The sequence below is a fragment of the Salvia splendens genome, chromosome 8, assembly GCF_004379255.2.
Source record: "Salvia splendens isolate huo1 chromosome 8, SspV2, whole genome shotgun sequence".
In the NCBI taxonomy this organism is placed as follows: Eukaryota; Viridiplantae; Streptophyta; class Magnoliopsida; order Lamiales; family Lamiaceae; genus Salvia; species Salvia splendens.
Genome location: NC_056039.1, coordinates 12014282 through 12086370, shown reverse-complemented (window position 1 = coordinate 12086370; position 72089 = coordinate 12014282). Strand labels below are relative to the sequence as shown.

At 35.2% G+C, this 72089-nt stretch overlaps 4 protein-coding genes and 1 pseudogene across 5 annotated transcripts; 1 reads left to right on the top strand and 4 right to left on the bottom strand.

The window, feature by feature from the left end:
* The first annotated feature begins 28820 nt into the window (after positions 1 to 28820).
* LOC121743873 (probable N-acetyltransferase HLS1) lies at positions 28821 to 31402 on the top strand. The gene is made up of 3 exons (XM_042137261.1): positions 28821 to 29048; positions 29255 to 29400; positions 30471 to 31402. Exons 1-3 carry the CDS (start codon positions 28845 to 28847, stop codon positions 31303 to 31305), a joined length of 1185 nt encoding a protein of 394 aa, XP_041993195.1. The 5' UTR covers positions 28821 to 28844; the 3' UTR covers positions 31306 to 31402.
* Positions 31403 to 35400: 3998 nt separating this feature from the next.
* On the bottom strand, positions 35401 to 38566 carry LOC121743171 (pentatricopeptide repeat-containing protein At1g80880, mitochondrial-like). Its single transcript, XM_042136399.1, has 2 exons — positions 37890 to 38566; positions 35401 to 36596 (listed from the first exon to the last, which is right to left on the bottom strand). Exons 1-2 carry the CDS (start codon positions 38468 to 38470, stop codon positions 35567 to 35569), a joined length of 1611 nt encoding a protein of 536 aa, XP_041992333.1. The 5' UTR covers positions 38471 to 38566; the 3' UTR covers positions 35401 to 35566.
* Positions 38567 to 46621: 8055 nt separating this feature from the next.
* On the bottom strand, positions 46622 to 46756 carry LOC121746244 (annotated as a pseudogene).
* A 4470-nt stretch (positions 46757 to 51226) lies between these two features.
* LOC121745760 (cell division control protein 48 homolog C-like) lies at positions 51227 to 58734 on the bottom strand. Its single transcript, XM_042139715.1, has 4 exons — positions 58458 to 58734; positions 51909 to 52519; positions 51534 to 51686; positions 51227 to 51331 (listed from the first exon to the last, which is right to left on the bottom strand). Exons 1-4 carry the CDS (start codon positions 58732 to 58734, stop codon positions 51227 to 51229), a joined length of 1146 nt encoding a protein of 381 aa, XP_041995649.1.
* Positions 58735 to 61280: 2546 nt separating this feature from the next.
* LOC121743375 (magnesium transporter MRS2-1-like) lies at positions 61281 to 65544 on the bottom strand. 2 transcript variants are annotated; one of them, XM_042136667.1, is made up of 6 exons: positions 65444 to 65544; positions 63766 to 64378; positions 62696 to 62824; positions 62263 to 62601; positions 62137 to 62184; positions 61281 to 61757 (listed from the first exon to the last, which is right to left on the bottom strand). In XM_042136667.1, exons 2-6 carry the CDS (start codon positions 64357 to 64359, stop codon positions 61527 to 61529), a joined length of 1341 nt encoding a protein of 446 aa, XP_041992601.1. In that variant the 5' UTR covers positions 64360 to 64378; positions 65444 to 65544; the 3' UTR covers positions 61281 to 61526. The 2 variants fall into 2 exon arrangements, with proteins under 2 accessions (XP_041992601.1, XP_041992600.1); XM_042136666.1 differs by lacking the exon at positions 65444 to 65544 and adding an exon at positions 65238 to 65431.
* Between the last annotated feature and the right edge of the window lie 6545 nt (positions 65545 to 72089).

Below are 72089 nucleotides of genomic sequence, written 5' to 3'. Positions count from 1 at the left end.
ATGAAAAGATTTAATTCTATTTTAGCGATCAGCCGATCACCATTTTTTATATATATATAAATATATATTGTGTGTTGTTTAAATTGGTAGAAAACTTGTGAAAATAAGTGAAATGTAGGGTTTTAATCTATGCAAAACTAGATTTAAATACAGAAACGCAGAATATCATGCGTAGTACATTTTAGTTCGTTGTTAGTTTATTTTTAGGTCATTATAACAAAGTATGACCTAAAATGATCTTAACATGACATTAAATCCAAATCTTATAGTATGACTTAAAACTGCTTAATTATGACCTTCCGTATTTTTGGTTAATTATTGACCATTAGATCATCTAATCCTAGGGCTAAGATTTAAGCTGCATTTCTGGATTTAGATACATTCTTGTTTTGATCATCTCCCGTGAAATGCACGTATATATTCCACAATTTTCCACCAAAGAAAACACATTCTAAGCAAAAACAATATTAATTTCATTTTTTTTTATCTTAGTGTATACACTTTTTAATTAACTTGGTAAAATTAATTTTTACGCAAAAGATTTGCAAGATTAGGAGTAGTTTTATTCTGGCCATCTGCTTTAAATCTTAGGCAATTTCATTGTCAATTCACACCAAAAGTTTAGGGAAATAAAATTCTAAGTAAAAATTATATTCTTAAACATAGCAATCTCCAGGCATCCGTGATAACTTTGGAAGAAATCTGCAATTGATACTTTAGAATTGGATTTTTAATTAAATCGCGATCATATCTTATATTGAATGTCTTAATCTGCTTTATTAGTTGCATTAAATAAATATGAGTGGTCACTTTCATTTAAAAAGAGCCAATAGCGGCGCGGAAAAAGTATTTAATCTTTCTATTAAGGTGTGGCTGGACCACATTAGGAAAACCGCAAATATTATTGTGCACTTGATCACCATCTCTGTTATTTTGAGTAAATGTAATTTTATATTGTAAAAGTTTATCTTTTTGTAAATGTACCCCAAAACATGTAAAATTTCAAATAAATAACTACACTATATTTTCCCCCCATTTTTACAGTTCTACCCCACAACATACTCCACATATATATGTATTTTGACCGTCTTCGTTAATCAAATCTAAGGTATTTGAATTTTGATGTCATTCGACATGATAAATAAGGCGGTTATTTACGTCTCAAAAAATCTAGTCCAACACGATCAAACCAAATGTGTAGGTAGATCATCACTTTAAAAAGAGAAGATCGAAACATAGGTGATAGAACTTCCTATTGTCAAATCTGAAATAAGTTGGCAGACATTCTGACAAAGACAGTAAACTTGAAGAGCTTTCATAAAGTATTAGTCAAATTAATTTTTAGAAATCTTGTCTCTTAAAACTTAAGGGGAGTGTTGAAAAGAAATAACACTCAAAATATAAGAATAAAAATTGGGAGAATGATTAATTCCAAAGAATAGGAGCATACCATGTATATGCACTTCTACTCTATAATTGAATCAAATACACAATATAGAGATTAAACCTATTCTTTTGTTTATCACGCCCAAAACTAATTGAATTGCCCAAAACTAATTGAATTTGTAACTGCAAACTCCAAGAAATGTAGTAGTACTAAAATCAACAATTAATTCTTTTTTAATAATCAATTTATATATATATATATATATATATATATATATATATATATATATATATATATATATATATAGGGATGTATTCATTTCCTTTTCCTATATTTCCTCCTTTTTCCTTCTTAATATCAGCCATTAGATTAGAGAAATGGACGGTCAAGATCAACATTGGGTAATTAATCTCGTGTTGCATTATTTGTCCTATTTTATGCATTATGAGGGTACAATAGTAATCTAATAATGGCTGGAAACCGCTACGAATAATGCACCACATGGTCACGAGTAATGCATATAATTGCCTATATAATGCACAATATGTGAACTGCAATGCATACGAACAAGATGTGCTGTGTTATGATGTTTGACACACGTTTCTTGTTTCCCCTAAGGGTTTAATAAGCTTAGGGGCTAGGGTATAGTACGTAGACACGTATGTAATCTTCACATGGTAACGAGTAATGGATATAATTGACTATATAATGCACAATTTGTGAACTGCAATGCATACGAACAAGATGTGTTGTGTTATGATGTTTGACACACGTTTCTTGTTTCCCCTAAGGGTTTAATAAGCTTAGGGGTTAGGGTATAGTACGTACGCATTAATAACAAATTATAAAACGATACGAATAATTCACCAAATTGTCACGAGTAATGGATGTTATTAACTATATAATGCACAATATGTGAACTGCAATGCATACGAATAAGATGTACCATGTTATGATGTTTGACACACGTTTCTTGTTTCCCCTAAGGGTTTAATAAGCTTAGGGGCTAGGGTATAGTACGTATGTAATCTTCAATCCGTTGATTAACCCATATACACAATACCTCTAATAATGCATAATATACTGAGATAATGACAATTAACAGCTACATAATGCACTACCTAAACCAAATAATGTACATACGTATATTCCAATAACAACAATTTGTTAGTAATGTCTACGTACTATACCCTAGCCCCTAAGCTTATTAAACCCTTAGGGGAAACAAGAAAACGTGTGTCAAACATCATAACATGGTACATCTTATTCGTATGCATTGCAGTTCACATATTGTGCATTATATAGTTAATAACATCCATTACTCGTGACAATTTGGTGAATTATTCGTATCGTTTTATAATTTGTTATTAATGCGTACGTACTATACCCTAGCCCCTAAGCTTATTAAACCCTTAGGGGAAACAAGAAACGTGTGTCAAACATCATAACACAGCACATCTTGTTCGTATGCATTGCAGTTCACAAATTGTGCATTATATAGTCAATTATATCCATTACTCGTTACCATGTGAAGATTACATACGTGTCTACGTACTATACCCTAGCCCCTAAGCTTATTAAACCCTTAGGGGAAATAAGAAACGTGTGTCCAAACATCATAACATGGTACATCTTATTCGTATGCATTGCAGTTCACATATTGTGCATTATATAGTCAATTATATGCATTACTCGTGACCATGTGGTGCATTATTCGCAGATACCAAAATGTGGCAGTTACTTTTCCGTCAAATGTCAATAATAACCCTGTAATGCATACAACCACCTTCTATAATGCAACACGGAACCAGTTTTATAGAATCAATCTGATCCGTTGATGCCTTAGATCTAACGCGTAATATTAAGAAGGAAAAAGGATCTAAGATGTGAAAAGGAGAATAACGCTCCCCTATATATATATATATATATATATATATAGGGTTTTGATCCATAACGCTCCCCTATATATATATATATATATATATATATTATATATATATATATATAGGAGTGATTAATGTTTAACTAATTTTAAGTTCACAACTAGAGAATAAATCTCAGCCACACATTTTAATACTTCAAATTAATCCTATATCTTAAGTAATCCTATTACTTAAATATAGCCCAAGGGAACTTTTGGAATTCAATATTACTAATTCAAACTTACGATTTCTTCACCATCACCATATTTCCGTGATTTTCTTAGCTCATTCACGATTCACGATTTCTTCCAAAATTCACGATTCTTAAGCGTTAATCCTCTGGATTTGTTCATCATGATTCGATTCCAGATTTCAGATTCATCACGATTCCAGATTTGTTCATCTCGTTCGTGATTTCCAGATTTCTAATCATTCGTCAAGTTCCAGATTCGATTCCTGATCGATAGTTCTTTGTCGTGAATTCACATTATTCGATTCCAGATTCCAGATTCATCACGATTCCAGATTTTTTCATCTCATTCGTGATTTCCAGATTTCTAATCGTTCGTCAAGCATGATTTCCAGATTCGATTCCTGATCGATCGTCATTCGTCGTGAATTCAAATCGTTTGAATTGCTATATGAATTCAATTCCGACGATGATATCGGAAGATGAAAATATGGAAACTATCACGAGATTGGACACCATGATTCTAGGTACTGCAAAAAGATGAAAGAGAAGACAAAACAGAGGCAGTGAGAATCTGGCAAAAATAGTTCACTTTGTAGAATGTCTAGTTCACTTTTGAATGATTTTTAATATTTGAGTGAAGAATATTGGTTATAGTGTACTGTTTTCTCATATAGTGAAGTATATTGCCCATAAAGTGAAGTATATTGAGCATATTGTGAACTATAAAATGCTTACAGTGAAATATATTGAGCATGCCTTATGGTGTAATGTTTTTCATCCCAGTGAAGTAAATATGATTTTTAATATTGCATAAAGTGAAGTATATTGAGCATAAAGTGAAGTGTATTATGCATAAAATGTAATGTTCTAATGATGTACTTTTTTTTTCATATAGTGAAGTATATTGAGCATAAAGTGAAGTATATTGTGCATGTCTTATAGTCTACTATTTTTTTCATTTTCAGTGAAGTATATTGTGCATATAGTGATGTAAATTGAACATGCCTTATAGTTTACTATTTTTTCACTACAATGAAGTATATTGTGCATATAGTGAAGTATAATAACTTTACAATGAATTACACTGAAGCAAATATGCTCTATAGTGAAGCATAGCAAATATGCTCTATAGTGAAGCAAATATGCTCTACAGTGAAGTAAATAGTCAGAATAATACTTAATTTAATTGAAACGGATGAGCTTTATATTGAACTTAATGACAAATATTATGAACTATATCATTTTCATACAAATGGGTATGAACGCTTGAGGTTTACAATAATTTTTCCACATCTATCTCCATCTTGTTGCTACATTCTTGATAATACTTTGATGTTGTCGCAAAGTTATTCAAGGACTCATGGTTTGTTTCCGACAACATTAAAGTGTTGCAATACTTTACTCTTAGCATTTGGAGTATTCCTTTACTGCTTCTTTTAGGCAATACATTTTCAATCTTGTTCGTGCTCACCCTAGTAACAGTCATTATATACTTCACTCTAAGGTCTATACACTTCACTGAAATCAGAAAACACAAAACATTATAAGACATACATCATATACTTCACTCAAAGCATAAACTTATTCACTACAAAGGTAAAACACTTCACTCTTAGCATTTATTAGTACACTTTAAGCTCTATAAGCTTCATAGAAATTAAAAAAAAAAACCAAAACACTATAAGGCATACATCATATACTTCACTCTAAGCATAATCTATTCACTCTAAACATACTATTGAATTTAAATGAACCGAATAGGGTTTACAGGGAACTAAATGAAACATGTTATGAATATATCAAATTGGTACATCTTCGCCTTCATACACGCCAAGCTTCCAATCATCATCTTAGCCTCTACTTTCGTTGCTCTAGATCTTTCTCTTCGTCTTTCTTTAAGTATATCAACAACTTTCAAAAGATTAATAGTTGTCCTATCAATTATAGAAACTATAAGCATGGATCAAAAATACTTCACTCTAACCATGTAATACTTTACTTTAGCACATTTCACTTCACTGGCATGAAAAAACAGTGCGCTAATAACATGCATCACAAACACTTCACTCTAACTATGAAATATTCACTCTAAGCACATTTTACTTCACTGAGTAGAAAAACAGATCACTAATAACATGCATCACAAAAACTTCACTCTAACCGTTGAATACTTCACTTTAAGCATGTTTTACTTCACTGATATGAAAAAATAGATCACTAACATGTTTTATTGTAAAACTAATATATATAAGTGGGACACATAGTCCACATTCCACCAACCAACATATTTGTGAAAAAAATAGCTATGAACTAAACAGATAAAATTTTTATATAAAAATAAATGTTAGTTACAGACATACTATTGAATTTAAATGAAACGAATAGGGTTTATAGTGAACTAAATGAAAATGTTAAAAATATCAAATTGGTATCATCTTCGCCTTCATAGACGCCAAGCTTCCATTCATCATCTTAGCCTCTGTTTTCGCTTCTCTAGATCTTTCTCTTCGCATTTCTTTAAGTATATGAATCACAAACACTTCACTCTAACCATGGAATACATCACTCTAAGCATGTTTTTACTTCACTGTGATGAAAAAATAGATCACTATAAGCAAGGATCACAGACACTTCACTCTAACCATGAAATACTTCACTGTAAGCATGTTTTTACTTCACTGAGAAGAAAAAACAAATCACTATAAGCAAGGATCACAGACACTACCATGGAATACATCACTCTAAGCATGCTTTTACTTCAATGTGATGAAAAAAATAGATCACTATAAGCAAGGATCACAGACACTTCACTCTAACAATGGAATACTTCACTCTAACCATGTTTTTACTTCACTGAGATGAAAAAACAGATCACTATAAGCAATGATCACAGACACTTCACTCTAACCATGAAATACTTCATTGTAAGCATGTTTTTATTTCATAGAAATGAAAAAAACAAATCACTATAAGCATGCATCACAGACACTTCACTCTAACCATGGAATACATCACTCTAAGAATGTTTTTACTTCACTGATATGAAAAAATAGATCACTATAAGCAAGGATCACAAAAACTTCACTATAACCATGGAATACATCACTCTAACCATGTTTTTACTTCACTGATATGAAAAAATAGATCACTATAAGCAAGGATCACAGACACATCACTCAAACCATGGAATACATCACTCTAAGCATGTTTTTACTTCACTGTGATAAACAAAATATATCACTATAAGCAAGGATCCCAGACACATCACTCTAACAATGAAATATATCACTCTAAGAAAGTTATTACTTCACTGATATGAAAAAAATAGATCACTATAAGCAAGGATCACAGACGCTTCACTCTAACCATGCAATACATCATTATAAGCATGTTTTTACTTCACTATGATGAAAAAAATAGATCACTATAAGCAAGGATCACAGACACTTCACTATAACCACGAAATACATCACTCTAAGCATGTTTTTACTTCAGTGATATGAAAAAAACTATAAGCAAGGATCACAGATACATCACTCTAACCATGAAATATATCACTCTAAGCATGTTTTTATTTCACTGATATGTAAAAAAATAGATCACTATAAGCAAGGATCACAGACACTTCACTCTAACCATAGAATACATAACTCTAACCATGTTTTTACTTCACTGATATGAAAAAAAAATCACTATAAGCAAGGATCATCACTCTAACCATGGAATATATCACTCTAAGCATGTTTTTACTTCACTGATATGAAAAAAAATAGATCACTATAAGCAAGGATCACAGACACATCACTCTAACCATGGAATACATCACTCTAAGCATGTTTTTACTTCACTGATATGAATAAAATAGATCACTATTAGCAAGGATCACAGAAACTTCACTATAACCACAGAATACATCACTCTAAGCATGTTTTTACTTCACTGATATGAAAAAAATAGATCACTATAAGCATATCACAGACACATCACTCTAAGCATGTTTTTACTTCACTGATATGAAAAAATAGTTCACTATAAGCAAGGATGGTGAGTGCAGTGGCAGAACGGTACCGACTCCGAAAGCTGGAGCGAAAACAAGTGGTACAGTCGCGGTGAGGAGCTGGGCGACGGAACTGTGACAGAAACACGAAAGAGACGGAAGAGAAGAGCGAGAGTGAACACACAACTAAACACAGTAGAAGGAGGCGACGATGATCGATGACGACGAACGATTGAGCCCTAGATTTTCGATTGGAGGATTGGCGAAATGATGAGAAGAGAAGGAGAAGAGTCGCACGAGGATGAATTTTGAAAAATGATATGTTTTTCTAATTTAACCCAATTTTCATTTGTTAAATGACAATTTTACCCCATCATCTTTTAGTGAAGTAATTCGTTCATATAGTGATGTAAAATATGGATGAATTTCAAATATTACATGGATGAATATCAGGCCTTGATTTTCTTAATCATGTGGCTGATATTTGTTCTCTAGTTATGTACTTAATGGGCACTTGCCCCATATCACTACTATATATATATATATATATATATATATATGGATATATTCATTTCCTTTTTGTATCTTTTGTTTTATTGTTCTTTTTAATCTCAGCCCCACGATTTTGTCATCCGACGGTTAGATTGATGCCATGTGTCATTTAATAATGCATATTTTCAGTTGAATAATGCACACCGACTAATAATGTACCATTAAAGTGTAATAATGCAGATTTTTAGTTGAATAATGTACATCGACTAATAATGCACCATTATAGTGTAATAATGCAGATCATCACAACCATCCAATTCAAGGATCCAAGGGCTGTGATCTGATTGAAGCTTGGACTGAAAAGCTGAGAAGGACCTTAACACACCCCTATATATATATATATATATATATATATATATATAGGGGTGTGTTATAATGATAACTCATATTTATGTGATAACCCTATAACTAAATCTCAACCACACATTTTTAAAACTCCCGCTCCCGCTCCCCTGATGTATGATGCAAATCATGCAACTTGACAAATAGGAAGTAAATCAAAACTAATTGCTGTTCGAGGTTAGAACAATATCGCAACGGCCATTTTGGTAATTTTACTTAATGTGATAGCTTCCCTCTTTTTATAGCATCGCAAATCTTGCATGAGATTAGTATTTATTTTTTTTTGTATTTACTTTATGTGTTAACAATAAAACTAAATTTAGGTTGGATTATACAGTATAATTAATTAGTAGGAGGGTCCACTAGATATATAGGTGACTTGAGCGAGTGTAAAACATTGACCATATTTTATGTTTTGTGTTGTAAATGTTTAATTACATGTGCGTGTGTAGAGTGAATGAAACAGTTGCTATCATTTTATCAACTCAGAGTATCATTCTATCCGTCAAAACTATCATTCTATCCGCCAAAACTATCATTTTATGTACATACCTACAAATAGTATCATTGTATCAACTCAGAGTATCATTCTATCCTCCAAAACTATCATTCTATCTGCCAAAACTATCATTTTATGTACATACCTACAAATAAGTAAAAGTATCATTCTATCAACTCAGAGTATCATTCTATCCGCCAAATCTATCATTTTATGCAGTGGGAGTGAAAGAATGGAGCGAAATTCAGAAATTGAATGAGGGAAATGACATATTTTGGCACCTTAAAACATGTGTTTTGTGGATATGGTTCCAATCAAATTTGAAGTTCTTAACTGACTAAATTTGATTTCAGCCGGCAATCTTGGATCTTATAATTGTGCAACTTGCTCCACGTGCAGCAGACGAACTCTGGTACGGGAAAGATCAGCTAACACGATCCTAATTTTCAATATTCATGGAGTATTTCATTTCGGAAATTATTTTTGCATTCTTGGAAATGGCTCCCTACAAAACAGAGAAATCCGTATTGGTTGAAGTTTACACAAGGGCTTTTTTCAAGCTATCCATTGATAATTTCATAACATTGTCAACTATTTTTCTTCGGATTGATAATCAAAGTGAACTTCATATAAACAATTTTATTCTTAATAAACCAGTACAAGTGATCCGATTATTTCCCAATATCTGGAATTTTGTTTTTGACAGTCCTACTGTTGAATTGATTTACACAGTTGAGTACCATCTGGGCAGAGACAGCCGATAATGCTCGATCTGCTGCACGAACCTTAGTTCTTGGCTTGTAGTTGCGGCCAGGATTTGAAAATTGGGGGGGATTAGGGGAGACGAATTTCAGTCGTGGATTGAGGGGTGAGACGGTTGGACTGAGAGAGAGAGTGAGTAGATGGAAGGTCTATGCAAAATCCCCCTTAATTCGCGCTCCTTCCATTTTGAAACATCTATGATTCAATGTTGTTTTACAATTATACCCATATAATGTACAGAATATGCCTAATAATGCAACACAAATTCATTTATCAAAGTTTCATCTAGTCCGTCCATCCACCTAATCTAATGGTTGATATTAAGTAGGAACTGGAACTTATCACTAAGAGGCAATAAGACCTTAATGCTCCGCTATACATATATATATATAGGGAGATGATCAAAATAAAAATACATTTAAATCCAGAAATGCAGCCCAAATCTTGGCCTTATGATTAGATGATCTAATGGTCAATAATTAACCAAAAACACTGAAGGTCATAATTAAACAATTTTAGGTCATATTATAATATTTGGGTTTAATGTCATGCTAAGATCATTTTAGGTCATGCTTTGTTAGCATGACCTAAAAATTAACTAACTATGACCTAAAAGTGCCATAACGTATGATATTGTTCTGCGTTTCTGTATTTAAATCTAGTTTTGCATAGATCAAAACCCTATAAAGTGATCTAGGGCAAGAGCCGCTTAAACCTATAACTAGAGAAAAAATCACAGCCACAAGATCAAGAAAATCAATGGCTATTATTAATACATGTAATTTTCGAATTTAAGTAGAAATTAGTTCCCTCAATCACAAATTTACTCCATAATAACAAGGCGGGGTATAATGGTCATTGCATAGCCAAAAATAGGTTACATCGGCAAATTGAATTCATCTCCTCTTCTCCATCTTCATTGCCGTCTTGTACCCGCCGTCGTCACAGCGGCTACAGGAGATTCAACCTCATCGCGCGATTCAACCTTCTCTTCTGTCTTCTGCAAAATTCGCGCGATTCAACCTTCTCGTTGCCGTTGGCGTCGCCGTCGCCGTCACGTTCTGCAGGAATCGGACGCTGAATTAGAGGAAAAAGGCGTCTCTGATGGTGGAATTGGATGCTAGAGATGAGCGAATCCAGGTTTTGGAAAGGATTGTGGAGAAATTAGAATCGTAAGATTTGGCGGAGGAGGAAATGCAGAGGTGCTTTGATGAGAAGGAGATGGTGATTAGGGAGGTCGGCGGTGGAAGGAGGTGGATGGTCACAGCCATTGCCACTGCTGCTGCTGTCATATTCTACTTCCATGCTCACAGAAATCATTGATTTTTGTTGATTAGAGTTTCAGTTTTGGATAATTGTTGCTAAATAATGCACTTAATTTGCTTCAATTTTGTGTATACTGCACTGGGATTTATTTTTTATCACTACTATTATGAGAATTTGATTTCTTGAATCTTGATGGTGCTTGAGTTTGGAATTAGATCACTTCATATTTATGTGTTGTTCTTTGTGTTTTGTAAACAAGAGTGAAGTAAAATTAGAATAAGAGTGATGCGTTTTGTAAACAAGAGTGAAGTAAAATCAGAATAAGAGTGATGTGTTTTGTAAACAAGAGTGAAGTAAAATCAGAATACGAGTGATGTGTTTTGTAAACAAGAGTGAAGTAAAATCAGAATAAGAGTGATGCGTTTTGTAAATAAGAGTAAAGTAAAATCAGAATAAGAGTGATGTGTTCTGTAAACAAGAGTGAAGTAAAATCAGAATAAGAGTGATGTTTTTGTAAACAAAAGTGAAGTAAAATCAGAATAAGAGTGATGTGTTTTGTAAACAAGAGTGAAGTAAAATCAGAATAAGAGTGATGTATTTTGTAAACAAGAGTGAAGTAAAATCAGAATACGAGTGATGTGTTTTGTAAACAAGAGTGAAGTAAAATCAGAATAAGAGTGATGTGTTTTGTAAACAAGATTAATGTGTTTTGTAAATAAGAGTGAAGTAAAATCAGAATAAGAGTGATGTGTTTTGTAAACAAGAGTGAAGTAAAATCAGAATAAGAGTGATGTGTTTTGTAAACAAGAGTGAAGTAAAAGAGTGATGTGTTTTGTAAACAAGAGTGAAGTAAAATCACAATAAGAGTGATGTGTTTTGTAAACAAGAGTGAATTAAAATCAGAATAAGAGTGATGTGTTTTGTAAACAAGAGTGAAGTAAAATCAGAATAAGAGTGATGTGTTTTGTAAACAAGAATGCAGTAAAATCAGAATAAGAGTGATGTGTTTTGTAAACAAGAGTGATGTAAAATCAGAATAAGAGTGATGCGTTTTGTAAACAAGAGTGAAGTAAAATCAGAATAAGAGTGATGCGTTTTGTAAACAAGAGTGAAGTAAAATCAGAATAAGAGTGATGTGTTTTGTAAACAAGAGTACAGTAAAATCAGAATAAGAGTGATGTGTTTTGTAAACAAGAGTGAAGTAAAATCATAATAAGAGTGATGTGTTTTGTAAACAAGAGTAAATGAAAATCAGAATAAGAGTGATTTGTTTTGTAAACAAGAGTGAAGTAAAATCAGAATAAGAGTGATGTGTTTTGTAAACAAGAGTGAAGTAAAATCAGAATAAGAGTGATGTGTTTTGTAAACAAGAGTGAAGTAAAAGAGTGATGTGTTTTGTAAACAAGAGTGAAGTAAAATAACAATAAGAGTGATGTGTTTTGTAAACAAGAGTGAAGTAAAATCAAAATAAGAGTGATGTGTTTTGTAAACAAGAGTACAGTAAAATCAGAATAAGAGTGATGTGTTTTGTAAACAAGAGTGAAGTAAAATCAGAATAAGAGTGATTTGTTTTGTAAACAAGAGTGCAGTAAAATCAGAATAAGAGTGATGTGTTTTGTAAACAAGAGTGAAGTAAAATCAGAATAAGAGTGATGCGTTTTGTAAACAAGAGTGAAGTAAAATCAGAATAAGAGTGATGCGTTTTGTAAACAAGAGTGAAGTAAAATCAGAATATGAGTGATGTGTTTTGTAAACAAGAGTACAGTAAAATCAGAATAAGATTGATGTGTTTTGTAAACAAGAGTGAAGTAAAATCAGAATAAGAGTGATGCGTTTTGTAAACAAGAGTGAAGTAAAATCAGAATAAGAGTGATGTGTTTTGTAAACAAGAGTGAAGTAAAATCAGAATAAGTGTGATGTGTTTTGTAAATAAGAGTGAAGTAAAATCAGAATAAGAGTGATGTGTTTTGTAAACAAGAGTGAAGTAAAATCAGAATAAGAGTGATGTATTTTGTAAACAAGAGTGATGTGTTTTGTAAACAAGAGTGAAGTAAAATCAGAATAAGAGTGATGTGTTTTGTAAACAAGAGTGAAGTAAAATCAAAATAAGAGTGATGTGTTTTGTAAACAAGAGTGAAGTAAAATCAGAATAAGAGTGATGTATTTTGTAAACAAGAGTGAAGTAAAAGAGTGATGTGTTTTGTAAACAAGAGTGAAGTAAAATCACAATAAGAGTGATGTGTTTGTAAACAAGAGTGAAGTAAAAGAGTGATGTGTTTTGTAAACAAGAGTGAAGTAAAATCAGAATAAGAGTGATGCGTTTTGTAAACAAGAGTGAAGTAAAATCAGAATAAGAGTGATGTGCTTTGTAAACAATAGTGAAGTAAAATCAGAATAAGAGTGATGTGTTTTGTAAACAAGAGTGAAGTAAAATCAGAATAAGAGTGATGTGTTTTGTAAACAAGAGTGAAGTAAAATTAGAATAAGAGTGATGCGTTTTGTAAACAAGAGTGAAGTAAAATCAGAATAAGAGTGATGCGTTTTGTAAACAAGAGTGAAGTAAAATCAGAATATGAGTGATGTGTTTTGTAAACAAGAGTACAGTAAAATCAGAATAAGATTGATGTGTTTTGTAAACAAGAGTGAAGTAAAATCAGAATAAGAGTGATGCGTTTTGTAAACAAGAGTGAAGTAAAATCAGAATAAGAGTGATGTGTTTTGTAAACAAGAGTGAAGTAAAATCAGAATAAGAGTGATGTGTTTTGTAAATAAGAGTGAAGTAAAATCAGAATAAGAGTGATGTGTTTTGTAAACAAGAGTGAAGTAAAATCAGAATAAGAGTGATGTATTTTGTAAACAAGAGTGATGTGTTTTGTAAACAAGAGTGAAGTAAAATCAGAATAAGAGTGATGTGTTTTGTAAACAAGAGTGAAGTAAAATCAAAATAAGAGTGATGTGTTTTGTAAACAAGAGTGAAGTAAAATCAGAATAAGAGTGATGTATTTTGTAAACAAGAGTGAAGTAAAAGAGTGACGTGTTTTGTAAACAAGAGTGAAGTAAAATCACAATAAGAGTGATGTGTTTTGTAAACAAGAGTGAAGTAAAAGAGTGATGTGTTTTGTAAACAAGAGTGAAGTAAAATAACAATAAGAGTGATGTGCTTTGTAAACAAGAGTGATGTAAAATCAGAATAAGAGTGATGTGTTTTGTAAACAAGAGTGAAGTAAAATCAGAATAAGAGTGATGTGTTTTGTAAACAAAAGTGAAGTAAAATCAGAATACGAGTGATGTGTTTTGTAAACAAGAGTGAAGTAAAATCAGAATAAGAGTGATGCGTTTTGTAAATAAGAGTAAAGTAAAATCAGAATAAGAGTGATGTGTTCTGTAAACAAGAGTGAAGTAAAATCAGAATAAGAGTGATGTTTTTGTAAACAAAAGTGAAGTAAAATCAGAATAAGAGTGATGTGTTTTGTAAACAAGAGTGAAGTAAAATCAGAATAAGAGTGATGTATTTTGTAAACAAGAGTGGAGTAAAATCAGAATAAGAGTGATGCGTTTTGTAAATAAGAGTAAAGTAAAATCAGAATAAGAGTGATGTGTTCTGTAAACAAGAGTGAAGTAAAATCAGAATAAGAGTGATGTTTTTGTAAACAAAAGTGAAGTAAAATCAGAATAAGAGTGATGTGTTTTGTAAACAAGAGTGAAGTAAATGCAGAATAAGAGTGATGTATTTTGTAAACAAGAGTGAAGTAAAATCAGAATACGAGTGATGTGTTTTGTAAACAAGAGTGAAGTAAAATCAGAATAAGAGTGATGTGTTTTGTAAACAAGATTAATGTGTTTTGTAAATAAGAGTGAAGTAAAATCAGAATAAGAGTGATGTGTTTTGTAAACAAGAGTGAAGTAAAATCAGAATAAGAGTGATGTGTTTTGTAAACAAGAGTGAAGTAATAGAGTGATGTGTTTTGTAAACAAGAGTGAAGTAAAATCACAATAAGAGTGATGTGTTTTGTAAACAAGAGTGAATTAAAATCAGAATAAGAGTGATGTGTTTTGTAAACAAGAGTGAAGTAAAATCAGAATAAGAGTGATGTGTTTTGTAAACAAGAGTGCAGTAAAATCAGAATAAGAGTGATGTGTTTTGTAAACAAGAGTGATGTAAAATCAGAATAAGAGTGATGCGTTTTGTAAACAAGAGTGAAGTAAAATCAGAATAAGAGTGATGCGTTTTGTAAACAAGAGTGAAGTAAAATCAGAATGAGAGTGATGTGTTTTGTAAACAAGAGTACAGTAAAATCAGAATAAGAGTGATGTGTTTTGTAAACAAGAGTGAAGTAAAATCATAATAAGAGTGATGTGTTTTGTAAATAAGAGTAAATGAAAATCAGAATAAGAGTGATGTGTTTTGTAAATAAGAGTAAAGTAAAATCAGAATAAGAGTGATGTGTTCTGTAAACAAGAGTGAAGTAAAATCAGAATAAGAGTGATGTTTTTGTAAACAAAAGTGAAGTAAAATCAGAATAAGAGTGATGTGTTTTGTAAACAAGAGTGAAGTAAAATCAGAATACGAGTGATGTGTTTTGTAAACAAGAGTGAAGTAAAATCAGAATAAGAGTGATGCGTTTTGTAAATAAGAGTAAAGTAAAATCAGAATAAGAGTGATGTGTTCTGTAAACAAGAGTGAAGTAAAATCAGAATAAGAGTGATGTTTTTGTAAACAAAAGTGAAGTAAAATCAGAATAAGAGTGATGTGTTTTGTAAACAAGAGTGAAGTAAAATCAGAATAAGAGTGATGTATTTTGTAAACAAGAGTGAAGTAAAATCAGAATACGAGTGATGTGTTTTGTAAACAAGAGTGAAGTAAAATCAGAATAAGAGTGATGTGTTTTGTAAACAAGATTAATGTGTTATGTAAATAAGAGTGAAGTAAAATCAGAATAAGAGTGATGTGTTTTGTAAACAAGAGTGAAGTAAAATCAAAATAAGAGTGATGTGTTTTGTAAACAAGAGTGAAGTAAAAGAGTGATGTGTTTTGTAAACAAGAGTGAAGTAAAATCACAATAAGAGTGATGTGTTTTGTAAACAAGAGTGAATTAAAATCAGAATAAGAGTGATGTGTTTTGTAAACAAGAGTGAAGTAAAATCAGAATAAGAGTGATGTGTTTTGTAAACAAGAGTGCAGTAAAATCAGAATAAGAGTGATGTGTTTTGTAAACAAGAGTGATGTAAAATCAGAATAAGAGTGATGCGTTTTGTAAACAAGAGTGAAGTAAAATCAGAATAAGAGTGATGCGTTTTGTAAACAAGAGTGAAGTAAAATCAGAATAAGAGTGATGTGTTTTGTAAACAAGAGTACAGTAAAATCAGAATAAGAGTGATGTGTTTTGTAAACAAGAGTGAAGTAAAATCATAATAAGAGTGATGTGTTTTGTAAACAAGAGTAAATGAAAATCAGAATAAGAGTGATGTGTTTTGTAAACAAGAGTGAAGTAAAATCAGAATAAGAGTGATGTGTTTTGTAAACAAGAGTGAAGTAAAATCAGAATAAGAGTGATGTGTTTTGTAAACAAGAGTGAAGTAAAAGAGTGATGTGTTTTGTAAACAAGAGTGAAGTAAAATAACAATAAGAGTGATGTGTTTTGTAAACAAGAGTGAAGTAAAATCAAAATAAGAGTGATGTGTTTTGTAAACAAGAGTACAGTAAAATCAGAATAAGAGTGATGTGTTTTGTAAACAAGAGTGAAGTAAAATCAGAATAAGAGTGATTTGTTTTGTAAACAAGAGTGCAGTAAAATCAGAATAAGAGTGATGTGTTTTGTAAACAAGAGTGAAGTAAAATCAGAATAAGAGTGATGCGTTTTGTAAACAAGAGTGAAGTAAAATCAGAATAAGAGTGATGCGTTTTGTAAACAAGAGTGAAGTAAAATCAGAATATGAGTGATGTGTTTTGTAAACAAGAGTACAGTAAAATCAGAATAAGATTGATGTGTTTTGTAAACAAGAGTGAAGTAAAATCAGAATAAGAGTGATGCGTTTTGTAAACAAGAGTGAAGTAAAATCAGAATAAGAGTGATGTGTTTTGTAAACAAGAGTGAAGTAAAATCAGAATAAGAGTGATGTGTTTTGTAAATAAGAGTGAAGTAAAATCAGAATAAGAGTGATGTGTTTTGTAAACAAGAGTGAAGTAAAATCAGAATAAGAGTGATGTATTTTGTAAACAAGAGTGATGTGTTTTGTAAACAAGAGTGAAGTAAAATCAGAATAAGAGTGATGTGTTTTGTAAACAAGAGTGAAGTAAAATCAAAATAAGAGTGATGTGTTTTGTAAACAAGAGTGAAGTAAAATCAGAATAAGAGTGATGTATTTTGTAAACAAGAGTGAAGTAAAAGAGTGATGTGTTTTGTAAACAAGAGTGAAGTAAAATCACAATAAGAGTGATGTGTTTTGTAAACAAGAGTGAAGTAAAAGAGTGATGTGTTTTGTAAACAAGAGTGAAGTAAAATCAGAATAAGAGTGATGCGTTTTGTAAACAAGAGTGAAGTAAAATCAGAATAAGAGTGATGTGCTTTGTAAACAAGAGTGAAGTAAAATCAGAATAAGAGTGATGTGTTTTGTAAACAAGAGTGAAGTAAAATCAGAATAAGAGTGATGTGTTTTGTAAACAAGAGTGAAGTAAAATTAGAATAAGAGTGATGCGTTTTGTAAACAAGAGTGAAGTAAAATCAGAATAAGAGTGATGCGTTTTGTAAACAAGAGTGAAGTAAAATCAGAATATGAGTGATGTGTTTTGTAAACAAGAGTACAGTAAAATCAGAATAAGATTGATGTGTTTTGTAAACAAGAGTGAAGTAAAATCAGAATAAGAGTGATGCGTTTTGTAAACAAGAGTGAAGTAAAATCAGAATAAGAGTGATGTGTTTTGTAAACAAGAGTGAAGTAAAATCAGAATAAGAGTGATGTGTTTTGTAAATAAGAGTGAAGTAAAATCAGAATAAGAGTGATGTGTTTTGTAAACAAGAGTGAAGTAAAATCAGAATAAGAGTGATGTATTTTGTAAACAAGAGTGATGTGTTTTGTAAACAAGAGTGAAGTAAAATCAGAATAAGAGTGATGTGTTTTGTAAACAAGAGTGAAGTAAAATCAAAATAAGAGTGATGTGTTTTGTAAACAAGAGTGAAGTAAAATCAGAATAAGAGTGATGTATTTTGTAAACAAGAGTGAAGTAAAAGAGTGATGTGTTTTGTAAACAAGAGTGAAGTAAAATCACAATAAGAGTGATGTGTTTTGTAAACAAGAGTGAAATAAAAGAGTGATGTGTTTTGTAAACAAGAGTGAAGTAAAATAACAATAAGAGTGATGTGCTTTGTAAACAAGAGTGAAGTAAAATCAGAATAAGAGTGATGTGTTTTGTAAACAAGAGTGAAGTAAAATCAGAATACGAGTGATGTGTTTTGTAAACAAGAGTGAAGTAAAATCAGAATAAGAGTGATGCGTTTTGTAAATAAGAGTAAAGTAAAATCAGAATAAGAGTGATGTGTTCTGTAAACAAGAGTGAAGTAAAATCAGAATAAAAGTGATGTTTTTGTAAACAAAAGTGAAGTAAAATCAGAATAAGAGTGATGTGTTTTGTAAACAAGAGTGAAGTAAAATCAGAATACGAGTGATGTATTTTGTAAACAAGAGTGGAGTAAAATCAGAATACGAGTGATGTGTTTTGTAAACAAGAGTGAAGTAAAATCAGAATAAGAGTGATGTGTTTTGTAAACAAGATTAATGTGTTTTGTAAATAAGAGTGAAGTAAAATCAGAATAAGAGTGATGTGTTTTGTAAACAAGAGTGAAGTAAAATCAGAATAAGAGTGATGTGTTTTGTAAACAAGAGTGAAGTAAAAGAGTGATGTGTTTTGTAAACAAGAGTGAAGTAAAATCACAATAAGAGTGATGTGTTTTGTAAACAAGAGTGAATTAAAATCAGAATAAGAGTGATGTGTTTTGTAAACAAGAGTGAAGTAAAATCAGAATAAGAGTGATGTGTTTTGTAAATAAGAGTGAAGTAAAATCAGAATAAGAGTGATGTGTTTTGTAAACAAGAGTGAAGTAAAATCAGAATAAGAGTGATGTATTTTGTAAACAAGAGTGATGTGTTTTGTAAACAAGAGTGAAGTAAAATCAGAATAAGAGTGATGTGTTTTGTAAACAAGAGTGAAGTAAAATCAAAATAAGAGTGATGTGTTTTGTAAACAAGAGTGAAGTAAAATCAGAATAAGAGTGATGTATTTTGTAAACAAGAGTGAAGTAAAAGAGTGATGTGTTTTGTAAACAAGAGTGAAGTAAAATCACAATAAGAGTGATGTGTTTGTAAACAAGAGTGAAGTAAAAGAGTGATGTGTTTTGTAAACAAGAGTGAAGTAAAATCAGAATAAGAGTGATGCGTTTTGTAAACAAGAGTGAAGTAAAATCAGAATAAGAGTGATGTGCTTTGTAAACAATAGTGAAGTAAAATCAGAATAAGAGTGATGTGTTTTGTAAACAAGAGTGAAGTAAAATCAGAATAAGAGTGATGTGTTTTGTAAACAAGAGTGAAGTAAAATTAGAATAAGAGTGATGCGTTTTGTAAACAAGAGTGAAGTAAAATCAGAATAAGAGTGATGCGTTTTGTAAACAAGAGTGAAGTAAAATCAGAATATGAGTGATGTGTTTTGTAAACAAGAGTACAGTAAAATCAGAATAAGATTGATGTGTTTTGTAAACAAGAGTGAAGTAAAATCAGAATAAGAGTGATGCGTTTTGTAAACAAGAGTGAAGTAAAATCAGAATAAGAGTGATGTGTTTTGTAAACAAGAGTGAAGTAAAATCAGAATAAGAGTGATGTGTTTTGTAAATAAGAGTGAAGTAAAATCAGAATAAGAGTGATGTGTTTTGTAAACAAGAGTGAAGTAAAATCAGAATAAGAGTGATGTATTTTGTAAACAAGAGTGATGTGTTTTGTAAACAAGAGTGAAGTAAAATCAGAATAAGAGTGATGTGTTTTGTAAACAAGAGTGAAGTAAAATCAAAATAAGAGTGATGTGTTTTGTAAACAAGAGTGAAGTAAAATCAGAATAAGAGTGATGTATTTTGTAAACAAGAGTGAAGTAAAAGAGTGATGTGTTTTGTAAACAAGAGTGAAGTAAAATCACAATAAGAGTGATGTGTTTTGTAAACAAGAGTGAAGTAAAAGAGTGATGTGTTTTGTAAACAAGAGTGAAGTAAAATAACAATAAGAGTGATGTGCTTTGTAAACAAGAGTGAAGTAAAATCAGAATAAGAGTGATGTGTTTTGTAAACAAGAGTGAAGTAAAATCAGAATAAGAGTGATGTGTTTTGTAAACAAAAGTGAAGTAAAATCAGAATACGAGTGATGTGTTTTGTAAACAAGAGTGAAGTAAAATCAGAATAAGAGTGATGCGTTTTGTAAATAAGAGTAAAGTAAAATCAGAATAAGAGTGATGTGTTCTGTAAACAAGAGTGAAGTAAAATCAGAATAAGAGTGATGTTTTTGTAAACAAAAGTGAAGTAAAATCAGAATAAGAGTGATGTGTTTTGTAAACAAGAGTGAAGTAAAATCAGAATAAGAGTGATGTATTTTGTAAACAAGAGTGGAGTAAAATCAGAATAAGAGTGATGCGTTTTGTAAATAAGAGTAAAGTAAAATCAGAATAAGAGTGATGTGTTCTGTAAACAAGAGTGAAGTAAAATCAGAATAAGAGTGATGTTTTTGTAAACAAAAGTGAAGTAAAATCAGAATAAGAGTGATGTGTTTTGTAAACAAGAGTGAAGTAAAATCAGAATAAGAGTGATGTATTTTGTAAACAAGAGTGAAGTAAAATCAGAATACGAGTGATGTGTTTTGTAAACAAGAGTGAAGTAAAATCAGAATAAGAGTGATGTGTTTTGTAAACAAGATTAATGTGTTTTGTAAATAAGAGTGAAGTAAAATCAGAATAAGAGTGATGTGTTTTGTAAACAAGAGTGAAGTAAAATCAGAATAAGAGTGATGTGTTTTGTAAACAAGAGTGAAGTAATAGAGTGATGTGTTTTGTAAACAAGAGTGAAGTAAAATCACAATAAGAGTGATGTGTTTTGTAAACAAGAGTGAATTAAAATCAGAATAAGAGTGATGTGTTTTGTAAACAAGAGTGAAGTAAAATCAGAATAAGAGTGATGTGTTTTGTAAACAAGAGTGCAGTAAAATCAGAATAAGAGTGATGTGTTTTGTAAACAAGAGTGATGTAAAATCAGAATAAGAGTGATGCGTTTTGTAAACAAGAGTGAAGTAAAATCAGAATAAGAGTGATGCGTTTTGTAAACAAGAGTGAAGTAAAATCAGAATAAGAGTGATGTGTTTTGTAAACAAGAGTACAGTAAAATCAGAATAAGAGTGATGTGTTTTGTAAACAAGAGTGAAGTAAAATCATAATAAGAGTGATGTGTTTTGTAAATAAGAGTAAATGAAAATCAGAATAAGAGTGATGTGTTTTGTAAATAAGAGTAAAGTAAAATCAGAATAAGAGTGATGTGTTCTGTAAACAAGAGTGAAGTAAAATCAGAATAAGAGTGATGTTTTTGTAAACAAAAGTGAAGTAAAATCAGAATAAGAGTGATGTGTTTTGTAAACAAGAGTGAAGTAAAATCAGAATACGAGTGATGTGTTTTGTAAACAAGAGTGAAGTAAAATCAGAATAAGAGTGATGCGTTTTGTAAATAAGAGTAAAGTAAAATCAGAATAAGAGTGATGTGTTCTGTAAACAAGAGTGAAGTAAAATCAGAATAAGAGTGATGTTTTTGTAAACAAAAGTGAAGTAAAATCAGAATAAGAGTGATGTGTTTTGTAAACAAGAGTGAAGTAAAATCAGAATAAGAGTGATGTATTTTGTAAACAAGAGTGAAGTAAAATCAGAATACGAGTGATGTGTTTTGTAAACAAGAGTGAAGTAAAATCAGAATAAGAGTGATGTGTTTTGTAAACAAGATTAATGTGTTATGTAAATAAGAGTGAAGTAAAATCAGAATAAGAGTGATGTGTTTTGTAAACAAGAGTGAAGTAAAATCAAAATAAGAGTGATGTGTTTTGTAAACAAGAGTGAAGTAAAAGAGTGATGTGTTTTGTAAACAAGAGTGAAGTAAAATCACAATAAGAGTGATGTGTTTTGTAAACAAGAGTGAATTAAAATCAGAATAAGAGTGATGTGTTTTGTAAACAAGAGTGAAGTAAAATCAGAATAAGAGTGATGTGTTTTGTAAACAAGAGTGCAGTAAAATCAGAATAAGAGTGATGTGTTTTGTAAACAAGAGTGATGTAAAATCAGAATAAGAGTGATGCGTTTTGTAAACAAGAGTGAAGTAAAATCAGAATAAGAGTGATGCGTTTTGTAAACAAGAGTGAAGTAAAATCAGAATAAGAGTGATGTGTTTTGTAAACAAGAGTACAGTAAAATCAGAATAAGAGTGATGTGTTTTGTAAACAAGAGTGAAGTAAAATCATAATAAGAGTGATGTGTTTTGTAAACAAGAGTAAATGAAAATCAGAATAAGAGTGATGTGTTTTGTAAACAAGAGTGAAGTAAAATCAGAATAAGAGTGATGTGTTTTGTAAACAAGAGTGAAGTAAAATCAGAATAAGAGTGATGTGTTTTGTAAACAAGAGTGAAGTAAAAGAGTGATGTGTTTTGTAAACAAGCGTGAAGTAAAATAACAATAAGAGTGATGTGTTTTGTAAACAAGAGTGAAGTAAAATCAAAATAAGAGTGATGTGTTTTGTAAGTAAGAGTACAGTAAAATCAGAATAAGAGTGATGTGTTTTGTAAACAAGAGTGAAGTAAAATCAGAATAAGAGTGATTTGTTTTGTAAACAAGAGTGCAGTAAAATCAGAATAAGAGTGATGTGTTTTGTAAACAAGAGTGAAGTAAAATCAGAATAAGAGTGATGCGTTTTGTAAACAAGAGTGAAGTAAAATCAGAATAAGAGTGATGCGTTTTGTAAACAAGAGTGAAGTAAAATCAGAATATGAGTGATGTGTTTTGTAAACAAGAGTACAGTAAAATCAGAATAAGATTGATGTGTTTTGTAAACAAGAGTGAAGTAAAATCAGAATAAGAGTGATGCGTTTTGTAAACAAGAGTGAAGTAAAATCAGAATAAGAGTGATGTGTTTTGTAAACAAGAGTGAAGTAAAATCAGAATAAGAGTGATGTGTTTTGTAAATAAGAGTGAAGTAAAATCAGAATAAGAGTGATGTGTTTTGTAAACAAGAGTGAAGTAAAATCAGAATAAGAGTGATGTATTTTGTAAACAAGAGTGATGTGTTTTGTAAACAAGAGTGAAGTAAAATCAGAATAAGAGTGATGTGTTTTGTAAACAAGAGTGAAGTAAAATCAAAATAAGAGTGATGTGTTTTGTAAACAAGAGTGAAGTAAAATCAGAATAAGAGTGATGTATTTTGTAAACAAGAGTGAAGTAAAAGAGTGATGTGTTTTGTAAACAAGAGTGAAGTAAAATCACAATAAGAGTGATGTGTTTTGTAAACAAGAGTGAAGTAAAAGAGTGATGTGTTTTGTAAACAAGAGTGAAGTAAAATCAGAATAAGAGTGATGCGTTTTGTAAACAAGAGTGAAGTAAAATCAGAATAAGAGTGATGTGCTTTGTAAACAAGAGTGAAGTAAAATCAGAATAAGAGTGATGTGTTTTGTAAACAAGAGTGAAGTAAAATCAGAATAAGAGTGATGTGTTTTGTAAACAAGAGTGAAGTAAAATTAGAATAAGAGTGATGCGTTTTGTAAACAAGAGTGAAGTAAAATCAGAATAAGAGTGATGCGTTTTGTAAACAAGAGTGAAGTAAAATCAGAATATGAGTGATGTGTTTTGTAAACAAGAGTACAGTAAAATCAGAATAAGATTGATGTGTTTTGTAAACAAGAGTGAAGTAAAATCAGAATAAGAGTGATGCGTTTTGTAAACAAGAGTGAAGTAAAATCAGAATAAGAGTGATGTGTTTTGTAAACAAGAGTGAAGTAAAATCAGAATAAGAGTGATGTGTTTTGTAAATAAGAGTGAAGTAAAATCAGAATAAGAGTGATGTGTTTTGTAAACAAGAGTGAAGTAAAATCAGAATAAGAGTGATGTATTTTGTAAACAAGAGTGATGTGTTTTGTAAACAAGAGTGAAGTAAAATCAGAATAAGAGTGATGTGTTTTGTAAACAAGAGTGAAGTAAAATCAAAATAAGAGTGATGTGTTTTGTAAACAAGAGTGAAGTAAAATCAGAATAAGAGTGATGTATTTTGTAAACAAGAGTGAAGTAAAAGAGTGATGTGTTTTGTAAACAAGAGTGAAGTAAAATCACAATAAGAGTGATGTGTTTTGTAAACAAGAGTGAAGTAAAAGAGTGATGTGTTTTGTAAACAAGAGTGAAGTAAAATAACAATAAGAGTGATGTGCTTTGTAAACAAGAGTGAAGTAAAATCAGAATAAGAGTGATGTGTTTTGTAAACAAGAGTGAAGTAAAATCAGAATAAGAGTGATGTGTTTTGTAAACAAGAGTGAAGTAAAATCAGAATACGAGTGATGTGTTTTGTAAACAAGAGTGAAGTAAAATCAGAATAAGAGTGATGCGTTTTGTAAATAAGAGTAAAGTAAAATCAGAATAAGAGTGATGTGTTCTGTAAACAAGAGTGAAGTAAAATCAGAATAAAAGTGATGTTTTTGTAAACAAAAGTGAAGTAAAATCAGAATAAGAGTGATGTGTTTTGTAAACAAGAGTGAAGTAAAATCAGAATACGAGTGATGTATTTTGTAAACAAGAGTGGAGTAAAATCAGAATACGAGTGATGTGTTTTGTAAACAAGAGTGAAGTAAAATCAGAATAAGAGTGATGTGTTTTGTAAACAAGATTAATGTGTTTTGTAAATAAGAGTGAAGTAAAATCAGAATAAGAGTGATGTGTTTTGTAAACAAGAGTGAAGTAAAATCAGAATAAGAGTGATGTGTTTTGTAAACAAGAGTGAAGTAAAAGAGTGATGTGTTTTGTAAACAAGAGTGAAGTAAAATCACAATAAGAGTGATGTGTTTTGTAAACAAGAGTGAATTAAAATCAGAATAAGAGTGATGTGTTTTGTAAACAAGAGTGAAGTAAAATCAGAATAAGAGTGATGTGTTTTGTAAACAAGAGTGCAGTAAAATCAGAATAAGAGTGATGTGTTTTGTAAACAAGAGTGATGTAAAATCAGAATAAGAGTGATGCGTTTTATAAACAAGAGTGAAGTAAAATCAGAATAAGAGTGATGCGTTTTGTAAACAAGAGTGAAGTAAAATCAGAATAAGAGTGATGTGTTTTGTAAACAAGAGTACAGTAAAATCAGAATAAGAGTGATGTGTTTTGTAAACAAGAGTGAAGTAAAATCAGAATAAGAGTGATGTGTTTTGTAAACAAGAGTAAATGAAAATCAGAATAAGAGTGATGTGTTTTGTAAACAAGAGTGAAGTAAAATCAGAATAAGAGTGATGTGTTTTGTAAACAAGAGTGAAGTAAAATCAGAATAAGAGTGATGTGTTTTGTAAACAAGAGTGAAGTAAAAGAGTGATGTGTTTTGTAAACAAGGGTGAAGTAAAATAACAATAAGAGTGATGTGTTTTGTAAACAAGAGTGAAGTAAAATCAAAATAAGAGTGATGTGTTTTGTAAACAAGAGTACAGTAAAATCAGAATAAGAGTGATGTGTTTTGTAAACAAGAGTGAAGTAAAATCAGAATAAGAGTGATTTGTTTTGTAAACAAGAGTGAAGTAAAATCAAAATAAGAGTGATTTGTTTTGTAAACAAGAGTGAAGTAAAATCAGAATAAGAGTGATGTGTTTTGTAAACAAGAGTGAAGTAAAATCAGAATAAGAGTGATGTATTTTGTAAACAAGAGTGATGTGTTTTGTAAACAAGAGTGAAGTAAAATCAGAATAAGAGTGATGTGTTTTGTAAACAAGAGTGAAGTAAAATCAGAATAAGAGTGATGTGTTTTGTAAATAAGAGTGAAGTAAAATCAGAATAAGAGTGATGTGTTTTGTAAACAAGAGTGAAGTAAAATCAGAATAAGAGTGATGTATTTTGTATACAAGAGTGATGTGTTTTGTAAACAAGAGTGAAGTAAAATCAGAATAAGAGTGATGTGTTTTGTAAACAAGAGTGAAGTAAAATCAAAATAAGAGTGATGTGTTTTGTAAACAAGAGTGAAGTAAAATCAGAATAAGAGTGATGTATTTTGTAAACAAGAGTGAAGTAAAAGAGTGATGTGTTTTGTAAACAAGAGTGAAGTAAAATCACAATAAGAGTGATGTGTTTTGTAAACAAGAGTGAAGTAAAAGAGTGATGTGTTTTGTAAACAAGAGTGAAGTAAAATCAGAATAAGAGTGATGCGCTTTGTAAACAAGAGTGAAGTAAAATCAGAATAAGAGTGATGTGCTTTGTAAACAAGAGTGAAGTAAAATCAAAATAAGAGTGATGTGTTTTGTAAACAAGAGTGAAGTAAAATCAGAATAAGAGAGATGTGTTTTGTAAAAAAGAGTGAAGTAAAATCAGAATAAGAGTGATGTGTTTTGTAAACAAGAGTGAAGTAAAATCAGAATAAGAATGATTGTTAATTTTTAGCTATTTGTATATTGAAAGCATCACATGTTTAATGAATCTCAAGTCTCCACTGACCAAAACCTACAGTCTTTCCCTTTCTCACTCTCTCTTCTTCACTCACCTATCCTCTCTCTCACTCACGTTTTCCGGCAGATAAACCGTCCAATCCGGCGATACAAAGCTCAATTTCTACAAAATATGATTAGAAGAGAATGACGAGTCGTCTTCGGCGCTCGATTTCTCCATGTCAATGTCGTCGTGCTCAGACTGCTTCTCCGACCTCCTCTACGGCGAGGCCTCCAGTAGTATTATCTCCTCCAGTGGAGGATATTTCTCGCTTGAATACTCATCGAACTTCGATTCTCAGGCATCGGACGCCGCGGAGTACATCTCCGTGCTGTTGGAAAACGAGAGAGATCTAGCCGGAATCAGTATATGCCGCGCCGTCGATCAGCCGATCGATGCATCGGTTAGAGCTCTTTCCTCCTAAAAAATTATCAATCAATCGGATCCACGATCACCACAGAAAAGAGCTGGGTGGAGTCGAGCTTGCCGTACTCGGAGGCAGCGCCGAGGAGGTCGGCGAAGGAGCTGGCGGCCTTGGCCTTGTCGCACTTGGCTGCATAATTTATTTGAATTTGATAATGTAATTTCCAAAAATACCCTTGGCCTATTTGGTATTATTAAAATAAATAATATTTGTTCTATTAAGATGTGTGGCTGAGATTTGTTCTCTAATTATACACTTAAGATTAGTTATATCTTGATCACTACTCTCTCTCTCTCTCTCTATATATATATATAGGGATGTGATCATATGATAACCCATATTTATGTTGATAACCTAATAACCTATTATTCTATGGACGAAATATATCATTTTATAAAATAGAATATCATTTTATGGATTAAAAGTATCATTCTATGCATGCTGAAAAAATATCATTTTATAGTGTATAAATATCATTTTTAGTAAAAATGATATTTTTGATCCATAAAATGATAGGTTATTAGATTATCACCATAAATATGATTATCATTTTAATGCACCATATATATATTGAAAACATAATTTTAGTTAGATTTGGTGGCTGTGGAGAACGAGAATCGGCAGGGAGTGGAACAGAACCGTTGCATAAATTAACTCTATATTCACATATAAAGCTAATTAAATAGATGTAAGTTTAATAATAATTAAAAGATTCGATATTCGCCGCCACAACCATAAACGAGCTAAATGACAATCTATTACAAGATAAAGACTCCCTTACTTTAGCTTCCCAGCAATAATTGGAACACTCTTTGGTCAATATTTACTTTATAAATATTTGTTTAATAATAAAAGATTACATGCATATTATTCTGGCTTACATATTCACAATAGTATATGGCGTTAGGATCAATAATTTTATGGATTGAATTATTCTTTTTAAAATTTATAGGGATCATTATTATTCTAATCAACCCAAGTGCATGGAGTGAGTGACGGAAAGTAGTGAGTATTAACACTTCATATCATTGTAAAGTAATCCAATTCATATCATTGTAAAGTAATCCAATTGAGCATAGTCCAGAGCTTTTGTCCTAGCGACAAAGAGCTTAGACATTATTGCATGAGGTGTCCTTTTGTCTAACAAAGCAAAATAGTAAAAAGATTATTTTATGCGTATAAAAAGCATAGTCATAGAGTAAACATCTTATGTGTAATAAAAGTGCATCTTATTTAAAAAATCAACCTTGGCCATAATAGAATGTTTATCTTGCATAAGAAATGTATAGATATACTATCTCTGTCACATTAAAAATGAAACGTTTTTCTTTTTGAATTGTCTCATTAAAAATGAAATGTTTCCTAAAATGAAAATAATCATATCTCCACTTTTTCATTTATCTGACTTTACTCTCTTTTTATTAACTCACGTAACAATACTTACTATATAAAATTTCGTGTGGATTTTCAAATATTTCATATTAAATTAGACGGGAGAGTATAAAATAATAGAGAACATGAGGAATGAAATTATTAGAGAAGTAAGATTAAAATATGAGGTGTGATATCATTACATACAATGCATGTATACATCATATAATATCATAAAAATACAATTTAATTAGAGATAATATTTTGGTGAGTGAGTAGGCGAATGGACCACGCATGCCTCATGACATGGCTTAGTAGCAAAGGAAAGCCACCTCAACACTCACTATATATATAAATAATCCTCTCTCTTTAACAACACACAATCAAATTAATATCACTCTCTCTCAAAATTAACCATGCCCTTGTCCAAAATAGCTGCGGAGAACTATGTACCTAGCTCGGTGGTGGTGAGGGCATACGAGCAAGATAGAGACAAGGCGGCCGTGGAGGAACTCGAGCGCCGGTGTGAGGTCGGGCAGCCCGGGAAGCCGTCGCTGGTGACCGACCTCATGGGAGACCCTATTGCCAGGGTCCGCAACTTCGTCTCCCACATTACGCTGGTATATATATAGTCTTAAATGGATTGTATTTAATGTCTAACTAATTTTAAATACTGAACTGAAATGATCTTAAAATGAACCGTATCATCTAATAATGAACTACTATATTTTAGTTTGACTGTTCGACAGAATTAGTTCTGCTTATAGCACATAAATACATATATGCATGTAAATATTTTACTAAATAAACTTTATTTATTTTTGAGGTGGCTGAATACGATGATGGGAAAGAAATAGTTGGGGTGATAAGAGGGTGCATCAAAACGGTGACAAGTGGAAAGAGAAGGTCAAGCTCTCCAATTTATGTGAAGTTGGCTTATATTCTTGGATTAAGGGTTTCATCCTCACACAGGTTTGTCATTTGTCAAGCCATTCCCCTCCATGCAATACTTTTTTCTTATCTTATTTTCTTTTGATGAATTCAACATGCACGTTCCCTAATACCGCTATCAAAATGAGAACTGAGAACTAAATTAGTTTGCTGATTCATTAATATTAATTGACATAACAAAACATATCAGTTATGACTCAATACCAATGTGCTGATTCATGAATATCAGTAGGATTTTGTGATATTGAAAGTTAAGAATATACCGAAATCTATATTTATATGTGTACATATATGATGTGACCGAAATCTAAATTAGGATGTGATTCGGTTTATTTTACATTAGACACAAACTGATAAGTAGATGCAACCTGTCTGGTCCTGTGTTTGGTTCGTTGTGTTGGCAATTGAAACATAAAAATGAATATAATCATATCCCTCATCGGTGTACACAAAGAGCTTAATCCACTATATAAGTCCCATGGGCCTCTCCTCTTATCACCAATTGGTTTTAAGATGGAACCCATGGATTTCTATCATGGTATTAGAGAGGGTCGCCGACTGTGGGTCATATTTAACTGACCCAGCAGTATATCTGGGCTGAAACCGAAAAAAATGACTGGCCCAGCAGTATAACTGGGCTGAAAATTTGGGTCAGTGGTCCAACCGATCGAAAAAAATTGAGCCGATTGTCCAATCGATCATAAAAAAGTCCAACCCCTCCAAGATTCACCTTGAAGGGTTTGAGGGAGGGTGTTGGCAATTGAAACATAAAAATGAATATAATTATATCACACATCTTTTGTACACAAAGAGCTTAATCCACTATATAAGTCTCATTGGCCTCTCCTCTTATCACCAATTGGTTTTAAGATGGAACCCATGGATTTCTATCACGTCGTATATATAATCTATATAAAATGAACATATTCGTGCACTATTTTAGACATAGCAGATAAGACTTAGATATATACTTCCATGCTAGCTCATAAAGTTTCATTGTTGCATTAATTAATACTCTCTAATTTTTTTTTTCTTTAACACAAGTACCTCTAGAATTGATGGATTATGCTTAATACTTTTGTATGGCTCAGGAGGCTTGGCATTGCAACCAAACTTGTCCAAGAATTGGAGGAGTGGTGCAAGAAAAATGGAGCAGAATATGCCTATATGGCTACAGAATGCAGCAATCAAGCATCCTTGAACTTGTTCATTAAAAAATGCAACTATGTCAAATTCCGAAATCCAACGGTCCTCGTGCAGCCTGTTCATTTTCACCACAAGCCGTTGCCGTCAGATATCACAATCATCCGAGTTCCTCACACTCTAGCTGAGTCGTTGTATCGGAACATATTTTCAGGCTCGGAATTCTTCCCTAAAGACATCGACCGTTTACTAAGTAACAAACTCAATATAGGATCTTTCATGGCATTACCAAACAAATTAATCCAAAATTGGGATCCCAACACCAGCGAATTACCCGCGGCTTTAGCCATACTTAGTGTTTGGGACACAAAGGAAGTGTTTAGGTTAAGAGTGAAGGGAGTGTCGAGCCTAACGCATGCTGCCTGCCTCGGATCTAGGGTTGTTGATGTTATGGCACCGTGGCTCAAAATCCCATTAATCCCTAACATTTTCAAGAATTTTGGATTTTACTTCATGTATGGACTTCACATGGAAGGTAATGATGGTCCGAGACTAATGAAATCGCTATGTAAATTGGTGCATAATATGGCTCGGAATGACTCTGATTGTAGGGTCGTGGTGGCCGAGGTTGGCCAGAACGACCCTGTTCGAGAAGTTATTCCGCATTGGAAGAAATTCTCGTGCGATGAAGACATTTGGTGTATAAAGAGATTTGGAAAAGTCAATCAAGATTGGTGCAAGTCTCCTACTTCGACTATATTTGTTGACCCACGTGATCTTTGATTATAATTAATAAATTGTGATGTTTTTATTTAATATACGATAATGTTGTAGCTTGTTTCTTATTGTGCCAAGTAATGGATAACTTAGTAGTTTAGGATATTGTACACGGCCATTTCTACTTCTAGTAATGCAAAACAAAACAAATTGCCATCTGGACAATTCCCTGGTTTAATTTTGACGTAGGTTTACTATCTGTTGACAATTTATTATCCTTATCCACTAGATTTGGGTTGGTTGGGAAGCTGGGGTGGGGATATAGCATATTTAGAAATATGTCTTTTTCAAGAATAGATAATTTTTTTAATTGTTGTAATATTAAATTATCATGGATTAATTAGGATGGATTGCACATGAGATTGCTACTTTAATTCACCTTTGTGATTCCTAATTAATTTTATTAGTACGATTAGTAGTTGGACATTAATAATATTGTTGGAATGACTTTTGCATTATTTCACGACATTTTTAGCATTTTACTAATTTTTTTGTCAAGGAATATTTTTTTTATTAACTATATCCACTATTTAGAAAGTACTTGAAACGATATTGAATTATTTATTAGTTAAATTTATGTTAATATCCAGGAACTAATTAATGATGTTGAATTGCTAATAAAATTCATTAAAGACCACAAATATGAAAATAGAAGTATTCAAAGATTAATTTGCAGTTCACTCAATTAATTAACATTTGAAATAATTAAGTAAGGATAGATATTATTATATGGTAATGTTTAGGTAGTACCGTAGCACTAAAGCATTGTTATCAATGAAATAAGCTCTCAATATAGGAGTAAAAATTAAAGATTCGCAATAGATTAAAATTATAGAAAAGAAGTACTACATCAAATCAAGCACACTCATTTCAAGATTTACATTATCTATAATTGATCCATCAAATCTTGATGTATATATATAGCTCGTAATTAAATTAAAAAACGGGTAAAGAACGTGTGTCATTAGCAAATGAAGGTGATATTTGGTCCCCTACTCTCTTTGGAAAAGAGAAATGTTTATCACCCTTTCGGCTGATTTCAATGCAACAACCCCAACTACACATCTCTATTTTTAAATGTACACACAAAATAAAAAATAATATATAGCATAATATTAGAAAAATGGTTTCTAAGAATCAATCAACGTGTTAGCTTTCAGCTTTAACACCTATCATGGCCGATCAAATATTCGTTCACCACCCAAAATTAGTTCACATGACATGCCTTTCCTTATTACCCTTAATTTTGTGTTTAAATATATTGTTTATTTTATCCGATTAATCGAGTGATATAGCTTCTTTTTTCTGTCAAATTATTGTGTAATGATATATACGTATATGTTTGGACTTAATTGAGACATGTAAATCATAATATAAAATTATAAATCAATACTTATATAAGATTTCGTCCTAAAACTAATTGGTTACCGGATAAATAGTTCATGAGACTTATTTGTTTCATTTACCAGCATCCTCTCTGAAACCCTTCAAAAACTAAGGCTTTAAAGGATTGGACCTTTTTTCAGATTAACCCTCTATCAACAAAGAAGAAAGAGAAGCGAGGGTGATTGATCGCGAGACATAAGAAATGAGTAAAAAATATAATGCAATACGTCGATATGGCCTCTCGTCATTTTGTGTTTTTTATTTATACATCAAAGTATATTCACCCTAATTAAGAGAGATGAGATGGGATGAGATGATTGCGTAATTTTTAAACTTCATTATTTATACTTTTTGAAAAAAGTGCGAGTTTAGTCAAAATTTGACCAAACTTGATGATTTATTTGGCAAATATTACAAAACGACATTGTTTATATGCTCGTTCGTTGTTTTGCCCTCATAGATATTCAACGTCAACTTCGCCTAAATTAAAATAAATTAGATCATTGCAATTTTTGAGACTTTGTGATTTATAATTTAACTTTTGAAACTATTGACTAAATTTAATAATATATTCAACAATTTGCCCCTTTAATTTATGAGCAAGATAACATTTCCTATCATGAGTTAAATTCCAAAGTAGATGTCTGATTGCCAATACGGCTCTACAACTATCCACATGGCTTTTTGATGTGTGATGTGGAAATACACGTATATCATGAAAAACAGTTTGATTGCCGAAAATATCAACTTCGAACTTTTTTTAAAAACTTTTTACCATGAATTGCAATCCTCCCCAAGCCATGCTTATTCTATATTCATATAATAATTCACATAATTACATAGCGCGTATGATTGGCATTGCGACTTGCATCCAGGAGATACGGTGTTTGAAATCCCACTCTTTGGGTTTCGTCTCCCAAAAAAATAGACTAATTTTATCATTTTGACCCGTTCTTTAAATTTAGACAAAGTCTAAATATTGAAAGTTTCTAACCAATTATATATCATAATAACGTGGACTCCACAATCTACTAATACTGCTTCCACTACTTTTTCCCTCTCTTCTTATACTTCATTTCTCTCTTACTTTATCAATTGCACATTCAAACTGGATCATATACAAGTTTGTCTATTTCGTAGAGACAGATGGAGTATTAATTTGTACTCCCTCCGTCCCAAAAGAATATGCACTTTGGGGTCGGCACGGGTTTTAATGTAAAATTAGTAAAGTAAGAGAGATGTAGAGAGAAAAAGTTAATAAAGTATTGTTAGTGGATAATGAGTCCCACCGCATTAGAGATAAATGACTTTCCAAAATTAGAAAGTGCATATTCTTGTGGGACGGACTAAAAAGGAAATAGTGCATATTTTTAAGGGACGGAGGGAGTATTTTTTTTGTATTTTCTCACACCTCATCTGATTCTTAATTCATTATCTATTAATTTATTTATATTTTTCTGATTCTTAATTCATTATCTATTAATTTATTTATATTTTTCTATCATATTTTCCCATAGCTAGATTAATTCATTTGTCTAGTATCTAAATCATTTTTATGATTCTCATAATTAATTCATTAGTTAGTAATTAATTTTTTTCACACTATCAATTTTGTGTAATTTTTATTTATTTCCCATTTATGTAAATATTGTTATTTTAAAATAAGTAATGTTCTTTATATAATAATAATAATAATAATAATAATAATAATAATAATAATAATAATAATAATAATTCTTTAGCCCCATAAATATACTCTATATATCATGTAAATTTAATTTCAAAGTTATGCTTTCATTTTTAAAAAACATACTCAGTCAATTATTCCGACACTATCCCTGTTCATTCTAAAGTTATTTATCTCTCATTACTCATCTATATCGGCTAATGTATTGTTGAAGTTAGAATTGTTTTTGTTGGACACTGAAAATATGCAACAATTGTTAACAGTAGTTTGAGTCTCCCAGTATCAAAATCATAGGTCAACCACTGTCTGCGTGGCCGACATTCAAGCATAATAATACAACTCTTCGACATTTTGGACTACATGGAAAAAAACTTGCATTTAGCATCTATCTCGCGTCTTTTAGTGCATCTTCCTAAAGCCTCTTTTGTGAATATCAAATCAAGTAAGCATATAGTTTGAGAATAACTTGAAGTATAAGCATGATCTACAATACCAGTTTAGAGGGTCGGGTCAGGTCAGGTCAGGTTGGAGCATGATCTTGTGGCTTGCGACATTTGTCACTAACATTTTACAATCAGATGCTTTCCAAACCGATTCCTTCTAGCATAAAATAAGCGATCTTCAAACAAACTTCGACTTTCTCCCTTAGGGCACCTGCAATGGGGCGCTAGATGGCGTCCATCGTCCTCGGGCGCGGATGATGCCCACATTGTGGGTGCCCGCCATCGTCCGCGCCCTACATCTGCGCCCGATGCATCGCGTAGGGCGCGGACAATGGCCTATCGTCGGCGCCATTGTGGGCTCGGCGGACGATGGTCGCGGACGTCCGCGACGTAGGGCGCCCATTGCGGGATCGGCGGACGATGGTCGCGGACGATGGCACACGTTTTTTATGGCTATTTAAACCTCGTTTCTCATTCACTTGTTCGTACGAACATCTCACCTCTCTCATTTCGCTCATCTCTCACATTTCTACTTCTCTCAAATACCAAAATGAACCAAAATGAAACAATTTCTATAAATGAAATGAAGTTTTTTCTCAATTTTTGTAGTTATTTAAATATTCAAATAAAATGAAAATGCATAGGGCGCGCCATAGGGCGCCACATTGCAGGTGGGGGGTAGGAGGATAAAAATGATGACGTGGCGCGCTAAGGCGCCGCATTGCTAATGGCCTTATGTCCTCATTGCTTATTATGGTTTCTCTTTTTTACTTCCACCATGTCTGAGACCTTTGCATCTCTTGATACGTCTCACAACTTTCATCTTTTCTTTACACTGACCGGGACTGGATTGTTCCACAAGCCTTCTAAGAGATAGATCATCTTTTAGTCCTGAATACTTCATCTCTGAGTAGAACTCTCGAGCTTTATCAGTCAATCCACACTTTGTAAATCCTTCAACCATAATGCCATATAACGCGCGATCTGGCTTTACTTCATATACCTTCATAGCATACCATATCTTTAGCGCATCATCAGGTTCACCTAATTTAAAATACTCATCAAAAATACAAGTAAAGGTATCCTGGTTTGGACCCAAACCAGCTTTATTCATATAATCCAGCACTCCCAGAGCCCCTTCTGAATTCTCTCCCTTCAATAGCTCGTGATAGGTGTCAATAGTAGGACTGATGCCATCGCCTAACATCCTAGCTAAAACACTTCTTGCCTCCTCAAATTTAGCAATTTCACAGAGAGGACGTATAATAAGATTATATGTGTTTGAGTCAGGCACCAGACTTGATTCTTTCATCCTATCTACGAGTTTAAGAGCTTCAGTAAGGCAATTTTCATGAGTTAGCACATAAATCAATGAATGATACACCTCCAATCCAGGAGCCCAACCCTTTCTCTTCATCTCATCGTACAACCTCAATGAATCGTATAGATTGTGTACTCTGGAATAGCCGGAGATCATGTGTATATAGGAAGTCCCATCTGGCTCAATACAGCATTTGGACATTTCCCGCCACACCCTCTTGGCTTCATATATGTCAACGGTTATATTGCACCAGCCGTAGAGAATTATGTTGAAGCTCTCTGTTTCCAAAGGGAAGAACTTCTTGTTCAGAAACATGAACTCTTCAGCCTCTTCAATGTTTCTGTGTGTGCAAAGAATGTTGAGGAACGTGAAGTATGTTTTCTGTTCAAGAGAAAAAGTGAACTTCTGCATAAAGTGGAACGTCTCTATGGCTTTGTCGGGCTGATTGGCAGCTGCATATCTGTCGATTATCAAAACAAGACAATAAAAACTAAAGAACGTAGTTGCAGAAATGTGAAATCAAAAATTATGAATGCATAAGTGGCATAAAGTATGCAAGCTTCAGATATTTGCCAATTTATAATAAAAGGATAATTTAGCTTCAAAAATCACTTCAATTCATAGAAAGTCGATTTCCAATCACTGAATATCAATTTATTTCCAGATAGCAATACGATCAGACCAAACACACTTTCAGTTAAAAAAATTTATAGGAGTTGATTTGTAATATTTGTTCACATGAAGAAGACAGTGATTCTAATGCAGAGATGGGAAGTCGGTTTATTTCTTATCATTCTAAGAAATCTGTAGAACCCATAGTTTACTTAGGGCATGTTCGGTTTGAAAGATTATATCTCATGATGAAATATGTATTATGTAATTTATGTTTGGTTCATGATATTGAATCTCACAACTTAATCCTAGATGGACAATTCTATGATGATAAGTCATAGCCACCCCCTCCAACTAAAATAATCTCACAACTTAACCCTAGATGAATCATGGCATCTGAACGACACCTTACAGAATATGAAAAGTTGATGTTTTGACATTATGGGACGTATCCTGATGGGTTAAGAGAACCCAAAAGCGACACAAGTGCATTCAGCTCAAAGGCAGAGTGATGATAGTAGCATGGATTTGGCAGATTTGTTGTGACTAGTGAGAATTTCATAATAGTGCTTAATTTCCCTTCTAATTCCACTCTATCCTATTTTCTTTTACCTTTTCCTCTCATTAGAGAAATTCTCTCTTTCCTATTAAATACATAAGATTTAATATCGGATTAATCAACCAGAAACCCCTGCTACGAAGCCACCAACCCCCTGAAAGAGTGGCATCGTCGCCATGAACATATTCTTAGTGTCTTCAGCAAGCAAAAGCACCCTGGTCTGAAGGACTGTATCACAGTTACTTTTTTTCTACTATTTATGTAGTTTAACTATCTATTTTCTTTAGATTCGTACTTGCCGTGTTTTCTCTCTCTATCTCTTTCATTACATATTCTGTCAGAAGAAATCTCAAAACAGAAACCTACACAAATCACAGATACATTTAAGGAAGAAACATAAAAAATGCACATTGCATACCTAAACCATTCTAACCTACAGTTCTGAAATATCAACTCAACGCACATTAAAACTAAGTCATACTCAAAAGGATAAACCAGCGATGCCAGTAAACCATTCCCAAGCATTGCAAATCACAAAATAAGAGAATGGCCGAGATTACTAGTAGTGTTTTTGAAATTCACCTGTCGATCATGATCAGGATTGCCTGTCGAGCATCCTTCGAGGCCCGATAGAGCTCGTGAACAATAGTCCAAGCAGTGCTAAACTTGCTGTGATTACCCAACAACCATATCATCAAACACCAAATCTTGCTAACCACACAATCCCATTTCAAACCCCATTTGAACACCAAGAATGCCAGCTTCCACTCTTCCCTCAAAGCCCAGATAGCCGAAAAGATAAAATCTTTGTCGGGCTCGACGCCAGAATCATCAAGGAAAGCCATGGCCTCATCACCAGAAGCAATGTCCTTTGCATTCTGAACTCTTTCAAGAAATTCAGGGAGACCCGATTGGGCACCTTCAGGGATTTCGTGCGCGTATTCCAAGAAGTCGGTGATTCTGTAGATTGACTGGCGGTGAGTTTGGAGCAGGCTGCCGGCGTGAGGAGTGTGTTTGCATCGCTTGCAAGGTGCTTGATGAAATGCTTGTGTGAAGTAAGGCGGAAGTTTAGAAGGGATGGAACCTGATATTAGAGAGGTGCATGAAATTGGGCGTAATGTGTGGAAGTGGAGCCTCCTAACAACGGCAAGAAGAGATGCCATGATTTTGGTGGGAGAGATTCATGCTGTATTCAATTCATTTTCCCGGTTTCCTATTTAGAGGTAGCGTGATTTCGAGAAGGCGAATCACTCCGCAAACCATTTGTGATATGTATAAAAAATAAGGACTGACATCCTAAATAGGTGTTTACTAAAATTAATTTTGTATACTACTCCCTCCAGTCTACAACTAATTGAGTCCGTTTACCTCGACTCAAATTTTAAGAAATTTAATAGAAAGTGAGTTGAAAAAACACTGGAATTTGGATCCTACTTCTATACACTTTAGTTTTATAATAAAATATGAGTGTGATGAGTTAGTGGAATATATTACCAATTACCAAAAACAGTACTCCGTTCATGAAAATAAGTCTCATTTTCCCATTTTAGTCCGTCCACGAAGAGAAATCTCGGTTCATAATTATCATAAATGGTAAAGAGATCTCACATTCTTCAAGCGTGACTCATCTTTTATTAATTTTTCTTAACATTTTTTAACGCTCAGTGCCAAAATGAGACTCATATTCATGTACAGAAGAAGTAAAAATAAGGGTATCAATTAATTATAGGCATATTAAAAAAATTTAGTGTCAATTAATCGTAGGAAGACGGTGTACTTGTTTTAAAAACTTTTTTATTTCTACTTATTAAGTGAGTTAGTAGTACCTTCTAATCCTAGACAGTAGTAGTACTCCCTCCGTCCCGTACTACTTGCACTTATATCCTTTCTGGGCGTCCCAAGTTATTTGCACTCTTTCCATTTTTAGTAACAATTTATACCTACAGCCGTAATTGTTGACTTTGTCTATCACTCATTCCTTAATCTCCGTGCCCTAAAGGGAAGGTGCGCGTAGTGCGGGACGGAGGGAGTATATTTTAGTCTATTTTTTGCGATTTCATCAAAATTTTACTATTAATTGCATTTTGAAACGATTAATGAGTTCAATTAATGGATAAAAACACATTATTTAACTCCAAAAGCCAATATGGATACTTAATGTGTATGATCAAATGATTTTTTATGTAATCAAACTAGTTTTGTACTTCAACATGCAAATGACCGTTAATTTTTTTTAATCAATAAAGGTGTATGACTAAAATATTTTTTTGAGCAAATGTACATAATTTTTTTTGGAACTTTAGTCTATTTTAAAAAATAATTCAAAGTTTATGTATTTACAAAAAAATATTAACCCGACAAAAGAAAATAATTCGATTAAAAAAATGGAATAGAAAATGGTGAAAATGTGTATTTTCATAAAAATAATCATTAAAATGAGCTAAATATGTAGAGGGTTTAAGCTGAAACACAAACTCGGTAAAAAGGGCTGAAGAGCGGCTGCAGCAGAAACCGGCGACATAGAAAATGAGCAGTGAAGCGACGAAATCAGGAAATGGAGGCGGAGGATTTAGGGCGAAAATGCACTATTATTTATACAGTGGTGAGAAAAAGCATGTTTTCACAGGAATCGCCATCGTCGGAGTTATTTTTGGCGTCCCCTGGTACCTTATGACTCGCGGTGAGCTTCACATCTTTTTTACTTTTCATTATTCCGGTGTTGATTTTGTGCTAATCTATCACTGTGGATGAGATATTATGCAAATCTGCACTATTCTTCTCGTATATGTTGACAATTCTTTGTTGATTTGTGGTTTGTTCCCTCACCTTTTATATGGTAATTGAAAATGCAGTTGAGTGTTTTGGTTTCTGACTTTAATTTGTGCGAATCAGAACAGTGATCTGGAAGTAATTAATCGGAATGTAATGTTATCAGAAGATCTTTGGAATGGTCTTATTTTATGTAGTTATTGGTTGGATAGCTATGATTTGTTAGCATCAATGTTTTCGATTTATTAGAGTGGAATTCTGATTTCAGAAAAAATATGCTGTTGTTTTTTTGTTTACTAATTTTTCGTAGCTAATGATTTGTAAGCATACAGTGGAACATACATCTCTGATCTATTTTTATCTAATTTTTAGTGTTAAGCTGGTTTTTTGGGTTTAAACAAACTTGAAAGGACTAAAGGATATCATAACTAGTTTAAAGCCTATATTTTATATGAGATTTACCTGTGTTGGTGTCTATATTTGAAAGATGCCTCATCTGCTAACTGCTTTTTCATCATCAAGAAATACGGAGTAGTCTGTTTGGAAGGTCTGAATGCACGCTATGTCGCTATCTTAAAATGGTTAGATGCCAAGGACCTGAAACACTGATGAGATAGTCATTTATTAAAACTCATATATTTATCCTATAACTGGACTTTCTATCGAAACAAGGTTGTGCATAAGCAAGAGTAATGGCTACCTACTTGATTAGCAGATTGTAAGCCTCTTTGCCTTGGTCCCTCCCGGTTATTGAAAGAAGTGTGGTAGTGTATTACTTCTGTCAAACAAGCAATTAAGTTTGGAAACTTGTTGTGGTTATCTGATTAATTTTCACTTTGCTGTCTGTTCTTCATGTGCCTCAGTCAGATCTCTGTGTTCGTTTCCCAGTTTATAAGATAGAAGACAATGTGTCTAGGGCGAGGTGCTTGTGTTTCCATTAGGTTGTCAATTTTGTTTTCTGTACATTTTTTCCCTCTTATATGCAGGTAAGAACAGAACAAATGAAAGATATGGGTGGTTTATATCTAAATTTCTAAATATTTCTGCAGCTAAATTTGCTTAAGCCTTGTAAATATTGCTTGAATTTCTCCATCATTTATTTCATCTGTCTTGATATCAATTGTTGTCGAAAGGAGCAACTAGATTTCTAAGCCTAGATTTTAATTTTGCAAGGGTCAAAGCAACAATCTCATCAAGATTACATGGAAAAGGCTGATAAAGCTAGGAGTGAGAGACTTTCAACTGGTTCGTCCACAACAAAATGAAGAAAAATTTACTCCATTTTCTATTGTCTTTTGCTCCATCCTCGTAGCGCCATAACTTCTTATTATTGCCTGTACAAACCATGAACTAGGAGTTTGGGGAACCAGTTTTTTGGTTAAAGGTTTATTTTGTACTACTTGCAAAAATAAATGGAAAAAGTATAGCTACAAAAGATGTCTCTTAGTGTTCTGAAGCAGATTATGGCTTACATATCGAAGTAACTAAGTTTCGTTCTGAAGCAGATTATGGCTTACATATTGAAGTAACTAAGTTTCTGAAACTCCCCCTCCCCTGCGAATTCGCATGTTTTTGTTATCTGGGAAACTACTACAAGAGAGCATTAATTTTGTTGTATCGAGTATTTTATCCTCAAAACTAGAATATCTTCAATCCTACCATATCGATGGGATGTGAATCTAAACAATATTAGCTCAAATAATGTAAAAGCATGTATAGATATATGAGAACGGTAGTGCTGCTAAAATTTAATCATAAAGCTCACTTATTTTCTCTTAAGCTTAGTTTAATGACACATTTTCCTATCCTTGCAACAAAGCAAAAACTGCAGTAAGGAGTTATTAACCAGTTTTTAAGTTACAAAGATAAGTCATCTGACACAAATATATTTTTGTACAATTATAGGAGGAACAAATATACTCTGGCCATTTCCACCCTAAAATGCCTGCTATTTCATCCAGTCATCTACAGCGGCATCAGTCTTCTATATTTCAAGAACCATAAAAATGTCGAAAAAATGATGGCTCCCCGCTTTGAATGCACCAGCGTTGTTGAACATCGGTATCTCAAAGTTCTTGCCAAATATACAAGCTACCACTCCAAATATTGTGACGACGAAAGTTGCAGTAGTCGATAGCAACAGCTCAAATTGTATAACCTGGTTTTGAAAAAAATGATCAATAATGATTCCCTATTTATTCTTGTGATGACCTGAAATCCTAACCTATTGCATTGAGAAAAAAAAAAGTTTTATCTGATAAGAATGGCCAAAGAACATAATGTGCAGCAAGATGTAAAAGAAGACATTGTAACTTGAGGAAGAAGAGAGTTTTTGCATTAAGCTTTCATTGAAAAAAAACGGCTGTTACACTTTTGTCTCTATATATACTATGCTAGAGAACAACCTAGAACATTGGTTCAAACCCTAAGTCCCTGACAAAACAAGCTGTAAAATCTGAACTACAGGACAATGTTCATTAAGAGAATAAGGTGTGGTCCATCCTTTTCCAGGTGCTGCGATAAAGCTTGTACCTGGACCAATCAGCCGATGCCACCAAACAACACTTCCTTACATGTAGGAGCAGCTAGCCTCGGCTCCAACGTGGCACAACTAGATATTATCTTTGGCATTGGATATGTAGCATCACAACTTCCCTTAGCTGGCTTCTCTTTAGCAACTTCAGTTTGGATCACCATGTTAACACTTCCCCTCAATTCGATCCCAGACATAGAATAAATGCCAAGCTTGTTTCGAAGTCGGGAGAAGAATTGGTAGCCTAAAGGCTTGGTCAAGAGGTCTGCAATCTGATCAGTAGAAGGGACATACCTCAACTCAATTTTCTTTTCTTTTACCTTGTCTCTTATGAAGTGTGCATCAATCTCTATATGTTTGGTGCGTGCGTGCAGCACAGGATTGCTTGCTAAGGCGATTGTGCTCATGTTATCAACCCAAACAACCGGAGTCTTTCCACAATCCACTTTCAACTCATTAAGTAAAGATGTTACCCAACCAACTTCACAAACAGCTTGAGCAAGACTCCTATATTCAGCCTCTGTGCTTGATCTCGAAACAATAGCCTGCTTTTTAGAAGACCAAGATATTAAATTCTTCCCAAAGTATACACAGTAGCCAGTGACTGACCTTCTATCATCAAGATCAGCTGCCCAATCGGAGTCTGAAAAGGCAGTTAGAGTGAAATCTGACTTTTGCATATGTAGGCCATAATCCACAGAACCTGCTAAATATCTCAAAATCCTTTTTACTGCTTTCCAATGTGAATCAAGAGGTGCAGCCATAAACTGACTCACCTTATTAACACAAAAACTGATTTCTGGTCTGGTAATTGTAGCATATTGAAGTGCTCCAACAGTGCTTCTGTAAAGCTTGCCATCCATAAAAGGATCTCCATCATCTTTGGACAACTTGAGATTACTCAACATAGGAGTAGGATAGGGCTTGCAGTCTTGCATTTGTACCTTGTTCAAGAGCTCCTTGATGTAGGCTGCTTGGCAAAGATGAATGCCTTGTGCTGTGTGAGTGACTTCAACTCCAAGGAAATGCCTCACTTCCCCTAGATCCTTTAAAGAAAAATGATGGCTGAGCTTTGAAATGACATCTTTGACAACAATATTGGAGGAACCAGTGATGAGCATGTCATCAACATAGATAAGTAGATAGACCGTCTCCTTGCCAGAAATCATGAAAAATAGGGAAGTATCTGCTTTGGATTGGGAGAAACCAAGAGATAAAAGTACAGACTGAATAGTTAGGAACCAAGATCTGGAAGCCTGTTTTAAGCCATATAATGCCTTGTTAAGTTTGCAGACAAGAGAGGGGTCACCTTGCTCAAAACCTATAGGTTGTCTCATGTAAATGTCCTCTTCCAAATCACCATGTAGAAAAGCATTATTCACATCAAGATGTGAAATGCTCCAGCCAAGAGAGATAGCAATAGAAAGAATTAACCTGATAGTAGTAGGCTTGACCACCGGACTAAATGTTTCACCAAAGTCAAAACCAGGTTCCTGTGAGAAGCCTTGTGCCACTAATCTCGCTTTGTGTCTAGCAATACTGCCATCAGCATGTTTCTTCAGTCTAAAAACCCAAGTGTTACCAATTAAATTCTTGCCTGGAGGCAGCTTGGTCAGAATCCAAGTATTGTTTCGCAACAGAGCCAAAAATTCCTCTAACATGGCTGCTTTCCAAATAGGAATCAACAAGGCCTCAAGAGCGGATCTAGGTATACAATCAAGAGAAATAGTGAACACTTTAGGCTTAAAAATGCCAGCTTTACCCCGAGTTGTCATTTGGTGAGATGGTTTGGCAGAAACATCAACAGATGGTAACTGAGAAGATGAATGAGTAGATGTATTGATTGGTTGAGTGGAAGAAGATGAGTTGTGAGAGTGATGATGACCAGATGGAGCAGATATTGCTGGAGGAGAATTATGGGGAGAAGATGAGTTACCATCAGCAGGAAGGACTGGAGCAGTAGGAGAATTTTGAGGAGAAGAAAAATCAGCATCAATAAATTCAGCTGGTGAAGGTGACTGAGAAGTAGGAGAATTGACATGAGCATGTCGAGAGCATGGAGAAGCAGGTTGAGAGGGATGTGAAGGGAAAACTTGAGGTGGGACTGGGGAAAGAGGAGGGGAGAATGCATGAGATGAAGTAGCTTGAGCATTAGTAGTCACTGACTTAGGAAGATGTGAGAATGATAGTTCATCAAAAACAATATCTCGAGTTATGATGAGCTTTCCAGATGGCAGCAAGGCTTTGTATCCTTTATGAGTGTTACTGTATCCAAGAAAGGTGGATGGAAAGGATCTAGGTTCAAGCTTATGTTTATTATAAGGCCTCAAAAGTGGGTAACATAGGCAGCCAAAAGGCTTGAACTCTAGATAATTTGGTTTTGTTTTCAACAGCTTTTCAAGAGGAGAGATATTCTGCAGAAGTGAGGTAGGAATTCTATTGATGATGTAGGATGCAGTGACTACAGCATCATCCCAAAATTTGTAGGTTAAACCAGATTGAGAAAGCATAGCTAAAGCCATTTCTATAATGTGTCTATGCTTTCTCTCGGCCAATCCATTTTGTTGAGGGGTATGGGGACATGAGACTCTATGTGCAATACCAAATTCTTGCAAGAGAGTGGAGAGACCTTGAAACTCACCTCCCCAATCACTTTGCAAGGTTTTGATTTTAACATTGAGCTGATTTTCAGCAAGAGATTTGAATTGCTTGAAGGCAGAGTAGACATCACTTTTGGATTTTAGGAGAAAAAGCCAAGTAAAGCGGCTATAGTGATCAATAAAGGTTACATAGTACTTGAAACCATTTCTTGAAAGTACAGGTGATGGACCCCACAAATCACTATGCACTAGTTCTAATGGATTATTGCAAACTGTAACAGAAGCTTCATAAGGTAATCTGTGAGCCTTAGCAACACAACAAGATATGCATAGAGAATTTGATTTTATTGAATTATAGGGAATATTACAGTGCAGTAAAGCCTTCTTGACAGTTTCAAATGCACAATGGCCTAGGCGCTTGTGCCACAAATCTAGGCTAACTACGACTGAATTAGAGGAAGGTAAAGTAGAAGCTGAACAAACAGGAACATCTAAAGACTTTGAGCTGGTAGCAGGGACACTGCACTTGCTCTTATGAAAGGAGAAAAGATCATCTGGTCTGGATGTCTTGGTGCTGGAAGTAGATTTATGCAGGAAGAAATGGTAAAGTCCATGGTCAAGAGTTCCCTTGAGAATGATTTCCTTGGTGCCCTGCTCCCTCACAAAACAAAATGTAGGATGAAATTCAAAAAACACTCCATTGTCTTTAGCAAATTGGGAGACACTAAGAAGATTTCTAGATATTTGGGGAACATGAAGCAGATTATTAATAAAAAGAGATTTGGATAAAGGGTTAGAGTTTGGCTTGAAAACAGAATTACCAACATGTTTAATCTTAATGCCTTTACCATCACCAAGATGAAGAAGTTTACCTCCATTGTACTCAGAGGCTGAGTTGAGATTTCCAAAATCATTAGAGATATGATTAGTTGCCCCAGAATCCGGGTACCAAGATGTGGATGAGGAGGCATCAACATTATATTCTGATGGAGTATACTGAGGTGAAGCAGTGTGTTGAATAACATTATGGTTCCTGGCTTGGACAACATTAGCAATATGATTCATCCGATTGAACCCTCCTTGGCCTTGCAAATTTGGATTTCTCACTTGAGGAGGAGTTGGCACAAAGTTTTGCTCAAAACGATGCCAACATTTATCAGCACCATGGCCTGGCTTTTGGCAAAGTTGGCAGATGATTTTGCCACCAGATCTTCCTCCTCTGCCACCTGATCTGCCACCTCTTCCCCTGAAGTTGAAGGATCTGCCTCCATCTCCTCTATAGTTGTTGCTGCTGTCATTTCTGAAGTTGCTGTTTGAGTTGATCCTTTGATTTTCAGCTTGTACAAAATTTGCAGTTGGGATGGAGCCTTCTGTGTTGATTGAGCTATTCTTCACAGCTGAATCTAGCCTTGTCTCAAAGCTCGTCAAAAGTGCAGAAACTTCTCGCACAGTCATTTCTTCTGACTTTGAAGTGATTGTGACTACAGCTGGGTTGTAATCAGCTCCCAATCCAGCAAGAATGTGCAAGATTTGATCTCCTTCAGAAACTTTGCAGCCTGCTGCTCCCAACAAATCACAACAACTTTTTACTTTGTTCAAGTATGCTCTCATTGAGAGTGATTCCTTTCTTATGGATTGAAGCTGCAGCCGATACTGCATCACTTTTGCCTTTGATTGATGGGCAAAACTCGTTTCTATGGCCTCCCATATCTCCTGGCTGGTGCTTAGTCCCACAACCAAAATCATGATGCTTTCTGAAAGTGAAGATTGGATCCAGTAAGCTATCCTCTGGTCCTGCATATTCCAGTTTAAATAATCTGGATTCACTCTTTCTTGAGTGGAGTTTGTTGAAGTAATGACTCGTGGTGGAGGGATCTGCTCTCCGGTCAGAAACCCTTCAAGGCCATACCCTCTCACAGCTGATAATACATGTTGTTTCCATATGAGATAGTTATCCTCAGTGAGCTTGATAGAGACTGATGTATTTTGTGGGAAAGTTTGATTTGCAAATAGGCTATAGTTTGGTGAGGCAGAGTATTCATTATCATGCTCACTTGAGCTATGGGATTCTGCCATTGATATGAAGAAGCAAAAGAAAATATAGGAAAGGGGTGGCCTAGGATCAGAGCCTAGGCTCTGATACCATGATAAGAATGGCCAAAGAACATAATGTGCAGCAAGATGTAAAAGAAGACATTGTAACTTGAGGAAGAAGAGAGTTTTTGCATTAAGCTTTCATTGAAAAAAAACGGCTGTTACACTTTTGTCTCTATATATACTATGCTAGAGAACAACCTAGAACATTGGTTCAAACCCTAAGTCCCTGACAAAACAAGCTGTAAAATCTGAACTACAGGACAATGTTCATTAAGAGAATAAGGTGTGGTCCATCCTTTTCCAGGTGCTGCGATAAAGCTTGTACCTGGACCAATCAGCCGATGCCACCAAACAACACTTCCTTACATGTAGGAGCAGCTAGCCTCGGCTCCAACGTGGCACAACTAGATATTATCTTTGGCATTGGATATGTAGCATCACAACTTCCCTTAGCTGGCTTCTCTTTAGCAACTTCAGTTTGGATCACCATGTTAACATTATCAACTTAGTTTTGCTTCATCATCTTTAGTATGTTCATTGTACAGAATGTGTTCAAATAAGGATGAAAACTTTAGAACAAATATTTACAATATTTGTAGATGTTAAGTCTTGCAAGTTTAGTTTTTTTAGTTTTTAAATTCAAGTAATGATAAAGTAATACATTAAATTAATTTTTGTAAAATTAATTTAATGCACCGGAGTAGATACTAGTTAACTAAAATGCTACAAAAGATGCAATGAAAACTTACGTCATTCACACATACATACAATAAGCACATATGTAAGTTAACATATTACCTAAAAGACTGTTTTGATTTGCTACCAGTCCATCACAGAACTGCTATGAACAACAATCTTCTTAGCCTGAAGATCCCAGTTCTTGACTTCCTGCACACACACAAAAACGCAAAATTAAGACCGTGAGGCGAAGAAACAACTTAGTAAAAGGAACACAATAGTAAACCAGTAGCAGCACCGTAGATGAGAGAGAAAGGTAGACTTTCGCCAACGCACTCTTGAAATCTGCATCTTTGATTGTCATGCGGCTCCCAACAGACAATGCTGGTCCATCAATAGCGAACTTAGAAGCTTCTGTTATCTATGAATTATAGAACATTTAAAGTTTATCAGAATTTTTCTATCTTGAAGTGTCAATTGACCTCAAATTATAGAAGACTAAGCAATCATTAAATAGACAAATTGAGTACCTAAAAGCCGGGATCATTAGAAATTTGATGGGGAAATACATATGTATATATGAATTCTTTTAATGCTACATAAACAAGAGAGGAGAAAAATAAATACGCATTTGTTTTTTTTTTCTCAGTTTCAAAACAAGGTTGTTTTGAGCTATGTGGCATTAAAATATTCAATTTTCCATATGTATTTCCAAGTTAAATTTGATATATTCCTAGTCAACTTCCACGTTGGCTGGTATAGATTTGCAGAGTTTCTAATAGTATGTGCATTTAATTGGTTGAAGTAGTTCAGGATACAAAGCATACAATATGAAACAATGGTGTGATAGTTTGGGATTTATATTTGACTATTCCACAAAGAAGTTGGGACATACCAAAGCAAATAGATCACGGCCACTAAAATTTTCACAGGCCACGTTGTTTCCTAGGGCCATCAGGTCCACATCGGGATCTATTGGCTTGCATCGAGTAAGAGCTTTCAATATCGCACCTTGCTCCTCTGGAGTAGGGAGAGGAACATACAGAAGCCTATCAAATTGTGTTTCGATGAGCGAAGAATGACTCACAATTTCAGGCCTTCAATATGGCCATCAAGATAAAAGATATCAACACAAAGGCACAAGAAGCGAGAGTAAGCTGAGAAAAGGAATTTGGGCATGAGAGATATATATACATCATTCAATAAGGGCTATTCTTCAGTTACAGCCCGAACTTTGACCTCATGGCGACTTTAAAATGCACATGAGATGTGAGTGCTTGCATAACTGAATATATTGTGCACCACCATCTCGCACTGATCGCCAAATATCAATAGATCACGGGCCTTCATGGTGAATAAAAGTAACAAAATAAGAAACCAATGATTGTTGCCAACTAAATCAAGATGAAATGTGACTAAAGAGAGAACCTTGATATGCATGAAATTTGCTCCTGCTTCTTTAGCCACAGCCTTGACAAGCAATGTCTTTCCACAGCCAGAAGGACCACGACGGAGAAAGGAGCAAAGGGCACGCGTCTTTATATCCTATGAAAAGATAAAACTTATTAGGGTATGCTCCCATTGGTTGTAAATTTAGCATAAGAAATGAAGGGATAAGAAAATATCGGAAAAGATGAAGTGGAGGGAAAGAGGCATGCCCAGGGAAAACTGTCCATACTACAGAACATGTGAAAAAGAGTGGAAAAGGGGATAAAAGTATATGTTTCTACCCTTTTGCAACAAAGAGAGGAAAGGGGGATAAAATGTGAATATCCAAGAGTCAAGCAAGGAAAAGGATAATAAGGAAATCTTCTGTCACCAAGCTTTTACTCTTCAGGGGTTGCTCAACTGGCTAGTTTCTAGAATACAAGGTAAACTCATACGAGTTTGGCAATACCGATAAAGTTTGATACAGAGAAGTAAGCCTATGTATAAAACGAACATGAAAACCTAAATATTCTTGATTGCGTAGATTGGGCAATGAGCACCGGGACTTATTAAAATCACTCTTGCAAAAATCTAGTTGGAAATACACCAAAGGAGGAAAAAAAGAACCCGTCTAAACAATGTTGTCAAATAGCGGATATGGCGGCGCCATGGCACTTATGGCGTGGTGTTCGGGGGTGGAAACACCATGGCGCTGTCATATCCGCTATTTGAAAGCATTGCCCTGTGTACCCTATTTACGAATGGGGAATTATGCAAGAAACATGGAGGGTAAAGCTGTATTTTAGCTTTATTAATTGTTTTGAGTTTTAGATGTTATATTTTTATTATTTTTAAAATTTTGAATTATACTCCCTCCGTCTCCTAAAAATAAAAACTTTTGAAACGACACGGGTTTTAATATAAAATTGGTAAAGTAAGAGAGATACAAAGAAAAGTGGGATAATGGAAAATGGTCACACTTCATTAGAGATAAAGAAATTTACTTAAAAAGATAGTTTCTATTTTTAGGAAATGGACCAAACAGAAAGAGTTTCTATTTTTAGGGGACGGAGTGAGTATATAAATACTCCCTCCGTCCCGCACTACTTGCACTTATTTCCTTTCTGGGCGTCCCAAGTTATTTGCACTCTTTCCATTTTTAGTAACAATTTATACCTACAGCCGTAATTGTTGACTTTGTCTATCACTCATTCCTTAATCTCCGTGCCCAAAAGGAAAGGTGCGAGTAGTGCGGGACGGAGGGAGTATATAAGTACTCTCTCCGTCCGCCAAAACCTGACACGTTTTGCCATTTTGGGGTGTCCGCCATAAAAGACACATTTACCTTTTTTCCACTTTTTGTAAGTGGACTATTTCCACTCACATTCTAATATAAAATGAATACTCACTCCGTCCCAAAAAAATATGTGCACTTTCCATTTCTGTCCGTCCCATAAAAATATGGGCATTTCCAATTATGGAAAGTTGTCCCAAACTCAGTACCCATATAAACAATTTATATACAACTTATACCACTATAACTCATTAAACATTAATAATAATGTAGGTTTCACTATCCACTAACACTACTCTAACTACTCTTCTATTCTCTCTTACTTTATCAATTGATCATTAATTCCCGTGCCATTTCAAATGCACATATTTTTATGGGACGGAGGGAGTATATAAAAATGGACCCACATTCCACTAACATTTTTACTCCTTTTCTTTATAAAGTCAAACAACTTCTTAAAGCTCGCGCCGAGTCAAAATGTGTCTTTAATTGGCAGGCGGAGGGAGTATTATTTTATTATTTAATTATTGACAGCCACATCCCGCCATACCGATACGCCATTATCCCTGCGGCGGTTTTCGGGCGGACTTTCATAAGCCGCCATACGGGATTGACAATATTGCATCTAAAGAACACACCATAAGAAAGAACAAATTAAGCAATAAAGTTTGGTAGAAGAGAAAGCATGACACATGAAGACTTGACATCAAAAAATTAGGAAACAATACTACCTTAGAAAGCTCAAGAAAGTGAGAAACTATATGATGATGATACCAATTGACGGCCTTGAACTATATTTCAGCACAACAGATAGGAAAGGAAACTACCTCATAAACTCGAGGATACTTTATCGCTTTAACTACACGGCGTACAAACTCCAATTTCAATGCTTCAAGACCTCCAACATCATCCCACTTTGCATATAGTGTGGTGAAAAAATCTTTCATAATAGCAGACGGCTGAACCATCTTACCAGCTTGCTGCCATCAGTTGAATGGAAAAAACACAGGTGACAACTCAATGAAAAAATATTACAAGAGCATACAGAGAGCAACAACTTGGAAATGATGGAGAACTCTAATCATCAAAATTAGAAAAAGAATCAATCTGGAGTTGGTTTTACAAAAATATGGTAGATTTTAGTTTATGGCCTGAACTTTCAGCAAATTTCAATTCTGAAGGGAGTGCAAGAATAGAATTACCACAAAGTGTTTCATGGTTATGCTAAGGTTCTCCAATTCTTCATCACAAAATGGCTGCGTGTAACATTCTTCATCTTCCACCATGAGCCTCGGTTCTTTAAGATACTCTGAATTTCTCTTGCCCATGATACTATGCACAGCAAGCATACCAGCCTTTTTTGCTAGAGCTACCAAATCTCCTGCTACATAACCCATAGTGGCCCTAGCTAATTTCAAGGGATCAAAACCAACTTCAACCTTAAGATTACGCGTTAGAGCTGACATAATGTCAAACCTTTCACATTCATCCGGAACACCTAAATAAAATTCACGATCAAACAGACGCCTTAAGACAGTGTCAAGAGTATCAGGCCTATTGGTGGCTCCAATCACCAGCACATAGCCAGGTGTACTATTAGAACTTTCAAAACTAACATCGTCATTTACTGGTCCGCTAGGTCTGTCTCGCCCATCCATAAAAGCCATCAACTGATCCACTATGCGATACTCTACTTCCTTCAGTGTGCTTTTCTTTACTGAAGTCATCGCATCAATTTCATCAATGAGCACAACAGATGGTGCTCTCATGTATGCTGTGGAGAACAATCTTTGGATCTTTTCTTCTGCTGCACCTGAACGCAATTCAGAAAAGTCAGGGGGGAAGAAACAAAATGTTAATTCTTGAGGATTAGTTCTATGAAACACAACCCATAGAAAGATGGAACTGTACAAAAATTTAGAAAGAGGTTTAGAAAGACATGTAGAAGTGAATCTGCTGAAGCCAATAAAAAATGAATAACTAAGAAGTTAGCCTCATAGGTGTTTGGTTGAGCTTATGAGCTCCTTAAGACAGTTTCTAACAGCATCCGCAGCGGTGGCGGTTGGCGCCACCGCCGTCCGTGCCAGCGGCAAGGCGAAGGACCGCCACCGCTGCAACCGCGCCGCTGGCACGGCGCTGCTCGATGTATCGAGCACGTCCGTGCCAGCGGACGCACACGTGGCGGTCTCCCATTCGCCAACGGCATAGCCGTTGGTTTCAAACATTTTTTTATTTTTATTTTTTTAAAAATCGGATTTTTATTAAAAAAATCGATAAAAAATAAAAATAAAAATTTTTCACTTCCCCAAAAAATTATATCCGTTTATAACCGTTTTTCCCCACTTTTTAATTTTTTTTTATTTTTTTTACCCCAAAAATACACACTTTCATCTATAAATACCCCCAATTTCACTCCAAAAAATTCACACTTTCACTACACAATTCTCATCATCAATCTCTCATATCCATTTTCATCTTCCTCTCACACCCTACAACACCACTATGTCCGGTAACGACGACAACCCAAGCGGCTCTCACGGTTGGAACCCCGAATGGTTCGGTTCGCAACCGTTTCATAGTCCGGAAACGGAATATTCGGCCCCTCCTCTCACCCAAGATTCGGGCGTTCCGAGTGGCTACCGGCCATACCCAATCGACGATCAAGGTGCCTCCGATGGGCGCTACGGGTGGACACCGGAGCCTAGGCCTCGCGCCCCTTCCCAAATGCCGAATCCTCCATCTCGCGCCGGTGTCCGCACACCGTACTCACCGGCGGAGATGGAAAGATTGTTCAAGGCGTACTTGGAAATCTCCGAAGATGCGGTGGTTGGAACGAACCAATCCGGCGATCACTTTTGGTGGCGCGTCTCTAGCCGGTACAATGCACACCGGCCGCCGGGAACGATCGAGCGCAACGAGAGTATGGTGCGCAACTGCATCGGCCGAGCCAACGAAGAAATTGGCAAGTTCAACGGCTATTTCATCCAGGAGTCCCGGAATGCCGGGAGCGGCCGAAGCGAGGTCGACATCATCACCGCCTCGCTGAGCACCTACCAATCCATGAACGGTAAGTCGTTCAAATATCTTAACGTTTGGCAGGAGACGCGGACGCACCCGAAGTATAAGGGAGGCATAACATCCTCCTCTAGCGACTCCTCCAAACGCTCACGGTCGGCATCCCTATCCGACGCCGGCGAAGAAGTGGCTAGCCAACTCGCCGAAGCTAACTTGGGTAGCCCCGATGCCCAACCAAGCGGTTCCCGACGCCGACCGCAAGGTAGGAAGAAGGCGGCGGCCGAACGACGTCGCGCCGCGACTCCATCTGCCCCTGCTCCCGAACCCGCACCCTATGTTCCACCTCCACCCCCGAACAACTCGTTGTGGGCCCTTTTGGCCCAACTCAATATGGCCGATAGGTCAACTATGACCCCCACGCAACTTCAAACGCACGAGTCCATGATATTGGGTCTCCAAAAACAATTGGGGTTGGTGCCGCCGGATGCGTAGTCTTCCTCGGGTTATATTAGCCAATAATTATGTAATTTTTAATTTTTAGGAGTTTAATTATGTAATTTTTAATTTTTAGTATTTTAATTATGTAATTTTTAATTTTTAGGATTTTAATTATGTCTTTTTATTTTATTTGTAATTTGTTATTTTTATTGTGGTTTTTTTAATGAATTTTAGTATTATGAAAATGTTTTTGTGTAATTGAATTTTATATTAATTGTGCTCGTCCTTGCGGAAGAGCACAGTTGTGGGTGTTGTGCTCTTGCCAGAGAGCAGACATGAATAGTACCGCCCGGGCCCACAACCGTGCCGCTGGCAAGAGCACGGTTGTGGATGCTCTAAACTGAAAAAATAGGCTCCAACAACTTATAAGCTTTCTGAAAAATAAGTTCCTCAGTCCAACTTAGTTTTCCATAATCTCATTAGCAACAATCAATTTACAAAAATAATTCTATTATTTTTCATTGCGACATATACCCTTCTAATTAGTATCTTTTCAATTTTTTCCCCTAAATAGAATGTTCTCTCCTAACTCACAATTCTCTTTGTAGCTTATAAGCCCAATCATTTAAACACTTTTCACAACTTATAAGCTCTAAAGGTATAATTTTAGCGGCGCCAAACACCCTCTAAGTTGAACAATAGAGAAGCTTTATTTGGCCTATAGTACTTTGGTAGATCATAAAACATTTAATTGATCCCAAAAAGGCAAGTGTGATTCTTTGAGATTTACTCACAGTAATGTGAATCCCAAAAATGTAAAAGGTTGCCTAAATGCAATGTTGCCAATCCTGTGTGGCGGCTTATGGCGGTTCGCCTGAAAACCGTCGCAAGAATATGGCGTATCGGTATGGCGGGATATGACCATCTATAATTAAATAAATAAAATAATACTTATATATTTATATATAATTCAAAATTAGAAAAAATAATAAAAGTATAACATCTAAAACTCTTAAAACAATTAATAAAGCATAAAATACAACTCTAGCCTCCATGTTTCTTGCACAATGCCCCATTCCTAAATGCACTACACATGCACCGATCGCCACACCATAGCGCATCATATCCGCTACTTGACAACATTCCGTTGCACACAATTCAAGCTTCTCTACGCAATTTCAAATGTGTATCATGCTAGTATACGCCAAATGTCGCACAAACTTGACATAAAAAAATGTTAGTAATACCTAAATCTCCACGCATCAACAGTGACACAGTAGTATAGAATGGAGGGCTTAAGCCCCTGCCAACAAGTTATTTTATTCTCTTTTTTCTACTTCAAAGCTTTTTGAAAATTTCAAAAGCAAGCTCCAGCCCATGTCAAGATAGGGCCATTGAAGACTAAATCAACAAAAATTTAATGGTAGGAAGGGCTGAATTGAACCTGCAAATTGAAAACGTAAAGAGAAAAATAAAGGAAGAAAATGGCCACCCAAACGTAAACATACGAAGGAAGAAGATGACATCTAACAATCGATATAGAATTATTATATTATAAAAGGTTTGTGAAAATTTAAGTGATGCTTTATTGATTGCTGTGCCTTTTACATTTATTGACTTTACTTAAAAGAAATACTATATCTATTATATTTCTATAATAAATCACATTAATTTACTAAAAAACAAAAAAATTGAGGTCGATCAATAGTTTGTGGGAAATTTAGTGGCTCAACTTATTCCCACAAAATCAGTAAAAATTTGTCATTAGCCAATTTTGATTTTTAGAGCATCCACAACCGTGCTCTTGCCAGCGGCACGGTTGTGGGCCCGACCCCACTTTTTCTACCTGCTCTCTGGCAAGAGCACAACACCCACAGCTGTGCTCTTCCGCAAGGACGAGCACAATTAATTTAAAATTCAATTACACAAAAACATTTCCATAATACTAAAATTCATTAAAAAACCACAATAAATATTACAAATTACAAATAAAATAAAAAAGACATAATTAAAATCCTAAAAATTAAAAATTACATAATTAAAATTCTAAAAATTAAAAATTACATAATTAAACTCCTAAAAATTAAAAATTACATGATTATTGGCTAATATTACCCGAGGAAGACTACGCATCCGGCGGCACCAACCCCAATTATTTTTGAGACCCAATATCATGTCCTCGTGCGTTTGAAGTTGCGTGGGGGTCATAGTTGACCTATCGGCCATATTGAGTTGGACCAAAAGGGCACACAACGAGTTGTTCGGGGGCGGAGGTGGAACATAGGGTGCGGGTTCGGGGGCGGGGGCTGATGGAGTCGCGGAGCGCCGGCGGTCGGCCGCCGCCTTCTTCCTTCCTTGCGGTCGGTGTTGGGAACCGCTTGGTCCGGCGTCGGGGCTACCCAAGTTAGCTCCGGCGAGTTGGCTAGCCACTTCTTCAGAGCCGAAGTCGGATATGGATACCGACCTTGACCGTTTGGAGGAGCCGCTAGAGGAGGATGTTACGCCTCCCATATACCTCGGGTGGAACCGCGTTTCCTGGCAAACGTTGAGGTACTTGAACGACTTTCCGTTCAAGGATTGGTAGGTGCTCAGCGCGGCAGTGATGATGTCGACCTCGCTCCGGCCGCTCCCGACATTCCGCGACTCCTGGAGGAAATAGCCATTGAACTTGCCAATTTCTTCGTTGGCTCGGCCGATGCAGTTGCGCACTATACTTTCGTTGCGCTCGATCGTTCCCGGCGGCCGGTTTGCATTGTACCGGCGAGAGACGCGCCACCAAAAGTGATCGTCGGATTGGTTCGTGCCAACCACCGCATCTTCGGAGATTTCGACGTACGACTTGAACAATTTATCCATCTCCGCCGGAGTGTACAGTGTGCGGACACCGGCGCGAGTAGGAGGAGTCGGAGTTTGGGAAGGGGCGGTCGACCTAGGCTCCGGTGTCCACCCGTATCGCCCTTCGGAGGCACCTTGGTCGTCGATTGGGTATGGCCGGTAGCCACCCGGAACGGCCGAATCTTGGGTGAGAGGAGGGGCCGAATATTCCGTTTCCGGACTAGGAAACAGTTGTCCCCCGAACCATTGGGGGTTCCAACCGCGAGAGGGCGGGTTGTCATCGCCTTGGCCCGACATTGTTAGGGTATGAGAGAATGAAGATGAAAATGGATATGGGAGAATGAAGATGAGAATGGATATTGGAGAATGAAGATGAGAATTGTGTAGTTTGATGTGAATTTTTGGGTGTGAAAGTGAGGGTATTTATAGATGAAAGTGTGTATTTTTGGGGGGAAAAAAATAAAAAAAAATAAAAAAAGTGTAAAAAACGGTAATAAACGGTTATAATTTTTTTGGGAAGTGAATTTTTTTTTTAATTTTTTATCGGTTTTTTTAATTCAAACCCGATTTTAAACAAATCCCCCACGTTGCCCAATCCCGTGCCGCCACGTCAGCTGCTCGCTGGCGCGAGCGCAGCGGCGGCGGTGCTTCGCCTTGCCAGCGGCGCGGACGGCGGTGGCGACCGTCGCCACCGTTGCGGATGCTCTTAAGTTCAGTTTTTCTTGATTTTTATTTTTATTCAATTATGTAAGCATTATTTTTTTATAATTCTTTATATTTACTTTATTATGGAAATATGAGAATAAAATATAAAAAATAAGCATCGGATGTATAATAATATAATTTATATAAAGTTGTACTCCCTTCGTTCCTTATTAACAGATGCATTTCTTTTCGGCACGAGGTTTGAGAGTAGTGAGTTAAATGGATGGTGAAAAAAGTAAGAGATAATAAAGTAAGAGAGATGAAGAGAGTATAAAAGAAGAGTTATAATTACTTTTTACCAAAAATAAAAATGACTCAATTTACTTGGAACTTCTCAAAATTGAAAAATGACTCTATTAACATGGAACGAAGGGAGTTTAATTTATTAAAAAATAATTAATTTTTGATTATTTTGTTTGACTTAAAAATGTTAGGGTTAAAATTTTTTATGCCAGGTTATAGATATTTTAAAGTAGATTCAAATCATAATACACTTTTCAGAAAATATATAATTCAATCTATGTAAATACATATATATCAAACAATAACAAATATAAATACAACATAAATAGTTTTAATATTTTGCTTAAAGCGAAATTTCTATAATTTTATATGGTTTTTATTTAGAGTTAAGTTAAGAAAGGAAAAAATAGAGCAAATGTCAAAAAAGAAAACGAGCGATCTTAAATGGATCATGGAGAATATTATTTTTTTATATACTAATGAAGCCCCTGCCCAAAAAATATTTCAGCGTCCGCCACTGCGCATCAATTGAGCAACAGAGATCTCGAACAATGGCAATCTGGCCTCATTGGCAACGGCTCGGGCCAACATGGTCTTCCCACACTTGGGTGGCCCATGCAGCAGAATTCGGGACGCAGGCTCGACTCCGAGGTGGCGCAGCAGCTTCAGCTGATGCAGTGGCCGAACCACCTCCTGCTTCAATTTGTCAATCACGCTAGTAATTCCCGAGAAATCCCTAAAAATTGGCCGATTATGTTTCTCACTCTCACTTCTCCCCCCATTCCTGTTCATCTCTCCCTTTCCATGGCCTAATTCATCACTCCACCCTAAATTCCTAGTCGTTTTCGGATTAATACTACACTCGACCTTTTCCGATTCATTGATTTTTTGTCATTTGGCTGAGAAGGGAGAGGGCTCTTGGGGAATGATGCCTGCTCTCCTGCGCTGGAGCTGGGTGATTTTGGCGACGCGTTCGGTTAGGAGGTTGCGATCGAGGCGGCAGTAGGTGTGCCGGTGTAACGAGCAGAGTAGGCTTACTACTTGCTCGTCGGTGAGGTTTTCTCTGCCGCTGGAGATGGACTCGATGTCGTGGCGGAGAGCCACAGCGGCGCTGCCTTTTTCTCTTGTCATGTTCCCGGAATAAAACGAGTTTCCCGGCGAGCAGTTGGACTTGGATTAGTAGAAAAAATAGAGCGAAAAAAAGCAGAGAAAAGAGAAAATGAATAAAGTAGAGACAATAAAATAAAATAAGAGTGATAAAAAGCGTCGCTCAATCCCTCGATAAAATTTAGTGAAAGACCCGAGATTAATTACTTTATACTAATTTAAAAATTAAGTAATATAAATCATTAAAAAATATGTATACAACCAATTTAACCTTGTACAAAATAATATACTGTAATAACAAAGAAGTAAATTCCCAAATAATATATTATCAATTATTGAAAGTTTAGAATTATTATAAAATAATATTTATTGATAAAATGCAAATCATATATTGTACAAACTCCAAACTTTTCAACACAACGTCAACACAATGTCAACATAGAGCAAAATTTTAAGATTTTGATGTCAACACAATATCAATACAATGAGAGTACAATACAATTTCAACACAGCATCAATCGTTGACATTGTGTTGACATTTTTTGTTGCTATTATTTTATCATCTGTTGATATTTTCTAACGGTCCAGATCATAGTTTAGAGTTTGTAGAATATATGAGTTTGCATTTGATCACATTCCTATATATACATATAAAAGTGAGGTTGTGATCCGTTGCTAACTTTTCTTAAGTTGCTAACTTGCTAACTCATCAACGTAGTGTATTAAAAATATCAATACGATGATAATGAAATGTCAACATAAACTTAAGTTAATATTTTAATACATTGTGTTGACATTTAAATATTAACGTCAACACAATGTATTAAAATATTAACTTAAGTTTATGTTGACATTTCATTATCATCGTGTTGATATTTTTAATACATTACGTAGATGAGTTAGCAAGTTACCAACTTAAGAAAAGTTAGCAACGGATTATACCCTAATAAAACTGAGTTTATAAATATAATGAGAAAAAATTCTTAAATCATAAATAAACGGTACTCTAACTATTATAATTAAAGAAAAAAAAATACTCACTCCGTCCCCAAGGTTTATCCCAATTTTTGGAACTATGAGAGTGAATTTATGGAACTTTCTAATGATTTTGTAAATGTTGGGTACTAAAAATGTACAAACTCCATTTTTTGAGTAATTTATCGTCAATACTAGAATTTCTTTATCCTTACAAAAAGAGATTAAATTTGTTGAACTTTCGCTGGGATGGATGCGTACAAAATTTTTCAGAGATTTTTAAATTTTTTTTCTTTCTTTTTTCGTAAGTACATAAGTATTATTTTCCTAAAAAACATTTATGAGTTGATAAAAAAACCATAATATTTTCATCCCACTTCGGGTATTTTTCACCCCAAAAGCTAGGATGTATGCAGACCAACCACCTCCACCTCGTCAAGCTCTACTCGCGAAAGACAGGGATCTCCGACGTTCCACTGCACATGCCATTGTCCATGTTGTTATTGCCCACAGTGACGGAGTCACATAATACCTCCAAAATTTGTCTTCATAAGGTATCTAGATATAGCTATTACTAATATTTCCTCCGTTCTTTGTTAATAGAGACATTTCTTTTCGGCGCGGAGTTTAAGAATGATGTGTTAAATGGATGGTGAAAAAGTAAAAGAGAATAAAATAAGAGAGAAGAAAATAAGAGAAATGAATAAAAAATAAAGTAAAAGTGAAGATTACTTTTTGCTAAAAATAGAAATGACGCAATTAACTTGCATTTTTCCAAAATTGAAAAATGAGTGTATTAACATGAAACATGATTGTTAGTCCAACGGTATTGATCTTTCCCTTGCGAACCTCATTCATAGCAAAATTACAAGTTTTATGCTTTGTTATAAATCTTTTCACATTTTATATAACTTTTACCTTTTTTAAACATTCTAATATGGATTCAAAAATAGAAACCTGATTATATATTTATTATTAAATATATACATTTATATTTTTGAAACCTATACAATTCGCACATAATATTTTTTTCAAATCTTTAAAAGTATTTTTTATATCCTCAGCATTTTAGTTTTAAAATATTCTTATGCATTTTAATTCCATATAGTTTCGTCATAACATATACTCACCTCGTCCGCCATTAAGAGCCCCGGTTTAAATCTAAAAAGTGTCCATTTCGATGGGGGTGTAAATCTAAAAAATATTAGCTCAAATAATGTAAAGCATGTATAAATATATGAGAACGGTCGTGCAGCTAAAATTCAATGATAAAGCTCACTTGTTATATTTCTTAAGCCTAATTTAATGACACATTTTCCTATCCTTGCAACAAAGAAAAAACTGCAGTAAGGAGTTTTTTTTTTTTTTTTAAATCAAAACTGCAGTAAGGAGTTATTGACCAGTTTTTGAGTTACAAAGATAGGTCACCTGACACAAATATATTTTTGTACAATTATACGAGGCCATTCCAGCCTAAAATGCCTGCAATTTCATCCAGTCATCTACAGCGGCATCAGTCTTCTATGTTTGAAGAACCATAAAAATGTCGAAAAAATGATGGCTCCGCTAACTCCTGTGATAACTAGGACCCATTTGAATGCACCAGTGTTGTTGAACATTGATATCTCAAAGTTCATGCCAAATATACCGGCTACCACTCCAAATATTGCGACGACAAAAGTTGCAGTAGTCAATAGCAGCTCAAACTGTATAAGCTGGTTCCGAACATTATCCTGCAGATAGATTGTGGCGCTTAAAATAAAAACAGGGCTAAGAGGGAGACATCATAAAGCCCCTGAGAATTTTAATATCTCAAAGTCTGTTCAAATACCTTCATCCAACACCATGATCTAGAAGAAGAACAACTTATGATTGAATATTGCATTGAAGCGGATTGAATCAGGACTAGACAATAGACATGTATTGGCGATAGCTAATAATTATGCAAACATAAAGTATATTGTTCCTATAACTTGTACACTATGCTTCATCAGTACTACCCAGGATGCATCAAAAAAAAAAAAAAATCTATGCCATTTACCCTAAAGAGGAAGACATCTTTCTCCAAGTGATAAGAAAATGAAAAGGAAAAAGAAAGAGTAAGGCCCATACCAGCTGGATATTGATGAAATCTTCTGTATCGTCAATATACTCCTTCAACTGAATTAATTCAAGGTAATTGTTAATACCACAGGAGTTGGAGTAGCAGAAATTGAATTTTATAATTATATATTATACCGAGGTCAGCTTGTTCAGTGTGCTGTCGATAACAACAAAGTAGGCCTCCAACAACATTTCCAGCTCTTCTATATTTTCCGGGGCACTTTCTGAGCTCCTTACACTTTCATGTCTGCTCCTTGCTATGCTAAGGCATTTCTCAAGCTTCCTGCTGCTGTCAGGAGGTGAAGAAACAGGAGAAACAGGAGCAGAGAGAGACAATCCGCCATCATTTGATCTATATCCTACCAAAGATTGATCACCATAAAATGAAGACTCCATGCGCCTTTTCTTCTCGGTGAGATACATTTCAGCCATGTCTCCATCGTCATCCATCAGTTGTTCTATCTCATCCCTGACCTAGATGATAGTAATACAACTATAAAGGGAGCAGAAATAAGAGAGAAAAAATAAAATGTAACAGTTGGATGAGCTGATATAACTAGCTACATACCTTCTGGACTCTCCGAGTCAATGCGACAAGCCTGCTTTTTAGTCTACGAACTCGTTCCAAATTTAGTGTGCTGATTTTTGAAGTAAGTTCATCCAACAGCGGATATGCTTCAATCTCCAATTCCGCTGCCTATCAAAATTGGAAATTTTCCAAATGCACATTCAATTACATTAGACATTTTGACCAACTCTTGTCGAGCTTCACATTCATACTCTTTTCTTAACAGCTAAATGCTGTGGTGTTATTAATTATTATACAATTCATCCTTTACAGTATGTTTCTATGTACATCCAAAATTCCTACCCAAAATGGTCAAAAGTCAGAGTTGCTTCTTTGCATGATTAGTTTCTAGATAGGTAACAACTTGGATAAAAAAGAATTAAGCACAGAGCAAAACATCCAAATTGTATAAAATCCAGAAGACATTCAATTACAAAACCTATATCATGGCATATGTTCCACTGTTCCAGATAGCTGTCAGATAGCTGTCAGATAACAAAATTCACGGGTAGGGTATGGAAGAGAAACACTAGATTTCAGGCTTAAGCTCCGGAGATACAAAATATACGGTGCATGTTGTGAATGCAAATATTGGTATCCATCAGGACAGAATGTATATCTACTAGATTCTGGAACACGTGGAAAATCAATTAACTAGAAGATAAAAGAATTAAGTATGCATCATTGCATTGAACTCAAGTTATTAAGTTTTATGGTTTTACCTTTACATCAAAAGGAAAATTTTCAATGCTTCATACAACCATTTGTACTTTAATACCAAAATAGAAATCAAACGACGAATGATGTAAACAGCTAAGGTTTGCTTGGTCCCTTCCTAAATCACAAAGAACATACTTTACATATCACTGTCATGCAGCTTAAGCTGTTATTGTTATTGGGAATATGCCTTTTTACTATATATATAAACATAATTTCATGTTTCTTATCAATTAGGGAAGCAAAAAAGAGATAAACAAAGACAATTCAGTAAGTCCCATCCAGCATTCTCTGAACAACATGGTGCTGAGAGACAAGGAAGGATCAAAGGAGCAAGCTCTTTTGACATGTACCTGAGAATCCAAAAATGTACAAGCCGCTTCCAATGCAACTTCAAGGGCTCTGAACTCAAATGGTAGGTAATCTGGAGATGTGTTTCCAAACATATTGTCAAGATTTCTGCTTCCTCTCCTTCTGCCAGAATCTGGACCTTCAGACTGCTGCCAAACTTCACCTACTCCTGCAGCTTGTAACCGTCTCTGCAATTCCACCACATACTGCAGAACATAGCTATCAAGGGAGTTTAATAGCAAAACCTCATCTGCAGTAATGATACATCGAATCTGTTCAAGATTTACAACAATCGCTTTCTCTCTGCCGAGAATAGTAGATGGATAAACGAATAATGGGTCTAGTAATCTTAGATCACGTGCAGGGAGATCACATCGACGCATTATACTGAACTTGTCAACCTCAATCACTCCGGAATTCCCTGTTACATCAACACGTATCCATGATCGAAGGCCTTGGCCACGCTTTTTCAGGCCTGAAACATCAACTCCCTGAAATGGAATACGGCCAGAGGCAGATGCCCTGTATGAATTGTCTCTCAGATTTATAGCTGACGCAGGTTTTGGTGGGAGCAGACGTTCTTTCAGGTCTGCCATCACCGAACAGATTCCTCAACTACAAAAGAAAGTATACGGCAGGTGAGTTACAAAATTGGGGAATGAAATATAGATCACCACCTACATGCTGCAGCACATTTTAGAAAACACTATCTACAAAGTCCAGAATTGAGGTTAGGCTTTAGACATGGTGAACCATTAACCTGAAAGTGATAAACATGACTACATGATATTAAGAGGTCCAGATTTTTGTGTTGCTTCTGTATCAAAATGTAGCATAAATGACTTAAGAAAGGTGCTACTTTCTCCTACTTATTCTGAAAATCCCCATCTTCACTAACAAAACTAAGCAAGCAGTCTTCCCCTGCCTCTCCTTCTTATCTTGCAATAGAAAAGATCTTGTGGCCAATATCTATTTCTTATCTCAATATCTTTCTCTACAGTACTTTGTACACAGACATAAACAAGCATATTCATGCTTTCCATTGCATTTTCATGCTAATAGATCACATACAACATTTTTTTTCTTATCGCCACCTCAAACAAAAAAACAAACTATCTTTCGATCAGAAACTCCCCAGAAATAACCATATAAACCCTTCTTTTTTCTGGAGACAAACAAACGCATTCATGTTTTCCCTGGAATTTTTCATCCTAATATATCACACAAACATATTTTTTCATCAGAAACCCCCCAAAAAATAACCATATTGCAAATGAATAATTTAATACAATCAACAAGTTATTAAGCTAAAAGCAGTGTCAATCAAGGCAATGATCAAACTTAAATTAGAGTCAAATAGTCAGTGAATTCTCCCATCAACAGACCAAAGGAAGGATGTGAGACAGAATCAACACAAACACGATTCAAGAACAAACAGTAAGCAAAATAATTAGTCCAGCCAGAGGAAACTCACAAGCATTCGCAATATTGATGTAAAACAATTACAGCAGCAAATCAAGCATTCGAAAAAAGAAAATTAGGGTTTCTCGACTGAGTAGATGAATTCGAATCCAGAGTCAGACAAAATCAAGAGAAACATTGACGAACATATTTGCTACGGAAAAAGCAAGGGTGCAGAAGGATGCAAAATTGAAGTGGTGAGTGAGGTTCGGGAATTACCTGAATCGTGAGGATTGGTGGCGGCGGGAATGATGAGTTATAACGGTGAAGAAGAAACAATCTAATGATGAGTTACTGAGTAGTGATTACTGATGTTTTATGTTTCTCACCTTCATTTTATTACTATTATCTGTACACATTTTTTTAATAAGTAAAAAAAAACAGATCTAAAATAAAATGAAGAAATGGCAATCTATTTCCTGGATTCTGGATGGGGGCCCAACTTCTATAGATACATGATGTGTAATTTTAAGTCCTTTACAACAATATAATTTTGCACTCAAGTTCAATTAATTAACCCAAATATTACTACTTCGCTGCAAGATTACAGGGTCGTGTGTAGTAAATTAAGGTGTCGATCCACAGGGAAGGAAAGATTATTTAATTCTAAAACTTGGAAAACTCATACTAAGAGATATTTTGATTTGAAGATTTTTGGTTAAAGATCAAGCAAAAACAAACAAACAAAGGAACTAAAACGATTGAGACAAATGAAGAGAATAGATTGTTACTCCAAACAATTGTAGACATCAAGAGGATTTATCTTAAAAATTCGATTCTATTTCATAACATACGGGACAATTAAGAGCAATTAAGGCGAATGCACTAAACATGCTAAACACCATTGGTTTGAGAATAGCTAAACACATATTCTAAAAAACCAAGTTCCACAATTCTAAAATCCTACGGAAGCGCTAGATTCATAGAACCGTTTCAATTATGCTCGACATCCATTATCACTTTGCCATCTAAACGAATTCAAATGATAATTCAATACTACCTTTATCTATCTTATTTCAAGCTAAAGAGGCGTCAAAACAAGATTGTAAAACTATCACTAAAGATGCACCTAAAGAGATAGATTAATTCATAAGGCAAGTAGCAAAGACAATTATGAAATAGAAACGAACATAGGATAAATCACGAAATGTATTTGTCTAACAACATGTTTGGAGCAACAATGGAGTTCTTAGCCTAACATGATCAAACTAAGAACAAAGCTAATGGAGATAAAAATCCTTGAAACCATGGAGCTTGAAGATGATGCAAATTTGACTTTGGAGAATTCTTATTTTTCCAACTTCTTTACCAAGAAGACACGTAGCACTTCACACACAAAATTCTCACAAATATGTTTTCAGCCCAAATTCGTACACCACCCAACTATACAAACTTAATCTCCCAATTTGATGTTTTTCGATTTCTCTCCAGATTCCTCTGCTCCAATCCCCTTTTCTCTCCCAATTCCTACTCTTGATTTCTCTCAATTTTTGTCCTCCTGCAACCGTCTGCCCCATCTCCAATCTTATGCATCCCAACTGCTAAGAAACTGCAAGTTTGCAGTTAAAGATGAACTACCCGGCCGGGTAGAATTTTACAACTGAAAAATCACCCGGCCGGGTGACTGAAATTCGACCCTTCCTGGACTCGCGCTGCTTACTGGATCTCACCCGGCCGGGTGGAATTTTAACTCCACAAATTCACCCGACCGGGTGACTGAAATTCCTCCCGTCTGGACTCCGTATTCCTTACGAAACGCACCCGACCGGGTGTGTTTGTTGGTGCAAAACTCACCCGGGCGGGTGATTGCTGCTGCTGCGTGAAACGGCTGTTCGGAGCATTGGGCGTCATTTCCGATGGATTTCCGGTGAACTGATGTCCTCCGCGCTCATCCTCAATGATTGTGGGATATGCAGCAAGAGGTGAGATGGCTCCAGATGGGGTGATCCTCGTCAGCATGCTTGTTACATATGCTGTGCAAGTGAATTTGTTGCTTTGAATCTGGTTCTGAGGTTGATCCAAAGAATTTGGAACATTTACAAAACTGTCCCAGTTAAGCTGTTTTCCATAAAGGTTCGAGCTTTCGCCTCCATTATTCTGCTGTGGTTGGTTTTGAATGGTGAATTGACTCTGCAAATTCATGGAAAATATGTAGCACTTGGGGGAAAAATATAGACAATATGCTTCGCATCAAATACCCCCAAACTTGAGCTCTTGTTCGTCCTCGAGCAAGGTTGATTTTAAGCACAATAACTCAACAAAGTCTAACCCACAAAAAGTTTTCATCACAAAGAATCATGTAGGAACGTGAATGACAAAATCTAAACCCCCAACAATTCCAATAAAAAATTCCCACTCTCAAGAACAATCACCTATCAACCTAGAACTTCAAGTCAAGGTGCATTTCAAAGTAAGTCCAAGCATAAGATCATACAACTCAAACCATCATCATTGACTCGTCAAGCATTACTAATCACGTAGACTCGCGGATTTCAAATCAAACTTCATTAACTCTACCAAGCTATTTACAAAACATCCACAATGCATCAACGAAAAGGTCCAAGGTCTTCGTTCAAGGTTGTAATGGGGCTAGGGATGAGGTAGGATAAATATGGATAGTCAGCTCAAAGGCTACACATTTGAGTGCCAAATTCTTCCCTCCTACGACTTCCTTCCAAAGATCAAACAACAAAAATTTACAACCAAACTCTCACTCCCCCAAGCTTGAGATCTATTCTAGACAAGATTACATCATACAAATATAGAAGCTCTATCTTTATTTCACAAATTTTTTTTTGCTTTTCCAAATAAGACCTCGACTTTTGCAAATTTGGAGGTCGTCTTTTACCATTTTTCTCTTTTTTTCTAGGAACTTCATTCTTTTCACCTATACATTACATCAAGTCTAAAAAAGTCTACACTTCTACCATTCACCACCCAACACTCAAAACTCAACCAACAAAGCTCAAACATGTTTTTAGCACCCAAATAGTAGCAAGGTCTATTGATGAGGCTAAAATGAGGCTTATTTAAGTAGCTAAGTGATTGGCTAAGTGTTTACACAAATGATAGGAAATTAAGCTCAAAGTGGCTTCTAGGGGATCATGTGTAGGACTAGGCATGTGATCATTTGGCTATGGAGTTCATCCTAGTGCCTTATCCTCCCAAATCATTGACACAAATGAATACAAGCGGTTCACTCGATAAAGCAAATCAATCCAAGATAATCTCCACAAGACATGTAATTTTCATACTCTCCCCAACTCAAGAAATCGGATGTAATCACAACATGCTCTTTCAAACAAATCATGCACAAATTCCATTCATCCTAGGCTTCAAAGATCAAGTAAAATCAAGCAAGATTTCCTAACCAGAGAGACGAAGATCTAGCATGCATCCGTCAATTACATGATTCAAAACACTTTAGCAAATAATACACCCAATAAACATGCATCAAGCATAAAAATCATTGACAACCCCCCCAAACTTGAATGCTTCATTGTCCTCAATGCATGCAAAGAAGAACATAAAAAGTAAAGGGAAAGAAAACTCCCCCAAACTTGGCATGAAATCCATAGTACATTTGGGTGGGAGGGTGGGCGTATATTCCTTTGCAGGTGTGCTTCCTCCTAAGCTCCAAATGAGTCCTATCTCCATATTGCTCCTACACAGATAACAAAACCTACAAAACGAAACACTCAATTCAAAATAAATGTTAGAGGAAAGAATTGAGCAAACAAAACCTCCAACATAAGAAATAAAAAAAAGAAAAATAAAAACTTGGGTTGCCTCCCAGCCAGCGCCTTTGTTTATAGTCGTTGGCTCGACTTTCTTCATCCTTGATCTACACTTTTGAGTCCACTAGTGTAGCCACTTCTCTTGCCTCCAAGCCACTTTCAACTTCAACATAGGCCTTCAAGCGTTGGCCATTCACCTTCCACAGATTGTCATTTTTCTGATCTCGGATCTCAACAGCACCGTAGGGGTACACCTTGTGCACCACATAAGGACCCCACCATCTTGACTTGAGCTTGCCCGGAAACAGTTTGAGCCGAGAATTGTATAAAAGGACCAGTTGTCCTTCATGGAAATGACGAGGCTTAATGGCTGCATCATGTATCTTCTTAGCACGTTCCTTATAGAGATCAACACTCTCATATGCATGAAGCCTAAACTCATCCATTTCATTCATGTCAAACATTCTCTTCTCGGCTGCCGCATCATAATCCAAATTGAGCTTTTGCAAAGCCCAATAAGCTTTATGCTCAAGCTCTACCGGCAAATGACAAGCTTTTCCAAAAACCAATTTGTATGGTGAAGTTCCAATCGGGGTCTTATATGCCGTTCGATATGCCCACAAAGCATCATCTAACTTTTGAGCCCAATCCTTTCGAGACGGCTTCACCACTTTCTCAAGCACCCGCTTTATCTCTCGATTGGAGACTTCAACTTGACCACTCGTTTGGGGATGATAAGGGGTAGCAACCTTGTGTTGGACACCATACTTCCCTAGGAGGTTTTCAAACAACTTGTTGCAAAAATGAGTTCCTCCATCACTGATAATGGCTCGAGGTGTCCCAAAGCGGTTAAAGATGTGATTCTTGATAAACTTCAACACCACTTTGGCATCATTGGTTGACGAGGCCGCTGCCTCTACCCATTTGGACACATAATCAACAGCTACGAGAATGTACTGTTGCCCATTAGACTTGGGAAACGGTCCCATGAAGTCTATTCCCCAAACATCAAAGAGTTCTACCTCGTGAATGTTGTTCATTGGCATTTCATTTCTCCACGAGATATTGCCGGTTCTTTGGCAACTGTCACATCTCTCTACATAGGCTTTTGCGTCCTTGAAGATCGATGGCCAATAGAATCCGGACTGAAGCACCTTAAATGCTGTTCGACGAGCTCCAAAGTGGCCGCCATATACAGAATCATGACAAGCAGACAAAATCTGAAGGTGCTCATGCTCTCCAACACACCTTCGAATCACTCCATCACTACAAATACGGAAGAGAAATGGATCTTCCCAAACATATGTGCGAGTGTCACTCAAAAACTTCTTCTTTTGGTTAGAAGACAACCCTTCTGGTATAATACCCGTGACAAGGTAGTTCGCCAGATTGGCAAACCACGGCACATATGCTTCCCGAGCTTCCACTTGCAACACTTGTTCGTCGGGAAATTTCTCATTGATCCTTTTTTTTCTCTCATCTTCCGTCTCTTCCAATCCCTCTAGTCTAGACAGGTGATCAGCTACCAAATTCTCGGTCCCCTTTTTGTCTTTAATCTCCACGTCAAACTCTTGTAGTAAGAGAATCCATCTCACCAACCGAGGCTTTGCATCTTTCTTATTCATCAAATATTTGATAGCTGAATGGTCCGTGAACACTACCACCTTCGTGCCAAGTAAATATGCCCGAAACTTCTCAAAGGCATACACTACTGCTAACATTTCCTTCTCCGTCGTGGTGTAATTCAATTGAGCTTCATTGAGTACTTTGCTAGCATAGTAAACGGCATGTAGGACCTTGTCTTTCCTTTGGCCTAAAACGGCCCCCACAGCATAGTCCGAAGCATCACACATCAACTCAAACGGCTTAGACCAATCGGGTGTGATAATGATAGGAGCTTCGACTAGTTTTTTCTTCAGCAACTCAAATGCCTCAAGGCATTTCTCATCAAAGACGAATTTGGCATCCTTCTCAAGTAAGTTGCAAAGTGGCTTTGCAATCTTTGAAAAATCTTTGATAAAACGTCGGTAGAATCCCGCATGTCCAAGGAAACTACGGATGCCCTTCACATTTGTTGGGGGAGGTAACTTCGAGATCACATCAATCTTAGCCTTGTCCATCTCTAATCCCAACTCCGACACCTTATGCCCCAACACTATGCCTTCATTGACCATGAATTGACATTTTTCTCAATTGAGCACGAGATTCGATTCTTCACATCTTTGTAAGACCCGTCTCAAATTTTCTAAGCAAAGATCAAATGAGGATCCAAAGACGGAGAAATCATCCATGAAGATCTCCATAATGTCTTCATTCATATCGGAAAAAATTGCCATCATGCAACGTTGGAATGTAGCCGGTGCATTGCATAACCCAAAAGGCATCCGGCGGAAGGCATAAGTTCCAATAGGACATGTAAATGTCGTCTTTTCCTGATCTTCCGGGGCAATTGCAATCTGATTATACCCCGAGTATCCATCCAAGAAGCAATAATGAGAATAACCCGCAATTCTATCAAGCAACTGATCGAGAAATGGCAATGGAAAGTGATCTTTTCTTGTCGCCTTGTTCAATCTTCTATAGTCCATGCAAACTCTCCATGAGTTTACCAATCGAGTTGCTAAGACTTCATTCTTTTCATTGACGGTCACGGTTATTCCTCCTTTCTTCGGTACACATTGCACCGGGCTGACCCACTCACTATCGGAAATGGGATAGATCATCCCAAATTTCAACAATTTTTTCACCTCTTTTTCCACCACTTCTTGCATAAGTGGGTTCAACCTTCTTTGTCTTTCTCTTACCGGTTTAGCTCCATCTTCCATCAAGATTTTATGCATGCATATAGCGGGGCTAATTCCTTTGATGTCGGCAATGGACCATCCTAGAGCTTTCTTGTGTGACTTCAGTAGCTCTATTAATTTGGATTCCTCTTCATTATTCAACAAAGCCGATACTACAACCGGTAATGTTTCATCATCACCAAGGAAGGCGTATTTCAGATTTGTCGGGAGTGGCTTCAATTCTAACTTTGGTGGTACTTCGATTGACGGTTTTACATCCGCCACAAAAGTATCCACAATACACTCATTCTCGAGACTTGGTTCATCAACTTGAGAATCTTCTAT

Excerpts from the sequence above, each read along its gene's own strand:
- LOC121745760 (XM_042139715.1), bottom strand. The coding sequence starts at position 58,734 with ATGAACAGGAATGGGGGGAGAAGTGAGAGTGAGAAACATAATCGGCCA. Across the intron at positions 52,520-58,457 it reads TGCTCAATTGATGCGCAGTG|GTGCAGCAGAAGAAAAGATC; the intron begins GCGGACGCTGAA and ends AATTGCGTTCAG. Across the intron at positions 51,332-51,533 it reads AGTATCCTCGAGTTTATGAG|ATGCAATATTGTCAATCCCG; the intron begins GTAGTTTCCTTT and ends TGTGTTCTTTAG.
- LOC121743873 (XM_042137261.1), top strand. The coding sequence starts at position 28,845 with ATGCCCTTGTCCAAAATAGCTGCGGAGAACTATGTACCTAGCTCGGTG. Across the intron at positions 29,049-29,254 it reads TCGTCTCCCACATTACGCTG|GTGGCTGAATACGATGATGG; the intron begins GTATATATATAG and ends TTTATTTTTGAG. Across the intron at positions 29,401-30,470 it reads AGGGTTTCATCCTCACACAG|GAGGCTTGGCATTGCAACCA; the intron begins GTTTGTCATTTG and ends TGTATGGCTCAG.
- LOC121743171 (XM_042136399.1), bottom strand. The coding sequence starts at position 38,470 with ATGGCATCTCTTCTTGCCGTTGTTAGGAGGCTCCACTTCCACACATTA. Across the intron at positions 36,597-37,889 it reads ATCCTGATCATGATCGACAG|ATATGCAGCTGCCAATCAGC; the intron begins GTGAATTTCAAA and ends GATAATCGACAG.
- LOC121743375 (XM_042136667.1), bottom strand. The coding sequence starts at position 64,359 with ATGGCAGACCTGAAAGAACGTCTGCTCCCACCAAAACCTGCGTCAGCT. Across the intron at positions 62,825-63,765 it reads GTACATTTTTGGATTCTCAG|GCAGCGGAATTGGAGATTGA; the intron begins GTACATGTCAAA and ends CAATTTTGATAG. Across the intron at positions 62,602-62,695 it reads TGACTCGGAGAGTCCAGAAG|GTCAGGGATGAGATAGAACA; the intron begins GTATGTAGCTAG and ends ACTATCATCTAG.